The sequence below is a fragment of the Eptesicus fuscus genome, chromosome 6 (assembly GCF_027574615.1).
Source record: "Eptesicus fuscus isolate TK198812 chromosome 6, DD_ASM_mEF_20220401, whole genome shotgun sequence".
Lineage (NCBI taxonomy): Eukaryota > Metazoa > Chordata > Mammalia > Chiroptera > Vespertilionidae > Eptesicus > Eptesicus fuscus.
Window position 1 is genome coordinate 19,502,445 of NC_072478.1, and position 72,089 is coordinate 19,574,533.

Here is a 72,089-nt window from a genome sequence, read left to right on the forward strand (position 1 = left end):
CCAAATTAGGTCCACTTCAATGTTTGCCTGTAAGAAAGGAAAATGTTTTGTTGTTTAGCTTGTTTTGTTTTGTTTTGTTATCCAAATAAGGACTTTTTTTTATGTACAGTTGTATGTTATTTCAGATTATTCAAATATCAAAAGAAAGATTCTTGTACTAAATTGCCTTTGTAATATGAGAGTGCATTAGTACAAACTAATAAAATATATACAATATTAAAAGGAAAAAAAGGATAATGCTTGTGGCTACAAAATGTTACACCCACTACTGTCCTTCAGGGCTATCTAAACCAGAGACTCTCCACTGGGCTGCTGAGTGACATTCCCTAGACACATAATCCTACCCCCCCCCCCCTCCGCCCGCCCCATACCCTCCTCTTCTGAGGGTTCTCTTACTTTTCTTCCCTTCTGACTAGTGATCCTCATGCCTTAACCTCTTGAAAGTGTCCTGCTCTGAGAAACGCCCCCTGCCCCATATGCAAACCTGTCAATGTTGCCCAATATAGCCTGTGTGTGCTACTGCCATCTAGTGGTCACATCTTTTTTTCTTGGATCAATCCAGAATTTCTTCAAAACCCATATTCTGGGTTTGCCTGGCATGAGAACAGGTAAGAAATGAGTAGTAAAAAACCAAAAGCTTGTCTTGGCTTGAGCCAGTTTTCTCCTCCTACTGGGACACCTTAGAGGACCCTCACAAACAGGCTAATTCTTCAATGCCTCATTTAGAATTTGTCACCAAATCATTCTTGAAAAAGAAAACAAAGTAGTAGGACTAACATTTCTTGATCTCAAAACGTTGCCCAAACTAAAGGGAATCAAGATAGTCTGGTACTGCCCAGCTGGTGTGGTTCAGTGGTTGGGCATCTTTCCATGCACCAAGAGGTCACCATTTCAGGGCATATGCCCGGGTTTTGGGCTCAATCCCCAGTAGGGGTCGTGCAGGAGGCAGCTGATCAATGTTGATGTTTCTCTCATCGATGTTTCTCTCTCTCCCTCTCCCTTCCTCTTTCTCTAAAAATCAATTTTAAAAATATAGTCTGATACAAGGATAGCTATACATATCTGTAAAATAGATAGATATTTGAGAAATAAACCCTTACATCTATGGTCAACTGATATTTGAAAAAGGTACCAAGAACGGGGAAAGAATATTATTTCCTAATTTTTTTCATAAATTGATGCTGGTCTAACTAGACAACCCATGTGATGTACTGTATACATCACACCATATACTGTGTTACGCAAAAGGATCAAAGACCTAAACATCAGACCAAACTACAACAGACTTAGATAAAACATAGGGAGAAATTCCTGATCTTGAGTTTGACAAAATTTTGTTAGACATGACACAAAGGTCAATAACAGAAAAAAAATTTGGTAATTTAGACTTCATCAAATTAATGACTTTATTGCTTCAAAGAACACCATCCAGAAACTGAAAACACCCATTGAAACCCTTGTGCACTATTACTGCAAATATAAGATAACTAGGGGTCCGGTGCACGAAGATTCGTGTATGGGGGGTGGGTCCCTCAGCCCGACCTGCACCCTCTCCAATCTTGGAGCCCTCAGGGGAGCCCTCTCCAATCCAGGAGTTTCTGTCTGTCTTTGCAATCATATGAGTGAATTGTCTGAGACCCCAACTCAGTTTGGTTTGTTGCTCACAGAATAATAGAGGCTTTTTTTTTCTTTGCTTCATTGGTGGAGGTTTCCTGGAAGTTTTAGGATATCTTCCCTTTAATTTTTCCTAGACACTCTGATTTTACTATGTCTCTCACCTTTGCTTTCCCTCCATCCCCCACCGCAACAGTAACTTGCTCCAGGCTCACTTTGCTCTAGTGTCTAGGAGATCTGTCTGCCACAAGAACTACTATTCCCAGAATTCCTGGTGCTCCCTGCGCTCGTGGTTTTCCCTTCCTGCTCTGTCTCCATCCCATGGCCTCCCGCTCTGCCAAGTCCTCCAAGCCACCAGCTCTCCCTCTCTGCTCTCCGTCTGGCAGCTTGGGGAGCCAAGTTCCCCAAGCTGCTCCACTCTCCACCAGCTCTCCTGCTCTGTTCTCCACCCGGCGCCTGCGTACGCAAATTAACCCACCATCTTTGTTGGGTTAATTTGCATACTCGCTCCTGATGGGCTGGTGAGTGTAGCAGAGGTATGGTCAATTTACATGTTTCTCTTTTATTATATAGGCTGTTGTCAGTATAAAAAACAGCATGGTGGTTCAGCAAAAACTTAAAACTGAGTTACCGCCCTAACTGGTTTGGCTCAGTGGATAGAGCGTCGGCCTGTGGACTGAAGGGTCCCAAGTTCGAATCTGGTCAAGGGCATGTACCTTGTTTGCAGGCACATCCCCAGTGCGGGGTGTGCAAGAGGCAGTTGATCGATGTTTCTCTCTCATCGATGTTTCTAGCTCTCTATTCCTCTCCTTTCCACTCTGTAAAAAAATCAATAAAATATATTTTTTTTAAAAATTGAGTTACCATCTCATCTAGTAATTCTACTTCTGGGTAAAAATTCAAAAAATTGAAAACCAGAATTCAAACAGATATATGTCTGATCATGTTTATGTTAGCATCATTCACAATAACCAAAACCCTCGTGTTCATCAACATATGAATGGATCAAAATAATTAGCACATCCATACAACAGAATATCATTTAGCTTTAAAAAGAAAGCAAATCTGCCCAAGCCAGTTTGGCTCAGTGGATAGAGCATCGGCCTGTGGACTGAAGGGTCCTGGGTTCAGTTCCAGTCAAGGGCATGTACCAGTCGAGACCCAGGAGGCAACCAATTGATGTGCCTCTTTCACATCAATGTTTCTCTCTTTCCATCTCTCCCTCTCCCTTCCATTCTCTCTAAAAAGCAATGAAAAAAAATATCCTCAGGTGAGAATTGACAAAAAATAATAATAATTAAAATCTATACTAATAAAAGGGTAATATGCAAATTGGTCAGAATGCCCTCACAGTAACAACCAAACAGCAGGCTGCATGGGGCGACCAGGCCAGCAGGGGTGTTAGTGAGGGATGACCAAACGACTGAACAGCAGGCTGTGTGGGGCGACCAGGCTGGCAGGGGGGAGCCACTGAGGGGTGACCAGGCCAACAGAGGAGGGCAGTGAGGGGCAACCAGGCCAGCAGGGGGGGCAGTTGGAGGCACCAGGCCAGCAGTGGGGGGCAATGAGGGGCGACCAGACCAGCAGGGGGGCCAGTTGGAAGTGACCAGGCCAGCAGAGGGGGGACAGTGAGGGGCGACTAGGCCAGCAGAGGGGGGCAGTTAGGGGCCATCAGGCCAGCAGGCAGAGGTGGTTAGGGGTGATCAGGCTGGTGGGGGCGGGGCAATTAGGGGCAATCAGGCAGGCAGGCAGGTGAGCAGTTAGGAGCCAGCGGTCCCAGATTGTGAGAGGGATGTCCAACTGCCAGTTTAGGCCCAATACCCGGGATCGGGCCTAAACCGGCAGTCCGACATCCCCCGAGGGGTCCCAGATTGGAGAGGGTGCAAGCTGGGCTGAAGGGACCCCCGCCCCCCATGCACAAATTTTGTGTACTGGGCCTCTAGTAAATATATAAATTGCAACTGCTGACACATGCTACAACCTGGAATAACTTTAAGGCCATCAGGCTAAGTGAAATCAGACTGTCAAAGAAATGTCAACACTGACCAGGCCAGAGTGGCTCAGTTGGTTGAGTGTCATCCTGTGCACAGAAAAGTTGCAGGTTCGATTCCTGGTCAGGGCACATACTTGGGTTATGTGTTCAGTCCTGGTCAGTGCATGTATGGAAGGCAACCGATCAATGTTGCTCTCTTACATCAATGTTTCTCTCTCTCTCTCTCTCTCCCTCTCTCTCTCTCTCTCTAATAAAAATAAAGAGTTTGACAATGCAAGGAGACTTGACTTTGGGTGGTGAACAACAATACAATATATAGACTATATATTATAGAATTGCAGCCCTGGCTGGGTACCTCAGTTGGTTAATGCAGGTTCGAGGTTCAATCCCTGGTCAGGGCACATACAAGAACCAACCAATGAAACATAAATAAATGGAACAATAAATCAATGTTTCTCTCTCTCTCTAAATCAATAAATTAAAAAATATATATGAAATTGTACACTTGAAAACTATATAATTTTATTAACCAATGTCACCCCAATAAATTTTTTCTGAAGTTTGGCAATGCAAAGAGTTTTGCAATCCCATTATCAGCAAGAAGTAGATATATAAAGGAAGCAGTCAGGTAAAAGAATATGGCCAGAAGAGGGCATTCTGCACAAATTGCTAAACCTATTCATCCTGGGCAACATCCAGCAGCTTCTCAAACTCATCCAAGTGCAAACCATGGAGGAGGTGCATTTACTCAGAAGGGCCAGCCTGTGGTAGTATGAGGTGGAGGAGGCAAACAAGTATAAGCATTACACATTACCTACAGGTGTTGAGAGTAATTGAAGTACGAAGACTAATATCAAGCAGAGTCCTTCAGTAACTATAAAATTTACCCCCTGGGAATTATAGAATTACAACTATTTTAAATGTATAAATTGAACCTGGCCTCTACAGCTGTTTTCTGCTCACTTTTCTTCTAAACTCTACTGCTTCCCAGCACAACTTAGAGTGCAAACTTGGCTTCTTAGGAAGGAAAAATGACAGTTTACAATGTGGCCCTATTTATTACCAATTTGTCTTTTGTGCCTTGCATTTAGTCTTCACTGGACCCATCTAACTGATTATCCTTTTTGTACTTGTTTCTTCAGGTGTGGTTTTCAATCTCAAAGTACCTAGTTGCTGTTGCTTTTTTTTTTTTCCCCCTTATTAAAGTGTCTTCCTTATTTTAGGGGAAAATGTGAAGAAGAAAAAAAGAGGGAGTTTTGCAATCCAATCTCTTAAACATATTAGAGTTTCCAGGTTAATTAACTCATCCATCACCTCACATCATTACTCTCACCAGGTTGTGCCACCACATTATTAGTTAGTCTTTAAACTCCTACTGACTTGCTTGTATTCTCTCCATTATATCCCCTGACAAAAGCAGGCTGAACTTGTAACAAAACCAAGCAGTGGCAATTCCAGGGCTAGCTTAGATAAGAAACCCAAGGACCACCACCAAGAAGCCAGTTTGCTCTGGAAAAATCCCAGATGACACCTGAAACCCCCTTTCCAAGAGACCTTCTGATGAATTTTCTTCATTAGCATACTAAAGATCACGCCCAGGGGCGGGATTTAACATTGAAATGAGATGTGTGATGTGTGGCTAGCCATGTTCCAAGCTTGTTTGGAACTGTGCATGCTCCCTTGGAAATCCAAGAATTCTCCACCCTCCCTAGGGAATCCCCACCCCTGAACCCCTTTTCTTCCCCCCACCCTTTAATATTTTCCTAATTCGCTAGAATCTGGGAGAAGGAATCATTAGAGCATTCGGGTGTCCTTCTCTGTTCCTTGGCCAAGGAATAAAGTTTCTGACTCGCTTTACCGAATACTGTCTCATCCTATTGATGTGAACAACTCCAGGCAGAAGGACCACGATTTCGGGTCTCTGACTTGCAGGAGACCGTGAAGTGTTCTATGTGTGTGTGGTGAGGATGACTAATCCACTGTTTTAGCAAGTACAGGACACATTGTAATATTTAGATGTAGACAATTTTATTAGTTATACTCAAGAAAGTTGGGGGACAAAAGTTTCCAGGGTCATCCCATATTTACATAATATTTTTTCTTATATTATCAAAACCAGAAATCAATTGTCTTAGGGATATTACAGTCATTTACATTTCAAAATTCTTTATGGACTAATAAAAACTTATCTGAGCCCTGGTTGGTTTGGCTCAATGGATAGAGCATTGGCCTGCAGACTGAAGGGTCCCAGGTTCGATTCTGGTCAAGGGCACATGCCTGAGTTGCGGGCTTGAGCCCGGGAGGGGGGTGGGGCATGCGGGAGGCAGCCGATCAATGATTCTCTCTCATCGTTGATGTATCTATCTCTCCCTCTCCCTTCCTTTCTGAAATCAATAAAAATATATTTTTAAAAAACTGATCTGAATTAAATGTTCTTCTAGTGTAAAATGTACAGCTGAGAATTTAATGAACACAGTTCACACCCTGTGATTAAACTGAGAAGAGTCCTAGCACCCAGGCTAGGACTGCCAGGTCCCAGCTTCCCTCCAGAGGCCAGTGCTCTAGGATTCTTTTTCTTTTCAAAATAATTTTTTGTATTGATTGAGAAAGAGAGCAAGAGAGAGAGAAGAGAGGTCAGCCTGTTGCTGTTGCTCCACCCCTCCTGCATTCATTGCTTGATTCCTGTGACTCCTCTAAGTGGCATGGTTGGGGATCAAACCCGCAACCTTGGTACATCCAGAGGATGCTCTTACCAACTGAGCTACTGAGCTACCTGGCCAGACCCGGGATTCTTTTTCATAAGGACCAAATGAGATGGGGTGGGGAAGGGATGGGGTTCAAGGCTCAAGGGTTGCAAAGCTCAAAGACTGAAATGGGGGGCAGACTCCTTATTATACATGGTGCGGCCGCATTTAAGTGAGTTTCTAAGAAAGGGTCGGAGTTCCATGAGTGGCTTTAATAGGGACTTTTTTAAAACGCCGTGGGACGCGGGACAAATGGTTAAAAATCGGGACTGTCCCGCCAAAAGCGGGACGATCTGGTCACCTTACTTTACACCCTAAGCCAAGCCCTTGACCCCTACTGGACATAAGACCTTGTTGAGTGTGGCCTGGCCGGGACTGCCCTCCTGCTCTGTCCTTACTTGCACCACTTGGAAACTCAATCAGGAATTCCCTGTGCAGGCCTGTGCCCTTGCAACCACAAACAGCGTGGAGAAAGCAATAGAGGCTGTCCCAGGCCATGAAAAACTCCTGTTTAAGTGCCACGAAACAGGCGAGGTCAGGCCCACGCTGTCCAGTGGAGGCTTGTTTCGCGGAGCCACGCGTCCTCCCGTCGGCTGTCACTCAGGACCCAGGGGGCGCGGCCTTGTGAACTGTCCAGTCAGGGGCGCCGCCGGGGCAGGTGGGCGGGGCAACGCCAGGAGAAGTCCTGGGCGTCCCAGCTCTGCTCGCTCCAGCGGCGCTGGGGCTCGGGTGTCGCCTGTCCTTCAGGGTCCCGCGTGGCCCTGGTGCACGGTCTGTCGCGCAGTAATCCGGCTGTAATCCGCTGTGAGAGGCCCGTAGGCAGGACTCGGGGAGACGCAGGAAACCTCGACATGGTAAGTGCCGCTGGGGTGCAGAGATGGGGACCACGGCTGGTTGGAACCGGTTGGACCGGGAGGGTCAGCAGGGGGCAGTCGTGACTCTGTGTCCCGGGTTCGCGCGTGGGAGGGGCTGTGGTCTGTGTGAGCCCCAGGCCCTCCGTTCTCTCCTGAGTTTTCCAAATGTTTCCGTGCCCCAGCCTGTCTCTTCCTGGGACTGGCAACAAGTTCCTAAATTTCCAGATCCCTCCTCGAATTCCCAAGCCAACTTCCCCTCTTCGATTCACAGCATCGTTACCAACGATTTGTCCTCCGTGGTGCATTTCAAACAGACTCAATAGTTTCTTCTTTTTCCACAGAGTCGTGGATGGCTCTTTTTTTTTTTTTTTTTTAGAGAGAGAGAGAGATTTGTATTTTGTTTTGGATATTTTACAGCAGAGAAAAGGCAAGAATAACCAACCACCTGTGTAGGGCAGGTGTGGCCCAGTGGTTGATTGTCGACCTATGAACCAGGAGGTCATGGTTCGATTCCCGGTCAGGGCACAAGCCGGAGTTTTGGGCTTGATCCCAAGTAGGGGGGCATGCAGGAGGCAGCCGATCAATGATTCTCTCTCATCATTGATGTTTCTATCTCTCTCTCCCTCTCCCTTCCTCTCTGCAATCAATAAAAATATTCATTGATTTCACCTGGACCTCTGTTGCTTGAAATCCTTGCACCTCTCCCGCAGGATGGATCCTGGGTACAGAACCCTAGTGCTTTGGGGGAAGGTTCCTATTTAGAAACTTTCCTGGGTGTTGTGTCCTGTGTGTGTGGCTTCTCCCTAGGCTTGTCACCTTGAAAGGATTTACTTACTTATTTAAGTGTCTGTTTTTCAATAGGGGTAACATGTACTTAATCAATGGATTCCAAACAGGCACACAAAAAAAAATACTGAATTTTTTTAAAATATATTTTATTGATTTTTTTACAGAGAGGAAGAGAGAGGGATAGAGAGTTAGAAACATCGATGAGAGAGAAACATCGATCAGCTGCCTCTTGCACACCCCCTACTGGGGATGTGCCCGCAACCAAAGGTACATGCCCTTGACCGGAATGGAACCTGGGACCCTTGAGTCTGCAGGCCGACGCTCTATCCACTGAGCCAAACCAGTTTCGGCAAAAATACTGAATTGTTGAAAAAATAAAACGTTCCATGATTACATTTTATTTTTAGATATTCTTAGTTCACACTTTCTTCCCCGGAGCCTGTGTAGTAAAAGAGTGAGGTCCGTTTTTTAGTTTGGAGTATTTTCAAATCAAACTGCAGGGTTTAGACTTGCAGAGCAGACATGTTCAAGTGTGATTGATTATTTATCAACCGGAGTCTTTTTCTAGAAGTATAATTAAATGACATCTTTCTCTGAATAGAATAGATATTTGCAGTTTTCCAGTTGAACTTGTAGAAGACCCTTACAGTTCTCTTCCTTTTTCTATAAATGTTGGGTTTTCGTGATTTTGCTTTGTTTAAACGCTGAGATTGTATCGTTTACAATAGCAATGGTGTTCCAAAGCAACTCCAGTTTGGAGCAGGGGCCTGTCTGTGGTCAGTGACCCAAGCTAAGACCCCTTGAGTCTGCAAAGGGAAGTACTTGACGGCCCCCAAGTTGTTCCTGGGGAGCCTCTCCCACAGGTGTCCTACTTGCTCACACCCCCCAGGGAAGGAGCCTTTATACTGAGAGAAACTACAGCCCCGGAAAGCTGGGGATGCAGCAGCACCGGAGGGGAGGGAGGGAAGTTGTGGTTGTAGGCCTAGACCTTTGCAGATCTTAGGTTTGAGTTTTCCATCCACTGTAGGTGCCCTCAGTACTTTGTGCACATTGAGATCTATGAAATGAGGGGTTCTCTCTCCTGGACAAAGTGTTTATGAACTGGGGAGAGCATTTGGGTCAGACGTTAAGCTCAATCAGACTTAGAGTTGCCTCACTTGTGAGAATGGAGGCTGGGGGAGGGAGCGCTTCCGTGCTTACAGGAAAGGGGAAGGTGTGTGGAGCTCCCAGAGTTCATTCCTAGGGCTGCTCAGGTGCCCCTCCCTGCCTCCCCCAGGGACTGACCCACTCCAGGGGTTCTCTCTCTCAAGCAGGAGTACTACACCTTAAGTTTGCCATTATGTTCAACTTTCTGAATGTGGGGTGTGTTTTCTCCCTAACCGTAGGGAAGCAGACTGCTTATTAGATTTGATTCCGGTGTTTGTGTTTCATTCCTTCGTATTCCTTTAGCCATTGAGTATGGCAGCTCTTTGATGCTAGTTTCCATTAACATGTGGGCTTTCAAAATATAACTTGATTGAGAGGTACCATGTGAATAAGGTAACTGTGGAAATAAATAGAATTTTGGTTTCATTTAGGCAAAAGAACCTGAAGATGTCAGATGAGCATTTTTAGGTCATTTTTTTGTGTGTGTGCTCAGATCACTATGGAACTTTGACATTGAAAAGGGCAAACCATTCCTAAGGAAAATGAACTCCTACTTTAATGAGTGTGAGGGAAATCTTTTTATTCTTATTCCTAAGAGAAAAATACTTCTTAGGTACATATTTGGAATTTCTAATATATTTCAGGGCTGAATGGTAAACCCCTCATGTATTATATGTTACTCATGCCTGAAAATATTCACAGTGGGAAATATAGCAGAGAGAAAACTATCATAATAACTTCTTTGTCCTTTTAGTTAGAAAGGGATTTGTACATTAGTTTTATGGTCTGTACATTCATATCATTTAGTGTTTAAAAGGATTAAATCTTGGAGTGGTTTCCTGAGTAGAAAAGTTAAAATTTAATTAACTTTAAAAGCAAAAGTTAATTTAAAATAATTATCAATCATGGGAAAATGCAGTGTATATAAATTTATCTCCTTATTTGAAATAAATAATGCATTTGGGATGTTTTTAACCTTTTGCACTCGGATGTCAAGATTAAAATTACTCTTTGAATGTATCAATAATTTGAAATATAAAAAAATCCAAATAAATAAGTTTGTAATGAAAGGGCAGAGCAGGACAGCACAAAATGTACTGTACCCTCCACCCTGTGTAACTATGTATATGACTCCTTTTTCTTAGAAAACCGCGAGAATGTAACAATTGCATGAACCTGCCAATAGGAATGTAGAGAGGTGGACTCAGTCCACTTTAGGCAAGCTGCCCAGTGTGCCTTTGTGTAACTGGACCCCTCAGTGTGCCTTTGTGTAACTGGACCCCTCACCCTACCCCTGACCAATCATAAACACTCTCCCTGCCCACTGCTTGAGACCTCCTTTAAAGCCTTTGTTCTGGCGAGAGAGGGTCTCTTTTTCCCCGGTGATCGCTGGAGATGAGAGCTCGTGCTAGCACGAATAAAGGTTCTCTTGCAGTTACAGCGGGTCTTGGCTCCTTCCTGGGGGGTTTTGGGGGATTCTGAACACTGGGCATTACATTATGAAAAGAAACTCCAGTTTTTTATTCTACTGCCGTGCTTTGTAAAATCTGGGTTATTTAAAAAATTAAATCCCGAGTGGAATAAAGGAATCGAGAAAAAAGCAAGCGAGTGCAAAGGGTTAAAATGCCTAAGAAAGGAAACTAACTGAAAAAGGTCACTGCCCGCATATCCTGCTCTGTTCCTGTGCTCGCCCTCCAGCAACCAGTTTCGATCACGTCCTGCTCATCCTGTTAGAGTGTCTTTATATGAAAACAAGCCAGGATGAATGCATATTTTCCATACTTGTGTTTGTTCCGGGCATAAATGGTCAGGCCCCACGTGATATTTGACTCCTGAAAACGTAAGCCTCACTCCTCCCGCTTCCCCTTGCCCTTCTTATCTGTCAGGCTGATATGAACCTGGATGCTCCTGCTCTGGGAGCTGCTGCTTGCTGGGAAGCCCCTCCTGTGAGCTGTGTCGTGTGGTTGACTCCATTGGGTCTGGGTTTTATATTCAGCAGACTTTGAGTTGCGAGCAGGATATCAACTCTAAACTCTAGAGTGAAGGTGTGACTGAGGCTGGGTTTGCCCACACATTAAGGGGAGACTTGGGGGGCAGGGGGGTATGAGGATGTGTACACCCTGTGAATGAGGTGAGCCCATCAGATGGTCATTCCTTAAAGAGAAGAAACAAGGATGGCAGCCACTAGGTGGCAAGAGAAAGAAAGAAACCATGGTGCTAGAGGAGGTCACCCTTCTCCCAGATTCCTTGGTTCCCTGGGCTGTTCCTTGGGATTCACTGAATGCACAGCACTGGGGAGTGCATACACATCCAGGAGGACAATACACATTCCTACATGATGGAACTCCTTGGAGAGCTGCTCCTCCTATTCATTCATTCTTTCCTCCAACCCCTAAATCCTTCAAATGCAAAGATTTTTATTGGCTCATAATTTTGTCTGATCCAGGTTGTCATATACTCAGAACATATAATGTGTGGCCTTGTCAGCTTGGCTTCTTTCACTTAGCAATGTACTTTTAAGTTTCCACCTATGTTTTCATGGCCTAATTAATTCCCCATTTCTTTATTATCACTGAAAAATATTTCATTGCATGGATTTATCAGTGATTGTCTGTTTGCTTCCTTTTTTAAATATATTTTTATTGATTTCAGAGAGGAAGGGAGAGGGAGAGAGAGATAGAAACAACAGTGTGAGAGAGAATCATTGATTGGCTGCCTCCTGCACACCTCCTACTAGGGATTGAGCCTGCAACCCCGGGCATGTGCCCTTGACTGGAATTGAACCTTGGACCCTCTGGTCCTCAGGCTGATGCTTTATCCACTGAGCCAAACCAGCCAGGGCTGTCTGTTTGCTTCTTGAAGGACATCTTGCTGAACTCTAACTCCTGCCAATTATGAATAAAGCACCTACAAATATTCATGTACAGGTTTTGGTTTGAGCATCAGGTTTCAATTCATTTAGGTTTATACCAAGGAGTGTGATTGCTGGATCTTACTATAAATAGTAAGAGTACTAGTACATTTAGTATTGAAAGTTCCTGTCTCCAATTCCATTCCCACCAGCGATGAATGAGGATTACCTGCAGCTTCACATCTCCACCAATATTTGATGTTCTGAGTGTTTTGAATTCCAGCCATATAATAAGTGCATAATGATACCTCATTGTTCTTTTATTTGCTTCTAGAATTTCTTATATATTATCTTGTAGGAGCTTATTACTTTTGCATTTTACATTTTGATCTACAATGTGTGTTGTTGTTGTTGTTTTTTTGTTTTACTTTTTGTTCTTTTTTTTTTTAATCCTCACCCTAGGACATATTCATTGATTTTTAGAGAGAGGGTGAAAGAGAGAGAGAGAGAGGGAAAAAGCGAGAAACATCTATGTGAGAGAGAAACGTCAATCAGTTGCCTCCCATACCAGGAACCAAACCTGCAACCTAGGTGTGTGCTCTGATCAAGATTCAAACACAACCTTTAGTTGTACAGGATGACAGTCTAACCAACTGAGCCACACAAACCAGCGGTGTGTTTTGAGTCAATTTTTGTGTAAAGTGTAATATCTGTTCTCTATTTGTTTTTGTGATTTTGTGTGTGTTTGTATGTGCATCTTCATTATTTCCAGCACGATTTAAAATACTTTATATTTCCATTGAATTGTCTTTCTTCCTTTGTTAAAGATCAGTTCAGTATATTTGTGTGGGTCTATAGGAAAACAGTTCACTTGTGTATCCTTAATCCTTACTATACTCGCATTAATTTCAGGAGTTATCGCTGTTGTTGTGGGCTCTTTCACATAGTCACTCATGTCATGAGGAACAAATGTGATGAGTTTACATGTTTTGAACATGTTCTTTCTCAAGAAGTGGAAGTTTCCCTCTATTGCTAGTTTGTTATCTTAACTGGGATGCTCAATTTTATCAAATCCTTTATTTTTTATTTCCCCCTCCTTTATTTTCTAATATTAGTAATTTCTGTCTTTCCTTTTTCCTTAGCTATATTATCTAGATGTTTACCAATTTTATTCACCTTGTCAATAAAGCAACTTTCAAATGTTTTTCTTCCATTGATTTTCCACAGTCACATTGATTTATTTTCTAATTTTTATTATTTCTCTTATTCTGCTTACTTTGGGTTTAATTTACTCTTTTTATTAATTCCTGAGGTAGATGCTTACATTATTGATTATAGATCGTTCTTTTTTCTAGTATATTTGTTCAATGGCCTAAATTTCCCTGTAGGCACCACTTTTGCTATATCTCACAGTTTGATTATGATGTACTTCTATTTTATTTGGTTCAAAATATTTTTTTGTTTCTCCAGAGATTTCTTCCTTGATCCTATAGGTTATTTAGAAATGTGTGGTTGAATCTCCACATATTTGGAGTATTCCCAATTATCTTTCTGTTACTGATTTCTAGATTAATTCCTGTGTGGCCTAAGAGCATGTTTTGTATGATTTCTGTTCTTCCATATTAAGGTGTGCTTTATGTCCCAGGATCTCTTGTGTCTTGTTTAATGTTCCATGCGAACTTGAGAAGAATGTATATCTGCTGTTGTGGCATGAAGTATCCCACAGATTACAGCTAAATTCAGCTGTTTCATAGTGCTGCTCAGTTCCACTCTGTTCTTCTTGATTTTCTGCTACTGGAATTTATAATTCACGATAAGGGGATATTGAAGTTTTTAGCCACAGTAGTGGATTCATGTATTTCTCCTACATTCTATCAACTCTTGCCTTATGCAGTTTGACCCAGGTTCATACACCTAACAGATGGCTTAGTCATTATGTAATGTCCTTATTTATCTCTGAGTTTTCCTTGATTTGAAGTCTTTATTGTGTATAATTCATTGTCTGTCCTTTGATTTCTGTTGGTATGGCCTACTTTGCTTCATTCCTTCACCTTTTTTAATCTATCTGTGTCTTTATACTTAAAGTGTGTTTCTTATAGACAACAAATCTGATATTACTCTTTCAATGGTATTGAGAGCATTGATAATTTAAGTGGTTATTGATGCAATTGGATTAATATTTGCCAAACCTTAACTGTTTTCTATCTGTTGCCTTGTTTATTGTGTCTGTATTCAATCATTTTCTGCCTTCTTTGGCTTTAATTAAGGATTTTGCTAATTGTTTTTCCTCCTCTTTCAGAAAAGCAGTCACATTTTATTAAAAAAAAAATTTTTTTTATTGGTTTCCCTTGAGTTTTGAGTATACATTTACAACCAACCCACATCCTCTGTCAAGTCACACTGTACCACTTCACTGTTTATGCAAGTAAGTACCTCCTACCACACTATTCCCAATTCCCCCATCACTATCCCTTGTCACATTATTGTCATTTATTTCCATTACCCGTGAGCTTATAATATTTGACACATTATTGCTAATATTTTAAGAAGTACAAAAGATTTTTACTTCCATTTATTTCTTTTTATTTTATTTTTAATCCTCCACCTTTTATCATTTATATCTTTGTGATTAATTTTTTAATGTTTCATTTAAAGTAGGGGTACTAGTGGCTAATCCCCTCAATTTTTGTCTCAAGAAATTCTTATTTCTTCTTTATTTTTGAAAGATTATTGTCCTTGATATAAAATTCTGCAGAGTGTTTTGTCAACTTCAAAATGTTCAATATTTTACTACACTCTGTTCTTACTTGCATGGTTTCTAAAAAGAAGTTGAATTTAATTCAGATCTTTGTTTCTCCATACCTAAGATCTGTTTTCACTTCTGGCTTCTTTCAACATATTCCCTTTGTCTTTGATTTTTGTCTAACTTGAATATGATATACTTGGGTGGATATTTTTAGTGTTTTAGAGCTTTCTTGATCCACAGTGTATCATCTATTAATTTTAGGAAATTTCAGTGATTATTACTCCACTTGCCTGCTGTTTCTTTCTGTCTTTCTTTTTTTCAGGTATTACCATTGTGTGTATTTCAGTGCTCATGTTAAGGACGGTTGTTTTAGGCTTCATGGATATTGTGTTCTGTTTGTCTTGTTCTTCATTGTCTTTGCATAGACTCTGGTGAAATGGAATTTTTTTGAGTACAGACCTCATTGAAAACAGAATGTTTGAGGCATAGTTCAAAATACCATCTTTTCTCTTTCCTAATTATGGAGATACCATTTCCCCAGTGAGCTCAAGGATCTGGTGGATCTAAGAAGAGTAATTTATTTCAAGTTATTTTCTTTTTCTTTTTGTTTTGTTGTTGTTGTTATTAATCTTCACCCAAGGATATTTTTTCCATTGTATTTTTTTTTTAGAGAGAGTGGAAGGAAGGAAAGGGAGGGAGGGAGAGGGAGAGAGAAACATCAATGTGAGAGAAACACATCAATTGGCTGCCTCCCACACCCACTCTGACCAGGGCCCAGGATCGAATCTGCAACCCAGGTATGTGTCCTTGACCAGGAATCAAACCCAAGACCCTTTGGTGCTCGGGCTGGCATTCTTACCACTGAGCCACACAGGCCAGGACATTTTTTTTAAACGAGATCGAGTATGACAGCTCCTAAGTTCCTTAAGTGCCAGAAGATGGTGGGCAGCCTCCAGACTGACTTGTCAGAAAATTTTCTTCTCCTAAAATTGGAGAATGGAAATATACTTTTAGTAATCCTCACCTGAGGATATTTTTCCATTGACTTTTAGATAGTGGAAGGAAGAGGGAGAGACAGATTGAGAAACATAGATGATACATCGATTGGTTGCCTCCTGCACCTAACCTGACTAGGGCAGGGATTGAGCCTGCAACTGAGATACGTGCCCTTGACCAGAGTCGAACCCGCAACCCTTCAGTCCAGACTGACACTCTATCCACTGAGCCAAACTGGCTAGGGCCATTTTATGTTCTTTTAGAGGAAAGCACTGTTCCTTTATGTATTCTATAATCATAGGCAAATTCATCATCAAATGCTGTGGACTTAAATGAATTCCCATATAACCTACAGCTTTTAACCTCTTCCTCAAGGGCAGCAAGTCCCAGGGTACACTGTTAGAAGTTGACCAGATAAAGCTCCTATGGCCCATTCCCTCACTATGTGTTCTAAAATTTGGCTGGAAGCAGTCCTGAGCACATGACCATAGGGGTTTTGTGGTCTAACTTTTCACGCCTTCGTCCTTGTGTCTGAGCTCTAAATTCCAAATAACTCTCCAGCCCCATTAAACTGAACAGAGAGAGAAGGAAGCACTGAGTCTGTGATAAATACTACACAAGCCGAAACCGGTTTGGCTCAGTGGATAGAGCGTCAGCCTGCGGACTGAAAGGTCCCAGGTTCGATTCCGGTCAAGGGCATGTACCTTGGTTGCGGGCACATCCCCAGTAGGGGGTGTGCAGGAGGCAGCTGGTCGATGTTGCTCTCTCACTGATGTTTCTAACTCTCTATCTCTCTCCCTTCCTCTCTGTAAAAAATCAATAAAATACATTTTAAAAAAATACTACACAAGTTACAATGCTTCTCCACAAGCATATTTACACTGAGCCAGCTGCCCCAGGGGTAAAGGCCCGGAGGACTTTAGGACACATGGTCACCTGGCTTTGTTGGAAGTGATTTTCACAGGCCTCCTGGACTCTCATGTGTAGTGATGGGATAAGAAGGAAAAGCTGCCCTAACCTGTTTGGCTCAGTAGATAGAGCGTCGGCCTGCAGACTCAGGGGTCCCGGGTTCGATTCCGGTCAAGGGCATGTGCCTTGGTTGCGGGCACATAATACCCAGTGGGGGGTGTGCAGGAGGCAGCTGATCAATGGTTCTCTCTCATCAATGTTTCTAACTCTCTATCCCTCTCCCTTCCTCTCTGTAAAAAATCAATAAAATATATATTTTTTTTAAAAAGGAAAAGCTTCCAGTTCTTCACTATGTTTTATTTACTAAGACCTCATGCAGATTTAAGCCTCTACATCATGGAATGCTGAAAATGGTGGGTAATAAAGAAGATGAAAGAATTTTTCTCACAAGGAATTCATGATCTTAGAATGAAAATATTTGCTGGAGGTGGCCGGGGAGAGGTTAATGGGGGGAAGAGGAGCCATATGTAATAATATATGTAATACCTTAAACAATAAAGAATTTTTTAAAATGATAATATTTGTTTCATTTGAATAGCATTTCTGTCATTCCCAAAAATTCTGTGAATCCTGTCATTAGGAAAAAAAAATGTAATGTGATCACAGTAACAATGTGTAAGTCATTTCCATGTGTTCATGATGGTGTTAAATTTATAAGAAAATAAGTATGAACAGAGAGTACATTTCTGATGATCAAGTCATAAGAATAATATTTAGAGACAAGCAAATCATATGTAGCCTTCCTATAAATTGAGTCTGGGTGTCCAGTGCTGTCAGTCTCACACAGCAACTCTACACATATTGGGATGTTTTAGGACTCAGTAGCCTTTGAGGATGTGGCTGTGAACTTTACTCTGAGGTGTGGGCCTTACTGGAGCCTTCATAGAAGAAGCTCTACAGAGATGTGATGAGGGAAACCTTCAGGAACGTGGCCTCCATAGGTAAGGACGACATTCGTTCATTTGTCAATTACAGAATAAGTGTTTCTTGCTCATCGGCATTGTTCTAAGATGTGTAATGTGGAAAGGAAAGACGTTGGTAAATTAATTTAGCCTGGTCACAGTTTATTATAATTCTAGAAGATAATTATTTTTCTATAATATGAATTCTTTGGACTCATTTTCTGGGTCTGGATTTTAGGAAAAATATGGGAAGAACATGACTGAAAATCACTACAAACTGAAAATCACTACAAAAACCAGGGGAGAAAACTAAGGTGAGTTGGACAATAGAAAGCAGAATTCTAGTACGTTATGAAATTTTTAAAAGAAGCAAACAAAACTAATAAACTCTGCTTTAAATGTCTTCTTAGAAAATTTGTACCAAAAATACTTTATCAAATGTACCATATATGTTCAGTGTTTGCAAAATAATTCACTTGGAAACAGTATTAATAAACTGTATATATGCATATATATCACAGTTTGATAATAGCAAGGGTGAAGTCTTTTTAGAAAACATTCAGTATTTTTAATTTCAGAAAATTCAGACAACACAGAATACCTATACTTTTCCTATCAATCATAATAAATATAATATAAAATCATTAATGAAAAATCATTGCCCTGGCTGCTGTTGCTTAGTGGTTAGAGCATGGGCCCATGCACCAAAGGGCCATGGGTTTGATTCCTGGTCAAGGCCACATACCTGGGTTTCAGGTTCACTCCCTGCACCTGGTGAGGATTAATCAAAAATAATAATAATCATTAATACTGTGCTTTTCATTGTTTACAGAAGTCAAATGGTAGAGAAAGTCTGTGGAAGTAAAGAGAGTACTCAATGTGGAGAAAACTTCAGCCTTATTTCAAATCTCAGCCTGAACAACAAAACCACTGGAGTGAAACCATGTGAATGCAGTGTGTGTGGAAAAGTCTTCATGCAGCATTCATCCCTTAACAGGCACATCAGATGTCACACTGGACACAAAGCATATGGAGAATTTCAAAAATATGGAGAGAAGCCTTATAAGTGCAAAGAATGTGGTAAAGCCTTCAGTTATCTCCAGTATTTTGAAAAACATGAAAGAAATCACAGTGTAGAAAAAAACCTATAAACATAAAGAACGTGGGAAAGCCTTTAGTTCTCCATGTTCACTTGGATTACATGGAATAATGGTCACTGGAGACAAACCCTATGTGTGTAAACACTGTGGTAAAGCCTACACATATTACAGTTTCTTACTGAGACACAAAAGGATTCCTAAAGGAGAAAAGCCCTATGTATGTAAAATATGTGGTCAAACCTTCTATTGCTTTAGTCATGTTCAAGCACATGAAAGAACTCATACTGGAGAGAAACTCTATGAGTGTAAACAATGTGGTAAAGCCCACAGAGATCCAAGTTCCTTAAAAATACATGAGAGAATTCATACCAGAGAGAAACCCTATGAATGTAAAATCTGTAGCAAAGCATTCACTTATCCCAGTTCTCTTCAAAAACATAAAAGGACACGTACTGGAGAGAAGCCCTATGAATGTAAAATATGTGGTAAAGCCTTTAGTTCTTCCAGCCAAGTTCAAGTGCATGGAAGAACTCACACTGGAGAGAAACCCTATAAATGTAAAATCTGTAGAAAAGCATTCACTTATCCCACTTCTCTTCAAAAACATAAAAGAACACATACTGGAGAGAAACCCTATGAATGCAAACAATATAATAAATTCTTCAAATTTTATATTTCCTTACACATACACACAAAAAACTCACACAGGGGAGAAACCTTGTGAATGTAAGCAATGTGGTAAAGCTTTCAGAGATCACAGTTATCTTCAGAAACATGAAAGAACACATACTGGAGAGAAACCCTATGAATATAAACAATATGGCAAAGCTTTCCATTTTCATGAGGATTTCCAGATGCATAAAGGAACTCACACTGCAAAGACACTATGAACATAAAACGTGTGGTGACATTCAGGTGTTCCATTGGTCTTGGAATACATGAAAAAACTCACACTGGCGAAAACCCTATGAATGTTAGCAATGAAGTTAAAGCCTACAGTCCCTTAAAAACATGTGAAAGAACTGGAGAAAAACCTTGTAAGTATGAGGAGCATGGGAAAACCTGAAGACATAACAGTACCTTTCAGAGAGGTACAAAAGGACTCAGTCTAGAGAGAAAAAAAAACGTGAATATAAGTAATTTAGAAAAGCATTCAGATATTAAGTTTTTAGACCCATGATAGGAATCAACCTGGAGAGAAATCATATGTATTTTTAAAATGTAGTAAAGCATTCAGTTGTCTTAGTTATCTTTAAAAACATGAAAGAGATCTCACTGGAGAGAAACTCTTTGAATGTAAACAATGTGCTAAAGCCTACAGAGATCACAGTTCCTTCAAAACATGCAAAAGAACTCACACTGGAGAGAAGCCCCACGAATGTAAGAAATATAGAAAAGCCTTCATTGATCACAACCTTTAGAAAACCATATAAAAGTGAAGAATGTGGGGAAGGCTTCTGTTATTCCAGTTCCTATCAAAAGTATAAAATGGCTCACTGAATAAAACTTGAATGTACACACAATGGGAAACATTTTAATTGATCCACATTCTTACATGTGAAAATTCCCATGGAAGATAAATAGAAATGTAAGTAACATAAGAAAGCTTGATAGAAATTAACCTCAGCCATAAAAAAGAATGAAATATTGCCATTTGTGGCAACATTGATGGACCTAGAGGGTGCTATGTTAAGTGAAATACGTCAGAGAAAGACAAATACCATATGATTTCATTTATATGTGGAATCTAAAACACAAAATAAATGAACAAACTCATAGATACAGAGAACAAATTCATGGTTGCCAGATGGGAGGAGGTTTTGGGGGATTGGTGGAAAAGGTGAAGGGATTAAGAAGAACAAATATCCAGTTATAAATATAGTTACAGGATATAAAACACAGCATAAGGAATGTAGTCAATAATATTGTGATATCTATGTATGGTATCAGATGGGTACTAGACCTATCGGGATGATCATTTTGCAAGTTATATAAATGTCTAATCATTTATGTTGTACACATGAATCTAATATAATATTGTATGTCAACTATAACAAAATTTTTTGAAATTTTTTTAATTGATCTTCACCTGAGGATATTTTTACCATTGATTTTTAGAGAGAGTAGAAGGGAAGGGGAGAGACAGAGAGAGAGAAACATCAATGTGAGAGAGACACATGGGATTTGTTGCCTACCTCATGCACCCTGACCAGGGCCAGGGATTGAGCCTACAACCGAGGTACATGCCTTTGATCAGAATTGAACCCAGTTCCCTTCAGTCCTCAGGCCGAAGCTCTATCCTCTGAGCCAAACTGGCCAGGGCTTTAAAAAATTTTTAAAGATGAATAAAGTTCTGACATCAGTTTCCCAATGTCAGTGTACTGCTCACTGCTGCATTGTATACCTAACATGTAAATTTTAGCCTTGACCAGTGTTCCTCCATGATTAGAGAATTTGTCCACACACCGAAGAGTTAAGGGTTCTATTCCCTGTCAAGAGCACGTACCTGAGTTGCAGGTTCAATCCCTGGCCTCAGTCAGGACACATGCGGGAGGCAACCAATCGATATGAGACACAGTGATGTTTCTCTCTCCCCCTCCCTCTCCCTGCTGCTCTCCTTTTCACTCTCTGAAAAGCAATGGAAAAAATATCCTCAGGTGAGAATTAACACAAAAAAAAAATTTTTAAGATATAAATCTTATACTATGTGTATATTACCACAATTAAAAGTAAAAATTTTAGCTGAAACCGGTTTGGCTCAGTGGATAGAGCATCGGTCTTCGGACTGAAAGGTCCCAGGTTCAATTCCGGTCAAGGGCATGTACATTGGTTGCTGGCACATCCCCAGTAGGGGGTGTGCAGGAGGCAGCTGGTCGATGTTTCTCTCTCATCTATGTTTCTAGCTCTCTGTCCCTCTCCCTTCCTCTCTGTAAAAAAATCAATAAAATATTTTTTTTTTAAAGTAAAAATTTTAAAGCAAGAGGGTGAAAACAATTCACTGAATGGGAGAAAAATTGCAAATAATATATCTGATAGGGATTTGTATCAAAAATATGTAACAAACTCTTACAACTCAATAATTAAAAATAACCAAATTATAAAACATTAAAAGATGCAAATAGACATTTTTCCAAGAAGATATATAAATAGCCAAGAGCATATGAAAAGATGCTGGACATTATTAGTCCTCAAGGACATTTCAATCAAAACCCCAATGGGATACCATGACACAACTACTAGGATGGCTAGAATAAAAAAGTGAAATAAGTTTTGTCAAGGACATGAAAAAGTTGAAACCCTCATCCCCTGCTGATGGGAATATAAAATTGTGCAGCTACATTAGAAAACAGTGTGGCAGCTTTATTCCAGGGATGCAAGAGTTGAAGATCCTTATGGACCACAACTTTGTCTTTTTCATCACTGTAATCCTAGCACCTGAATCTGTACCTGGCACATTAAAGATGCTCCAATATCTAAAAAGAAAAAAAAAAGAGAAAACTGTGGCAGTTTCTCAAAAATTAAACCTAGAATTACCATAGCACCCATCATTTCATTCCTAAGTATATGCCTCAGAGAAATGAAAATATACACCCAAACAAATCTTGTACTTGACAGTTTATTGCAATGTCATTCATAATAGCCAAAAGGTAGACATAAAATATCCATTAGGGATAAATAGATAAACAAAATATGTTTTATCCACATAAGTCCACATTATTTGGCCATAAAAACAAAGTATCCATACTATTACAACATGGATATTCCTTGAAAAATTATGCTAAGTGATTGAAATCAGTTGCAAAGATATTCATATGTAAGTCTAGAAAAGGAAATCTATGGACAGTAAACTTAGAGGTTGCCTGGAACTGTGGCTCGGAGTTAGAAGATGGGAAGATAAAGAAATGATAGCTAAAGCACGGGTTTGGTTTTGAGGTAACAAAATACTTTTTTCAAAAATCGTGGTGCTTATTGCACTTACCTGTGAATATACTAAAACCCAAAAAAGGGATGCATTGTATAATATGTGTATTCTATCTCAATAAACCTTTCAAATAAGTGTATTCAGAGTTTTGAATCAATGTATTAAATATATTGAGTTTCCAGGTACCTCCCACATTTCCAGAACCTTTATTGTTTTTTCTTATATTGGTGATAATAGGAGTTCATTTGCCTTAGGGATGCCATAGCTGTTTACGTTTCAAAATCTCTGGGCAGGGGCACACACTCAAAAACCATTTAAATTGCCTGGCCTGCAATGCTCAGCAGTTGAGGTGTAACACTGAACCAGGAGGTCACGGTTCGATTCCTGGTCAGGGCAATCAATGATTCTCTCTCCTCATTGATGTTTCTGTCTCTCTCTCCCTCTCTCTTCCCCTCTGAAATCAATTTTTAAAAATATGTTTTTAAAAAAACCACTTAAATTTCCCTGTATTGTAAAACATACACCTGAGAGTTTTATTAACACATCTTACAAGTTATGGTTAGTCAGGGCCTGGGCTTCGAGGTTCCCACTTCCCAGCAGAATCAAGACCTTGGGCGGCCATGGGACTCATTTGCTAAAATACCACATGTGTGGAGGTGAACAAGGGACTGGCAGAAGCCACAGCGCTGACAGCAAGGATCAAAATGGAGCCAGAATCTTTATTGCTTATGGTGAGGTCATTTTTTAATGGGTTTGTAAACAAGGATCACCGTTCGATGGATGGCCTCCCAGCCTAGGTCAACCCCTGACCCAGGGAGGCCTTCTGACCCTCTGGTCTCAGGGGCTTGGTCTCGCCTGGACGCCCCTCTTGCTGGGACAGGGCATCGCGCCGTCTGGAAACTGCAATTCCCTGCGCACACCTGTGTCCCGCGTTCAGGTAGACAGCACAGCCCCGCTAAGGCCAGGAACAGGTTTTATTTAAAAGCAAACGTCGCTCAAAAATAAAAAATAAAATTAAAAAAGCAACCGTCGCCGAAACCGGTTTGGCTCAGTGGATAGAGCGTCGGCCTGTGGACTGAAGGGTCCCGGTTGGATTCCGGTCAAGGGCATGTACATTGGTTGCGGGCACATCCCCAGTAGGGGGTGTGCAGGAGGCAGCTGATGGATGTTTCTCTCTCATCGGTGTTTCTAACTCTCTATCCCTCTCCCTTCCTCTCTGTAAAAAATCAATACAGTATATTTAAAAAAAAAAAAAAAAAAGCAACCGCCTCTCGAGGGGACAAGTCCCGCCCACCCGCAAAAGCTACTCCTGGTTAGCCCCACTGACCTTCCCGGTTGTCACTCAGGAAACGGGGGGGAGGGGGGGCGGGTCCTTGCAAGCTGTCCAATCAGGGCGCAGCAGCAGGCACGCTCCTGAAACCGCGTGGACGCTCCCGGCGGCGCTCGGGGCCACGTCCCACCTGCGGGTAACGGTCCAGGTGTCTCCGCCGCAGCATCAGCCCAGCCCACCTGCACCTGCACCCGCAGCGGAGCCTCAGGGATGGCGCCCGGGGACCCCCGACGCCGGGAGGTGGTGAGCGTGGGGCCCGGGGGTGCCGGGACAGGGACCGGGGCTGCTTGGAACCGGCTGTTACCAGACCTGGCCTCCGGCGGTCAAGTCCAAAGTCTGCAGACCCGAGTTCCCCGGGTTCCGCTGGGACCTCGGTCCTCTCGGGCTCGCAGCGCGGGGCTGGACGGGCAGCCGGGACCCCGGTGTCCTGTCCGGTCACAGGCGCGGCGAGTTCGGCCCGCAGCTCTGCGCCCGCGGCCCCGCGTCTCCCCAGATGGAGCGGGGACCACGGGGAGGGGGAGGGTCACCGGGGAAAACCGTGACTCGGTCTGCGGGGTTTGTGCAGAGGAGGCGCTGTGGTCTGTAGGGTCCTCAGCCCCTCCTTTCTCCTCAGGGGGACCCGTTTTTCCTCGGTTTTCCAGAAGCCTGGAAAGCAGGGTCTCCAATCCAGGACCCCGTCTCTCCCCGCCCCCCTGACCCAGGGCGGAGCGATACTTTTCTGAATTTCCGGATCCTTCCTCGAGTTCCTGAAGGCTAACTTGGTCTGTCCGGTTCACAGCATCATTAAGCAACTATTTATCATTTTTCCACAGGGCCATGGATTGCTCTTTTTAAAGATGTATTTTTTTTTTTCTCTGTGGATATTTTACATGAGAGGAAGGCCGAGAATAGCCATCTGGAATCGTTGAATGAAATCCCCGTTCCCCACCCCCAGGATCTGCCCTGGGCACAGACACGCCGGGGGAAGTCTTTTGGGTGGAGGTTCCTCTTCGGAAACTTTCCTGGGTGTCTTGTCCCGTGAGCACAGCCCCTCCCTGTGTTTGTCACCTGAAAAGACTTACCGACTTAGATATGATTTTGCTTTTCAATAAGGATTAAATATATCCCATCAGTAGAGCTTGAAAGACAAAGTAGTTCCAATCGGGCAAGAAAGAGGTGGATTTCGGGAAAATTTTTTCAGTATTGCTTTACATTTGTATAGAATTCTTCTTTGACTCTTTCTTCCCTTGTAGTAAGTTTCTGAAGTCTGCTTTTTATTTTGGAGTGTTTTCAAATAAAATTCCAGGTTCAGACTTGCAGAGCAGAAGTGTTCAAGTGTGAGAAATTACAAACCAGTTACTTTTCATCTAAATAGAAATAATTGACACCTTTTTCTGAAAAGAATACATTTTAGGGGTTTTCTAATTGAACTAGTAAAAGACACTTATTCCTCCTTCCTTTCCCCATAAATGCTGGGATTAGGTGATTTTGGTGGATTGTTCAAAAACGGTATTTATGTCATTCAAAATATCAAAGTGTGTTGCAAAGTAACTGCAGTGGTGTGTAGAGACCTGAGGGCAGTGTATCTGAGGCCCCCTTGAGCCTGCAAAGGGAAGTACCTGAAGGCCCAGTTGGTTCTTCCTGGGGAGCCTCTCCTGCAGGCGGCCTACCTGCTCACACCCACCAGGGAAGGAGCCTTTACACTGAGAAGCTACAGCCCTGAAAGCTGGGGGTGCAGGTGCACCTGGGCGAGGGGGTGAAGCCCCCTCTGAGGTTTTAGTTGTGGCTCCCCTGGGCCTGTTTCTAGACGTAGGTTGGAGTTTTGCATCCACAGTGTAGGTGCACTCGGAGTGTAATTCATGTGCGTTGAGAACGTCTGGAGTTCTGTGTCCTGGATTAGGGTTCATGAACTTGGAGTTAATTTGGGTCAGAACCTTAAACTGAATCTAGCTGAGCATTTCCTCACTGTGGGATGAGGGTGTTGGAGCTCCCAGACTTCACTCCTGGGGCTGCTCAGGTGTCCCTCCCGCCTCCCCAGGGACTGGCCCACTCCAGGGGTTCTTTCTGACTCAGCCAGGAGAGTCTAGGATGTGGAACCTTCTGAAAGTGGCTCTCCTTCTGTCCTGTGGGGAGCAGGTGGCTCATCTAGAGCTGATTCCAATGCTTGTGTTTCTTTACTTTGGATCCTTTATCCACTGAATACTGCAACCCGTTGGCTCTAGTTTCCCGGAGCACCTTGTAAGAACTAAATAGAATTTTTGTTCCTTTTAGGCAAGAGAATTCCCAGATGAGATGAATGTACTTAAGCGCTCAGGTTAATTTTTCGTTTTTACATCAGTGTTTGTATGTGCACATCCCTGGAGAGCATTGACATTTAAAAGGCTAAAGCAATTGAATTTCTGTTGTAAGTGATGTGAGGTAAACTAATCAAAGTTTATATAAGTCTTTGAAAATCCTACTACATTTTAAAAAGCTACACCCAAATGCCTATTGCATAGTAATGTGGTACTTATTCCTGAAACTACCTCTGTGTAGAGACCTGAGGCAGTGTATCTAAGGCCCCCTTGAGCCTGTGAGACAAAGGGGAAGGATATACTGGGATGCAACTTGTCCTTTTAGTTAGCAAGGTATTTGAAATTTTCATTTTGTATGGTTACACTTTTGTAACCCTTAGTGTTTTTGTATGTGTGTTTTTGTAACCCTTAGTGTTTAAAGTGTTTAAATCTTAGAAGGGGTTCCTATGTACTAGTTAAAGAAAGACTATTAAAATAGTAGCATAACTTTCTCTGTTTATTTTAAATAAATCTGTAAGATAGAAAAAGTCTAACCTAAGAAGGCTCACTGAGCAACCAATTCAAAGTTGGACAGCTGGTACTGCTCATTTGACAGTCAGCTGAAAGGCTCACTGTCCACAAATCCTGGTCTCACCAGTGCTGTTACTCTAGCCACCTCCAAATACACAGTTTTGATCATTTCTTGAGCTCCTGTTAGTATTCCTTTCTATAAAAACAAGTCACCACAAATGCATATTGTTCTTACCCATGTTTGTCCTTATAATGAGCAATCAGTCTGAATTGTCTGGTATTTGCTGACAGCTTAAGCCTCCTTCCCCTTCCCTCTTTCCTTGTGTCCACACCTGGACAGGCTGATGAGAAAGTCCAGGGCTCCCTCCTCTGGCACTGGCTTCAGATTGCAACCACACAAGCCCCAGTCTGTGTGTAGAATTCTTGCTTTGGCCCCGCCCATGACAAGGAATCTTTGCTTGAACAACTTCAATCTGGCTCCTGAACTTTTTCCTAGGCCTGTCTTTGCACTTGTTTGTAAAATCCAGTTTTAGCAGGAACCTTGCAAATTTGGGTGAACCAGAATCCCCCACCCTCCTATCTGACCACCCTCCATATCTGATCACTTTCCTCCTCTTCCACCGTCAGGTGATGCCTGATCCCCCTGGCCTATCTGCAGTAGGAATCCTGTTTGGTCGGTTTAGCCAGAACACCCTCACCCCAATTTCTTTTTTAGTAATTTTCTATCCACTGAACCCCACCCTATTCTCTGGCAGTGGATTCCCACTTGTATTCAAAATTGAGCCCAATCTCATTTCTCACCTCCTGTGAAATCCCGCTACAATGGTCTGTATACCTTTTGCAATGGTTCCGAATTAACCCTGCTTTACCATCTTTGACAGATGTCATTGAATATTTTTTCTTTAATACCCCAGCTACAATAAAATCTCAGGCCAGGCTCCTTTCCTTGCTCTCTCAAGCCACTTCAGAGCTGCTTAAGAGGCCCACCCTATCCTACCCTGAGACCTCAATTATGAGAGTCACAGGCCTTTTCCAGTGCTGGTGACCCAAACTATTGGCACTGTGAGCAGCATGTCCCAATATGACCACCCTTGTGGTTTTGTCTTTTCTTGCTCTGACTCACCTGCTCTACTGCCTGAAGGTGACCTACACTGTGTGCTGCTGAGTGCTGGGGAGCTGGTTCTATGAGCTACCATGTGACAGTGTTGAACCCACCAAGCCTCAGTTCTAGATGCAATGGACCAGAGCTGGCTGTTTTAAGGATTGCTAGGCATGTTAAGGATTTTTGCATCTATGTTCATTGGGGATATTGGCCTGTAATTTTCTTTTCTTGTGTCTTTCCTAGCTTTGGTTATCAGGGTAATATTGGCCTTGTAAAATGAGTTTGGAATTTGGGGTGATGTTGGTGGAAAACTCCTATTCCACTATCTTGTTGGCATTACTCTCTTATTGACTTGTGTTATTTAGAAGTGTGTTGTTTAATCTTAAAGTATTTGGAGGTTTTCCAACTATTGTTCTTGTTACTGATTTCTAGAAAAATGCTGCTGTGGTCTGCAGCATATCTTTTTTTCATAATTTTGTTATTTCTGCATTTATGTTTTTAATATGCTTTTATTGATTTTCAGAGAGAGCGGAAGGGAGAGGGATAGAGAGATAGAAACATTGATGAGAAAGGAACATCATCGATTGGCTCCCTCCTGCATGCCCCCCACCCCCTGTCAGGGATCAAGCCTACAACCCAGGCATGTGCCCTGATTGGGAATCGAACCAGCAATCTCTTGGTTCCTGGGTGGATGCTCAACCACTGAGCCACACTGACCGGGCTCTGCAGCATATCTTATATGATTTCTCTTTTTTCAAATTTGTTGAGGTATGTTTTGTGTCCCAGAATATGGTGTGTCTCAGTGAGTGTTCCATGTAAATCTAAAAAGAGTGTATATACTGCTGCTATTTTTGGATAAAGTGTTGCATGGATTTCAGTTAAGTCCACTTGTGTGATGGTGCTATTTCATTTCACAATGTCCTTCCTGATTTTCTGCCTGCCAGAATTCTTCATTATTGACGAGGGCAGGTATTGAAGTCTCCAACTATAATAGTGAATGTATTTATTCCTCCTTGCAGTTCTCTCAGTGTTTGCCTTGTGTATTTTGCCCCTGTCTGTTTTGCATGTACACATGAAGAATTGCTATGTCCTCTTGGAGAACTAACCCTTTTATCATTATGTAATGCCTTTTTTATCGCTGTGAATCTTACCTGCTCTGAAGTCGGTTTCCTCTGAAATTCATACACCTATGCCAGCTTTCTCTTGTTGGTGTGGTATATCCTTTTCCATCCTTTTAATCTGTCTCTGTCTTTATAACTAAAGGGTGACTCTTGTAGACGATATATAATTGTTATTTTATTATCTGCTGTCACAGTTTGTCTTTCCCTTGTTGTATTTAGACCATTAATGTCTAAAATGATTACTGGTATCATTGAATTAACATCTATCATATTTTTTACTGTTTTCTATTTTTGCCTTTGTACTTTGTTTCTTTTTTTTAATTTTTTTTTTAAATATATTTTTTATTGATTCTTCACAGAGAGGAAGGGAGAGGGATAGAGAGCTAGAAACATCGATGAGAGAGAAACATCGACCAGCTGCCTCCTGCACACCCCCTACTGGGGATGTGTCCACAACCAGGGTACATGCCCTTGACCGGAATCGAACCCTGGGACCCTTCAGTCCGCAGGCCGACACTCTATCCACTGAGCCAAACCGGTTAGGGCCTTTGTTTCTTTTTTGACTTCAATCTTTATTCTGTCTTCTCTGCCTTTTTGTTGCATTTGAAGTAAATTTTTTAAATAAATTTATTGGGGTAACATTTGTTAATAACATTATATAAATTTCAGGTGTACAACTTTATAATACAACATCTGTATACACCTTTGTGTGTTAACCATTTAAAATCACCATCCTCACCTGGCCGGTGTGGCTCAGTGATTGAGCGTCAACCTATGAACCGGGAGGTCATGGTTCAATTCCTGTCAGGGCACATGCCCAGGTTGCAGGCTTGATCCCCAGTGTGGGGCGTGCAGGAGGCAGCTGATCAATAATTCTCTCTCAGCATTGATGTTTCTATCTCTCTATCCCTCTCCCTTCCTCTCTGAAATCAATAAAAATATATTGTTTAAAAACATATATTTTTTTAAAAATAAAATAAAGTCACCATCCTTCTGTCACCATGTATTTGACACCCTTGACTTTCTTCCTCTCCCCTTTGCTAACCATACATCTATTGTCTGTATCTATGAGTTTGTTTGTTTGTTTTGTGTTGCTTTTTATTTTATATCCCACATATGAGTGAAATCATATACTTAGTGTCCTTTTCCATCCGACTTATTTTATTTAGCATAATACTCTCAAGATTCACCCATGTTGTCGCAATGGCAGTATTTCATCATTTTTATGGCAGAGTAATATTCCATTGTTTATATGTATCACATTTTCTCTATCTTCATCCATTGAAGAGCACTTAGCTTGTTTCCATGTCTTTGCTATTGTGACTAGTGCTGCAATATACATAGAGGTATTATGTCTTTATGAGTAAGTGTTTTCAGATTTTTCAGGTAGATACCCAGAAGAGGAATTTCTAGGTCATATGGTAAATCTATTCTTAATTTTTTGAGGAACCTCCATATTGTTTTCCATAGTGGCTGTACTAATCTACATTCCCAGCAGTAGTGGGCCCTTCCCTGCCTTTTATTGAGCATTTTATCTGATTCCATTTTTCTCCTCTCTTAGTATACCATTTTACATTTTTTCAGTTGGGCTTGAGTTTGCAGTATACACATACAACTAACCTAAGTTCTCTATAAAGTAACACTGTACCTCTTTACTGGAGGTGCAAGAGTATTTCCAATCCCTCCCTCCCTGTCTCTTGTAACATTGCTGTTACTCATTTCACTTATCTATAAGCTATAATCACTGAATATATTTTTACTATTAGGACTTTGAACATAGTGTTATTTGTCAGATTAAATAGCAAAAGTAAATTACTTTACTTTCATTTATTCTTTCTCTACCTTTCTTTATCATTACCTTCTTCCTGACAAATTTAACATTTCTTACAAAGCAGGTGTACTTTATTAGGTGACAAATTCCCTAATTCTTGTTTGTCAGAAAGTCATCATTTATCCCTCTTTTTTTAATCCTATCCTAGAGGCCTGGTGCACAAAATTTGTGCACGGGTAGGGTCCCTAGACCTGGCCAGCAATCAGGGCTGATCTGTGGGGCGACTGGCGGGGCAATTGGGAGGGCCCCCACTGGTCACCTGCCTTGGCTGGCCTGGGGCCTGCAGTCTGGAAGCAGCTCCTGCATTGAGCGTCTGCCCCCTGGTGGTCATTGCGTGTCATAGCAACCAGTCGTTCCACTGGTCATTTGGTCGATTTGCATATTAGGCTTTTTTTGTATTGGATATAATAAAAGCCTGATGTGTAATTTGTCCCCTTGGGCAGTCGTTCGACTGGGAATTCGAGCAGGAGACTGGGAGTTGGACTGCTTGCTATGATGTGTGCTGACCACCAGGGGGTGGTGCAGAACATGGCGGGCGTCGGGGACACGGCACTGGCAGCGGGTGGCAGTGGAGGCACTGCCAGCCCCAATGGGTCCCAACGAGAGCGGGACCGCGACGGGATGGTGGAGCAGTGAGCAGGCGGCACCAGGCCAAAGTGGGGGTCCAATCACCCCGCCAGTCACCCCACAGATGGCAACATGCGGGGGCAGGGGGTGGGGCTGCCACCCAGCTCCCAGGCGCTGAGGGAGCCAGGCAGGGGGCCCGGCCCCGATTGATCATCCCACAGGGAGGATGGTGAGCGGCACCAGGCCAAGGCGGGGTGCCAGGCACGGCTGTGGGGCTGCGAGCCTGGGGGCGTGAGCTGGGGCATGATCCCCACAAGCCACCCCAAGGGACCCCACCCGTGCACAAATTCATGCACCAGGCCTCTAGTATATACTTTTTTTCTTAATTTCAGAGAGGAAGGGAGGGGGAAAGAGAGAGAAATATCAGTGATGAGAGAGACTCATTGATTGGCTGCCTCCTGCACGCCCCCTACTGGGGATTGAGCCCACAACCCGGGCATGTGCCCTTGACCAGAATTGAACCTGGGACCCCTCAATCCGAAGGCCAACGCTCTATCCACTGAGCCAAACAAGCTAGGACTATCCCTTATATTTAAAAGACTAGAGGCCCGGTGCACGAAATTCATGCACGGGGGGGGGGGGAGGGTTGTCCCTCAGCCCAGCCTGCACCCTCTCCAATCTGGGACCCCTCGAGGGAAGGGTCCCCTGCCGCAGCCACAGGGGATCGTGGGCGGGCAGCTTCACCCAGGCTGCAGCCACAGGTGCTGATGCCTGGGATCGCAGGGCAGGCAACTTGTCCCTCTCCTGGGCCACAGCCACAGGCGCTGGTGCCTGGTACCATGGGGCAGGCAGCTTGTCCCTATCCTGGGCCACAGGCGCTGGTGCCCAGGACCGCAGGGTGTGCGGCTTGTCCCTCTCCTGGGCTGCAGGTGCAGCCACTGGCACCTGGGACGGCGGGGCAGGTGGCTTGTCCCTCTCCCAGGCCACAGGTGCAGGCGCAACTGCTGGCATCCGGGACCACGGGGCACGCGGCTTGTCCCTCTCCCAGGCCGCAGCCTGGCTGGTCCCCATTCCTCTCTCACGAGCTCATTTGTGCCTGGCTGGTCCCTATTACGGCGTGAGGGTGTAACGACCATTTGTATATTAGCTCTTTATTATATAGGATGACTAGGGTTTAGTCTGTGTTTACTGTTTGCTGTAACAGAGGCAAATATCCTCAGGTGTCCTTGCTTTTGTCTCCATGTCATCTTTAGGGTTCTACAGAGGCTTCTTAAATAAGTTCTGAAACTATAGTTCTTCCAGTGTGTTCCACTGCTGATAAACAGGTGTGCTGCTGCTATAGTGCTGTGTTGTGGTAGAGAGGAAGTGTTCTATAGTCCTAGGATTTGGTCTCAGTATTATTATTCTTTTTTGTCTCGGTATTTTAATGAGCCTGTGTCCTGTGCAGTGTCCTTCCGTGATATAATGAGAAAGATGTTATATCTTTGTCCAGGGTTCCTAGCAAAGACCTCCCAAAGCCCTTGGACTATCAGAATGATAAGGGTGATAGGATCATAATATGTTCTAACTAGTGGCCCAGTGCACGAAACTCGTGCACAGGGGCAGGGGGGTGTCCCACAGCCCAGCCTGTACCCTCTCCAATCTGGGACCCCGACCCCTGTGGGATCGGGCCTAAACTGGCAGTTGGACATCCCTCTCGGAATTTGGGACCGCTAGCTCCTAACTGCTCACCTGCTTGCCTGCGTGATTGCCCCTAACCACTTTGCCTGCTGGCCTGCTCGCCCCCAACTGCGCCCCCTGCCAGCCTGCTCACCCCCAACTGTCCCTTCCCGCCCCCCGTGCCGGTCTGATCACCGCCAAGTGCCCTCTCCTCCTGGCCTGATCACCCCTAACCACTTCTGCCTCAGCCCCGCCACCATGGCTTTGTCCGGAAGGATGTCCAGAAGGTCTCCCGGTCTAATTAGCATATTACCCTTTTATTAGTATAGATGAGGTGACTGTTCACAGGCCTCTCAATTGCTTCAGAATGGGGGTTGCTCACCAGGAAGATCAAGCTTTGATTGGAGGCTTCGAACTTTCAACCTAGCCCTAACCTCTGGGGAGGGGAGAAGGCTATTGATTGAGTTATTCACCATTGGTCCGTGATTTGATCAGTCATGCCTACATAAAGAAGCCTAATTTGAATCCTAAACCTTGGGGTTCAGAGAGATCTGATTGGAAAACACATCAATGTGCTGGGCGTGTGTCATGCATGGACAGTGCATGGAGGCTCCTACTGTACCCACCCCCACTTGCCTGGAGCACCCTTTCCACTGCTGGCCTGATTGACTGTGTTTTACAATAATGTGATAATAATAAGTAAAACACTTTTGGGTTTTTTTTGTTTTTGTTTTTGTTTTTTAAATATATTTTATTGACTTTTTACAGAGAGGAAGAGAGAGGGATAGAGAGCCAGAAACATCGATGAGAGAGAAACATCAATCAGCTGCCTCTTGCACACCCCCCACTGGGGATGTGCCCGCAACCAAGGTACATGCCTTGACCGGAATCGAACCTGGGACCCTTGAGTCCGCAGGCCGACGCTCTATCCACTGAGCCAAACTGGTTTCGGCAAGTAAAACACTTTTGTTAGTTCTGATAGTAGTTTTAGCAAATTAGCAAACATGAGGGAGTGTCCTGGGAACCTTCGAATTTGTAGTTGGCGATGGCCTGAGCCTCATTTGCAGCTGGCATCTGACATGTGGCAGTTTGTGGGACTGAGCCCTTAAACTGTAGAGTCTGAAGTTAACTCTGGTTACTGGTAGAACTGACTTGTAGGCTACCCAGTTGATGTTGGGGAGATGGAGAAATGGTTTGGAAAACACACCACATACTTGCTGTCAGGAGGGAAAAATCGCCTGTGGACCTCTCAAGTATTTCTGAGTCTGTGCCTCCAGCCTCAAGTTAGGTCAGGCAGAAGGGCTAGAGGGGACTTCAGCTGGCAACTTCCGTCCCCATGTCAGTTCGGCTCTGGTAAAATCCCAGTCAGTTCGGCTCTGGTGAAACAGAATCTTTGAGGACAGGCCTTGATGAGAAAAGAAGAATAATGTGGGCACATTTCAGAGTGGCTATTTTCCTCTCTCTCTGATTTTGGAGACAGCAGTTTGCCCTGTGATCTCAATTCTTTGATAGCTCTAGAAAGAGTTGTTGATTTTAAGTTTGTTTGTTTTTTTCTGGTGAAGATGGGACTGTCATTTGAGCTCCTACAGTGCAGACGAGCGGTCTCTGACTCCATGTTTTAATGTTTGACTGCTGGTCTGTTGGAAAAACCAGTATTACTCCTGACTAGAGAAAACCCGCTTCTTTCCTCCACTTTTACTCAGAACACTTCAATTCTGACACTTCTGGTCACCAAATATGTAAAGTTTTTCCCCCACAACAAGCAATTATCTGTGATACCAGCTGGTATCCTGCAATTTAATCATAACACTGTCTCTCTGGAGATATTGTCATATCCTACAGGTTAAAGTCTCAGGCCCAGGAGACTGCCCCACCCACCCCACCCCCACTTCAGATGCCAGTCACAAGTAGTAGGTCTGCAGGTTATTCACAACTTCTATCTGACTTGGTTACAAATCAAAGGTCCCTATAAACCCCCTCATTGGGTTTGATTAATTTGCTAGAGTGCTCTAGCCAATCACAAGTAGTAGGTCTGCAGGTTACTCACAACTTCTTTCTGACTTGGTTACAAATCAGAGGTTCCTATAAACCCCCTCGTTGGATTTGACTAATTTTCTAGAACTCCGGGAAACACTTAAGTTTACCAGTTTATGAAAGGATACAGATGAATAGATAGGTGAAGAGATACTCTCAGTGAGCGCTGTAAGCTCCCTGTGAATTTGGGTGTGTCACCTTCCCAGTACGTGAATGTTCTCACCAACCCAGAAGCTCTCCGAACCCCATATTATTGGGAATGTGCAATCTTCCTCACATAGGTATGGTCAATTATTAACACCATTTTCAACCCTTCTCCCCGCTCTGGAGGACAGAGTGGGGTAGCTGTACATTCCAAGCTCCAAATCATGGCTTGGTCTTATAGTGATAGTCGCCATCCAGGAGCCATCAGCAGCCCAACCAGAGTCTCCTCATTAGAACAAAAGATGATCTTCCTGCCAGGAATCAGGGTCAGAGATGAATATACAGGCAGACCTCACTTTGTTGCACTTATGTTGCATTTTTTACAAATTGAATGCAAGACCCTCAAGCAGTAAAAAGATTCTAACTCGCTCTATTGCAATACTCACTTATTGTGGTAGTCTGGAACTAAACCTGCAATATCTTTGAGGTATATATTTTCTGTTACCTAACATCTGACAACTTGAAAGCCTTAGCCCTCCTTCTTCCCCCTTGTGTCCCATGTCTGTACAAGGTGATTTTTTTAAAAAGCCTGGCTCCTCACTTCTTTGGTGCTGACAAGATATTCAGTCCATGAAAGCCGTCTCTGTGTGTCTGTGTGTGTGAACTCTCACCCTAGCCCATACCTAACCTCAATCAAAAAAAAAAAGAAAAACCAGTCCAGCCCAGCTGGCATGGTTCAGTGGTTGGGAATGGACCTGTGAGCCTGGAGGTCACGGTTCAATTCCCAGTCAGGGCACTGCCCAGGTTGCAGACTCAATCCCCAGTAGAGGGCATGCAGGAGGCAGCCAATCAATGATTCTCTCTCATCATTGATGTTTCACTCTCATTCTCTACCTCTATCTCTGAAATCCATAGATATATATTTTTTTATTTTTTTTAACCCAGTCCAGGCTTCTTTCCTTGCTCTCTCAAGCCATTTCCCAGTTGCTTGAGAGGCCTGCCCAGCTCTCCCTAGAGACCTCAGTTACAGAAGTTATAAACCCTTTCATACGTTCCTGGTAGGTGTGTATTGTTCTCAACTATTCATCCAAACTTTGGGTGGGGTTGGAGGTCCACCTTTCAATGCAGGTTATAGGAAATGTAACATAGTGTATATACATATTGCAACACACTTTGCTTTTTTTTTCTATTGATAAATCCTCCAGATCTTTTCATAGCAATACCCTGTGTTTTTATTTTTTTTATTTTTTTTTTTAAATATATTTTATTGATTTTTTACAGAGAGGAAGAGAGAGGGACAGAGAGCTAGAAACATCGATGAGAGAGAAACATCGATCAGCTGCCTCCTGCACACCCTCTACTGGGGATGTGCCCGCAACCAAGGTACATGCCCTTCACCGGAATTGAACCTGGGACCTTTCAGTCCGCAGGCCGACGCTCTATCCACTGAGCCAAACCGGTTTCGGCTACCCTGTGTTTTTAAAAAGTACAAATAGTGAATTTATGTAACGCATTCTTTCTAAATAGACACTTGGCTTGTTGCCAATTTTTGCTGCCAAAACCATGAATGAAAACTCAGATTGCAACTTTACAGGGCAAACAAACATATACAAATTATGTTCTTTTCCAATCTTAATTACTTCTTAATTTTATCATTAACTATATTCAGAAAAGATTGTACAAGCTGAGTTATGGTAAGACTTAGTAATAACAGAACAAACACCCTTGAAATCATCAACAAGATTCATAAATGGCCTGTGGGCAGTGGTGAGGGTCTCTTGATGTTTCCATCCCTGACTCATTGCTGTCCTGCCCCCTAGATGACCACTGTCCTGATTTATTCTTCGTTCCTTTGTCATCTATTGTTTTTCACTAAGCAGTGTTCTTTCCGTTTTGCCTCCTTTGACCTTCCAAAGAGTGAGTATTAATGGAGTTCCTTGAAAAGGTTTTCCCTTGGATACTTAGCCTCTGTGGACAAAAAGGGGACACATGCTAACCTGACAAGCTCGGGAAATGCCTGCATGGCAGCCTTGCAAACTCAGACACCTAAAATAACCACAAAGGATGGTCTGAAATTAAAACTTTTTAACTAGCCTTAGCTGGTTTGGCTCAGTGAATAGAGCATTGGCCTGCAGACTGAAGGGTCCCGGGTTCTATTCTGGTCAAGGGCACATACCCGGATTGCGAGTTTGATCCCCAGTGGGGGGTGTGCAGGAGGCAACTGATCAATGATTCTCTCTCATCATTGATGTTTCTATCTCTCTGTCCCTCTCCCTTCCTCTCTGAAATCAATACAAATATTTTTTTAAACTTTTTTAACTAAAAGCAGTTTATGGCAGATAGTCATGTCCTAGGCTAGAATCTTCCCAAACAAAAGTCAATCTTTACCTTAACTGAACTTGTCTATTGTCTTTTGCATCTAAGATAACATACCTTTGGACTGTCAGGGTAACTTTTTTTTTCTGGACTCCTCGGGGTACCAGAGCAGAGACTACAAATCCTCTCATTGTTATTTTTGTCATATTAATTGTTTACTATTAACTATCCTATACCCACCTATGTAAAAGATGTACATGTCTGTCATTTTATCTTTTGTTCAATCCCAGAGGCCCCCCCCCCACTATGTCTTTGCTTTCTACCACCTCCCTAATCTATCACAAATGAATTTCTTTTCTTTTTTAATATATATTTTTATTGATTTCAGAAAGGAAAGGTGAGATAGAAACTTCAGTGATGAGAATCATTGATCGGCTGCCTCCTGCACGCCCCCTACTGGGGATCCAGGGCAAACCCGGACATGTACCCTGACTGGGAATCCGGTGGTGACCTCCTGGTTCATAGGTTGATGCTGGCATCTGGGGCTTGGGGCCTGGTCTAGGACTGTGGGCTTCAAACTTCCCACCGGAGCCAAGTGCCCCCGAGACCACAGGATTCTTTAAAGTACCAGATAAGTGGGGGTTGGGAGGCGGAAGGGCGGACATCTCCTTGCTGGGAATGGTCAATCATCAAAATGGAACCAGTCATCATTACATATGAAGAGGTCATTTGTAAGTGTCCCTGTGTTTGAAGAAGGGTCGTGAGTGGCCTGACAGCCTTATGGTTACAGGTCAGATTCGGACCCAGTGCTAAGACAAGGTCGCCTCAAAGACGCAACCTCCAGCTTGCTGTCGCTCGGGCCTGAGGGGGCGGGACCTTGCAAACTGTCCAATCAGGGGAGTCGCCGGTAATGTACGTGAGGGCGGCGCTCTGATGACGGCGTGGACTGTGGTTTCGTCGCTTCTCGCCATCCGCCGGCTTTTAAAGGCGTCCGGTGGCTTCTCCACACCCTCCGCCCCTGAGACCTGCAGTTGCTGCGAGAGTCAGTGTGGACAACAGGGACCCCCTGGAGTGGAAAAATGGTGAGTGTGTGGGCCGGCCGGCTGTGGGAGTCAGGGGAGGAGGGCTGGTGGGACCACCGTGGCCGGCCGGCCCCCAGAGGACACTCCGGAGTTCGGGGGTGAGGCCGCCGGTGGCGCGGCACGCAGCCGGGGGCTCGGCGGCACTCAGACCCGCCGGTGTTTTCTCCGGCCACCGGCTGTCTCCCCGGGAATGGTCCGCGGTGCCCGGGAGGACCGTCAGGGGACGATCGTGGCTCAGTCTCGGGGGTTCCTATGTGGGAAAAGCTGGTCTCTGTGGTCCCCAGGCCGCTCTTTCTCCCCAGGAGGACCCGTTCTCTCTCGAGTTTTACAGATGTTTGGGCAGCAGGGCCTCAAATCTACGACTCTGTCCCCCCAACCTAGGTCTTTCTGGGACTGGCAGTAAACCCCTACATTTCCAAATCTTTCCCCGCATTCCCAAACGCCATCTTCCCCTCCCTAGTCCACAGCATCATTAACTGTTTGACCGCCATGGTGCATTTCACACTACATAGTATTTTATAGTGTCATTTCTCCACACAGCCATGGATGTTTCTCTTCTCACAGATTTTTTTTTATTTATTTATTTTTGCCTATGGATGTTTTATGGAAGAGGAAAGCGTGGAATGACCACCTGGAATTGTATTGTGTACAAAGCCTGTGTCTCTCCCCCAGGATCTTTCGTGGGCGCAGACATCCTATGGGTGTCCCTGTTTGGAAACTTCCCTGGGTGGTCTGCCCTTTTCATCACAGTTCCAGGTCTCTGAGTTTGTGGTTTTATTCACTTTAATTTTCCTTTTTTTTTTTTTCAATAAATATAAATGTATTTAATCAATAGATCTTGAAAGGCTATAAAATATTTCCAAGGAAAAGGTGAATTTCAGGAAAAAAACTCCACTATTACATCCACTTGTTAAAATTTTTTTTCCTTTCTCTTTTTCCGTGAGCAGATGTAGAAACATTATGAGATCTGTTATTTTGGTTGATTTCAAATGCAGTATCAGGGCTTAGACTCGCAACATCTAACAGTGTGTTTAATATGATCGTTTCCCAAACAGTTACTTACCATGGAAATAATAAACTAACATTTATTATCTAAAAGAATAGATATCTGCAGAATTTCTTGTTGAACCAGAAAAATGCCTTACAATATTCTCCCATCCTTTACACACAAACACTGGATTTGAGTCATTTTGCTGGATTGGTCAAACACTCGGTTTGTGTATTTAAAATATCGGTGTCCAGCTGAAACCGGTTTGGCTCAGTGGATAGAGCATCAGCCTGCGGACTGAAAGGTCCCAGGTTCGATTCCAGTCAAGGGCATGTACCTTGGTTGTGGGCACATCCCCAGTGGGGAGTGTGCAGGAGGCAGCTGATCGATGTTTCTAGCTCTCTATCCCTCTCCTTCCTCTCTGTAAAAAATCAATAAAATGTATTTTTTTTAGTTAAAATAAAATAAAATATCGGTATCCAAAATAAATAAATAAATAAAATATCGGTGTCCAGAGCAACTGGGTGGGAAGCAGAAGCCTGAGGTCGGTGTCTCCAAGCTTAGGCCGGCTTGAGCCTGAAAGGGACGTACTTGAAGGCCCAGTTTGTTCTTCCTGGGGAGCCTTCCTTCATAGGTGTCCTACCTGCTCACACCCACCAGGGAAGGAGCCTTTATGCTGAGAAGCTACAGCCCTGAAAGCTGGCGATAGGGAAGGACGGGGAGAGGGCGGGAGGATATTCTTTCTAAGGTTGTAACTGATTTCCTTGGTCCTGTTTCTAGATACAGGCTTGAGGATTGCATCCACTGTGTAGGTGCACTCAGTAATTTGTGTACATTGAGAAAGTCTGTGAAGGTCAGTTCTGTCTTGGTTTATGAATCTGGGAGTTTTTTTGAGGGGGTGGGACCTTAAATTGAATCTGGCTAAGAGTTTCCTCGCTTGTGAAAATTAAAGCCTGAGAGAGGAAGCCTTTCCATTACCTCAGGAGAGGGGTGTGTAGAGCTCCCAGAGTCCCCCAACCTTCCATCATCAGGGACTGACCCACTTTAAGGGTTGTATTCCACCTGGCCAGTTGACGCTCGTCAACCTTGAACCAGGAGGTCACTGTTCCATCGATTCCCAGTCAGGGCACACAGACCCGGGTTGCAGACTCAATCCCCAGTAGGGGGCATGCAGGAGGCGGCAGATGGATGATTCTCTCTCATCATTGGTGTTTCTATCTCCACCTCTGAAATCAAGAAAAATATTTTTTTTCTTAAAAAGAGTTGTATCCTAATGGGGTGTATGGACTGCAAGCTTCAGAATGTGGGTTTTTCTTCTGAACTATGGGGAAGGAGGCAGTTTATCTTACCGGATTTGAAGATTTACATTTCTTTCTTTGGATACTCATAATATTGCATATTGAAGCTCTGTACTCTAGTTTTCCTTAGCAGTCTGTAATATTATTTTCTGGGTGAGTGTGTAAGATTTTTAGTTCTTGGGCTTTCAAAATGTAAGTTAATTGAGAGAGACATGGGAGTAAGGTAAGAAAATCTGGAACCAAACAAAATATGTTTCTTTTAGGCAAGAGATCCTCAAGATATGAGATGAGTGTATTTGAGTTCTTAGGTAGATTTTACATTTTAGGTCAGTTTTGTATGTGCATGTCCCTAGAGAGCTTTAAATTTTAAATGCTATAATATTGCTTAGGCAAAAGGGGAATGAAATCCTACTTTAATAAATAGAAGAAAAACAACTCAAAACTTACATAAATCTTTGAAAATCCTGATACATCTAATGGATTAGGCCCAAATAAAATTATGATATGCTTTGCCCTGGCCAGGCAGCTCAGTTGGTTAGAGCCTTGTCCCACTAGCCAAGGTGACAGAGTCCATCCTAGTCAGGGCACATACAAGAATCAACCAACCAATGCATGCACAAATAAGTGGAACAACAAATGGATGTTTCTCTCTCTTCTCTCCTCTCTCTAAAATAAATAAATAAAAATTGTTTAAAAGTATGTTTGCCCAGCCTATGTGGCTCAGTGGTTGAGAGTCAACCTATGAACCAGGAGGTCACGGTTCGATTCCCAGTGTGGGGCGTGCAGGAGGCAGCCAATCAATGATTCTCTCTCATCATTTATGTTTCTATCTCTCTGCCTTCCTCTCTGAAATAAATAAAAGTATTTTTTAAGTATAATATGGCCCTAGCCAGTGTGGTTCAGTGGATAGAGCATCAGCCCGTGGACTGAAGGGTCCCAGGTTCGATTCCAGTCAAGGGCACGTATCTCAGTTGCAGGTTCCCCGGCCCTGGTCAGGGTGCATGCAGGAGCCAACCAGTCAATGTGTCTCTCTCACGTCAATGTTTCTGTCTCTCCCTCTCCCACCCTTCCTTAAAATCAATAGAAAAATATCCTCAGATGAGGATTAACAACAACAACAAAAAGTATAATATCCTTTTATACCTGAAATAATACCCCAGTGTGATATGTAAGAAGAAGCTATAATGCCTCTGGTTAGTTTGGTTAGAAAAAGATTTGAGATTTCTTGTATTTTTGTGGTTTAAACTTTTATAAACATTAGTGTTTAAAGGATTATATCTTAGAATGGTTTTCTATGTTGAAAAGAAAAACAATAAATTTTAAATTTAAATTTAAAAAGCAAAAGTAGTTTAATTTAAAATAATGACTATTAAATAGGAAAAGTTATATATATATATGTATATATATGTGGTGTATATATATTATACACACACACACACACTAGAGACCCGGTGCATGAAAATTCATGCACTGGAGGGTGGTCCCTCAGCCCGGCCTGCCCCCTCTCACAGTCCGGAAGCCCTCAGGGGCAGGAGGCAACCCAGCGATCAAGGGAAGGCGACGCCCCATCACACCTCTGCTGCTGCCACTACCGGCAGCACAAGCCTCGGACCAGCCCTGGCCCAGCCGCCATTCAAGGCTTGCCTGCACCTCGGGCCGGCCCTGGGCGGCTGAGGGGACTGGGGGACTCCAGAGGCAGGCGCATGGAGCGGCCGGACCTGCCTGGGAGCAGGCCTGGCCGTGCCGCGCACCTGCCGCCCCGGTGGGGCTGAGGGGACTGGGCATCACCATCTTGTAGCTGTGTGCACCACCATCTTAGAGGGCAGGACAGTCAATTAGCATATTCCCTCCTTATTGGCTGTGGGTGCTGCCATCTTTGCAACAGCATGAGGGTTGATTAGCATATTCCCTTTTTATTAGATAGGATTACTCAGAAAAACAATGCATGCAATGGCTAGCCAAAAGTCTATGTAAGATGAGGTTTAAAGTCAACTCACTGCTCAAACATCCTGGTCCCCTCCAAGCTCTTGTTTCAGCCATCCGCACTAGCCAATGTTAAATTTCTTAAGCATCCTGTTAGTGTTTCTTTATAACGAGCAGTTGAACCCCACACTTTTTAATATTTGACTGCTCATGACTGGTTCCTCCTCCCTCTGCCCTGCAGTCTTCCACCTGGACAAACTGATGAAAAGGTCTGAGTGGTCTTTCCTCTAGAGATGGCAGGAAATTCAGATCACACAAGCCCCTGCCCTTGGACAAGGATTCTTGCCCCAGCTCCACCCCCAACCGACTATAACAGTTGCTGCCACAAGCCACCCGGTGCATCTGTCTTCTCTTGCTCTGACCTGCTCTACTGCCTGATGGCAGCCCTCGCTGTGTGCAGCTGGAGAGCTAGTGCTGTGAGCGGTGCTAACCCCTGGAGCATTGCTGAACCTCCCAAGCTTTAAATTGATGTTCAGCCTACCAGAATTGACAGTTTCAAGAATTCCGAGCCCTGGACAGTGTGCCCCAGTTGGCTGGGCGTCGTCCCAGGCACAGAAGGTGCTGGGTCTATTCCCAGTCAGGGCACATGCGCAGATTTCGGGCTCAATCCCAGGTAGGGGGCATCCAGGAGGCAGCGGATGGATGATGTTTCTCTCTCATCAATGTTTCTATCTCTCTAGCCCTCCCTTACTCTCTCTGTAAAAATCAATACTTTAAAAAAAAGTTCTGAGGCATTTGGAAACAGGAGTATGGGATCAGGGCCCTCCTTAACTTAATCCTGGGTCTTTGTTGGGATTTATCTATTAGAGGGATTCTGTGACAGAGGCTGGGTTGGCCCCAATGTGTAGGGCACAGGTGGGACAGGGGGTCTGTCCCCTGGGCAAGAGGTGCCATCAGCTGGTTGTTCCTAGAAGAGCAGTTTTTAAAGAGAGAAAAGAGGGGGAAAGGCAGCCAGTAGGTGGCAGACTGATCCACACTCCTAATTCCAGAGGGATCCCACTACATTTAACAAGCAAATACCCCGATAAGGGAATTACTGAATATAATATAGAATACAAATAGGGATATTTCACCTTAACCATGAAAACTATGGTCTTACCTAATTTCTCCATGGTCATAGCACCCATTTTCTTAAAGTATACCACAACCAGCAGGGAAGGTTTAAACCAATGAGTTATAAGTTAAATTGTAATTTAGTCTTTGGCACTTTCAAATTATATTAACAAAGTGGGACTCCACTGTCCTTAACACCAGTTAAAGTCATACGGCCTAATGTAAACTAAACAGGGCCTTGAAGGATTGAAAACCACTGTACACCGTTTTAGTGAAGAAGTGATTATCCCCTCTGCTTTACCTATGAGCAGCTAAATTTCTCCTTTTTTTTTAAATAGACAGTTTGAATTTAACTTAATAGAATAAATTCCTAAATGAGCTTAACATGCTTGAAGATCCTTCATTGACTGATGGAAGAGCAGTCTTTAATTGCATTGATTATAATAACTGGATAGTTTATAACTTTCTATTAAAATCATAAATAGTTATATGATTTCACTATGGTTGGCAAAGGTGAATTTTTACTTGGCTTGTTCTTCAAGAAAGAATGACTCCTCACAGTGGATTACTGCAACCTTGAGGCTGTGGTCGAACCAAATAAGCCCTTATTTTCCATCCCCAACATCATAGAAATTACTGCCTCTATCCACTCAGCAACTGGTAAATATCCTGTCATCACAGATTTGACTGTTTGTTCTGCTCAGTACCTATGTCAGCAGCCTCTCAGCTGCAGTTGCCCTTCACCTCTGAAGGGACATGATACACCTTTACCTGGTTACCCTCAGGGAACCTCAGCACCTTTGTCAGCACCCACAGTCTCCGCAGCAGGATCTGAACTGTTTTCACTTGCTCCAAGAGCACAGGTATGACACTACACCAATGACATCCTCCTCTGAGAGCATTCAGGACATAAAAATAGTGGCAAAAAGAGCTCATAAAAAGGCGAGAGGCCATTGCCACATAAATGAGGTGAGTGCCTTGTTTAAATTCCCAGAAAGTACCTGGTAACCTGGATACAGTGAAGAAATTGCTATTACCTCTCTTAGCACCCACAACATTGTCTAGATTCTTTTGGTGCTCTGGAGGCAACATAGTCTTTGTTTACACATTTTACTTGAATCTCTTTATGTTATTACTTGCAAGCCGGCCCACCTGGAATAGGTACCCCTAAAAAAAAAAAAGGCTCTGGATTTGGTCAAATTGCCATACAACAGGCACTCCCTTAGCGCCGTCAGACACTGTTTCCCAACAGAGGCTTCAGTGACTTCCTGTCATGCCTCCTAGAATTACCCATGATGGCTCCAAACTGTATGCCTTTAGAACTACAGTTGTCACTGCTTTTACAGAGCTATCCTAAAAATAACCCTGAAAATATCACCTCTTGGGAAGCTACCCATTATGCCCTGGGACCTGTAAACATCACCTCAAGAACTCAGTTCCACTGTAGAGACTCCTTCAGACAAGATATTGTTAAACCTATGCCGTTTGGCCCAGCTGGCATGCCTCGGTGGTTGAGCATCAACCTATGAACCAGGAGGTCACTGTTTGATTCCCAGTCAGGGCATAGTCCCCAGGTTGCAGGCTCCATCCCAGTGTGGGGTATGCAGAAGGCAGCTGATCAGTGATTCTCTCTTATCATTAGTATTTATATCTCTCCCTCTCCTTCTCTGAAATCAATAAGAAAATATTTTTAAAAAATAATAAACCTGTGCTCTTTGGCATATCCTACCAGCAGGATGGGGTGGCCTCTCCTCTCCTCAGTTCCTTGCCAGATGCCATGGAGCTGAAGGAGGTCACCCCTTTCTAAGACCTCCAGACTTACTGGGGAGCTTCTCAGGATTCCCTGAGTTAAAAGCAATGGGAGTTTACAGACTTCTGGGATGACATCACCTCATTCCTACATGATGGAGCTCAGGCAGACTTACTACTGTTATCCCTTAATTGGAACATCCTTTTAAAGGATGGGACTCAAGGGTCAACATGACTGACCAAACATCAGGCAATCATCTTAGCACTGACCAGCAACTGGCTTTGCAGGCCATGTTTACAGACTCTTGGATGATTGCCTACAAGTTGCCCTTTTGTGGTAAACAAATTCTATGATTCTTCTTGCTTGCCACAGTATAAATCAAGGTAACACCTGTCTCCACATTTACTAAGGCCATAACATGAGATCTTCCCAAGACACTCCTCCTCCAGGTGGGAGTTCTAGACACTAGGACTGGTAACAAAGGAACTCATTTCGCTTCTCAGAATATAGGGTAGTAGGCTCTTGAAAAAGGCTTCAGTGGAAGTTTCTCTTCTCTTCCAAGTCTCAGGGTGCAGTCCTCATAGAACACTGTAATGGCTTATTGAAATAACTTCAAATCAGTTGAATAAAAGATGGCTTCTTTCAGCCATCAGTCATCATTATTAATGTATGTCTTGTCTTTTTTTTTTCTTCTTCTTAGTGGACTTGGCTTTTCTTTACAGCAATTCTAGGTTTGCAAAAAACTTGATCAGAAAGCAAAGAGGTCCCACATAACCCCTCTGCCTCCACATAGTTTGCCTTATTTTTTAAATCTTACTAGAGGCCCGGTGCACGACATTCGTGCACTGCGGAGGGGGTCCCTCAGCCCGGCCTGTGCCCTCTCATGGTCCAGGACCCCTCGGGGGATGTCCACCTGCCGGCGGGGAGCAGGCCTAAGCCAGCAAGCAGACATCCCCCAAAGGGTCCTTAGCGCTGCCATGGAGGCGAGAAAGGCTCCCGCCACCACTGCTATGCTCACCAGCCTTGAGCCTGGCTTCTGGCTAAGTGGCGTTCCCCCTGTGGGAGCGCACTGACCACCAGGGGGCAGCTCCTGCATTGAATGTCTGCCGCTCCCCTCCCACCCCCCCCCCCCCCCCCCCCCCGTGGTCAGTGTGCGTCATAGCAACCAGTCATTCCCCCATTCGATATGCATATTAGGGTTTTATTATATAGGATATTACTGTGGTACATTTGATATCAGTGCATTAAAGTCCACGGTTTATATTAGTGTTGAGTGTTGTACAGTCTCTGGGCTTTGGCTAATGTAAAATGATGTGTGTCCATCTTTTCTGCATCATGTAGAAAACTTTCATTGCCCTAAAAATCCCGTGCTCCACCTATTCATTCATTTCTCCCTCCCACCCCCAAATCCCTGGCAACCAAAGATCTTTCACTGTCTCATAGTTTTGTACTTTCCAGAAGTATGCTTGGAATCATATGTGTGTTGCCATGTCATATTGGCTGCTTTCACTTAGTAATATGGTTTTAAGGTTTTTCCATGTCTTTTTGGCTTGATACCTCATTTCCTTTTTTTTAAAATATATTTTATTGATTTTTTACAGAGAGGAAGGGAGAGGGATAGATAATTAGAAACATTGATGAGAGAGAAACATCAATCAGCTGCCTCCTGCACACTCCCCACTGGGTATGTGCCCACAACCAAGGTACATGCCCTTGACCGGAATCGAACCTGTGACCCTTGAGTCCGCAGGCCGACACTCTATCCATTGAGCCAAACCGGTTAGGGCGATACCTCATTTCCTTTTATCACTGAATATTTCATTGTATGGATGTTCCAGTGATTAATTTTTAAGTATATTTTTATTGATTTCAGAGAGAGGAAGGGAGAAGGGAGAGAGAGAAACATCAATGATGAGAGAGAATCATCAATCGTCTGCCTCCCACATGCCCCCCACCAGGGATCGAGTCTGCACCCGGGCATGTGCCCTGGCCGGTAATCGAACCATGACCTCCTGATTCATGGGTGGACACTCAACCACTGAGCCACACCGGCTGGGCCAGTGATTATTTTTCCATTCACCTATTGGAAGATATCTTTGTTACCTGTAAGTCTTAGTGAATAAAGCTCTTATAAACATTCAGGATTTTTTATAAACATAAGTTTTCAACTTATTTGGGGAAATAAGGAGTATGATTGCTTGCTTGTATGATAAGAATAGGTTTAGTTTGCCCTAGCTGGTTTGGCTTAGTGGATAAAGTGTCAGCCTTCGGACTGAAAGGTCCCGGGTTTAATTCCAGTCAAGGGCACATGCCTATGTTGCGGGCTCAACCCCAGTAGGGGGCGTGCAGGAGGCAGCGGATAAATGATTCTCTCTCATCATCGATGTTTCTCTCTCTCCCTCTCTCTCTTCCTCTCTGAAATCAACAAAAATATATATATATTTTTAAAAGAATAGGTTTAGTTTAAGAAATTGCCTATCTTCAAAAGTAGGCATACTGTCTTCCATTCCCCCAGCAATGTATGAAGGTTCCCATTGCTCCACATCTTTGCCATTATTCAGTGTTGGCTCTCAATGTTTTGAATTTTAGTCATTGTAATAAGTGCCTAGTAATATCTCATTCTTCTTTTATTTGCAATTCCTAAAGATATATGATGTTGAGCATTTTTTCCTATGCTTATTTACCATTTGTGTGTCTTTTTTGGTTAAGTGGATGTTCAGATCTTTTGTCCATTTGTGTTGCTTGTCTTATTGTTGGATACCAATCCTTTATCAGATAAGTGTTTTTGGAAAGATTTTTCTCCCAGTATGTGGTTTGTGTTTTCAAACTCTTAACACTGTTTCGCAGAGCAGGTTTTATTTTAATGAAGTCAAACTTATTTTTTCTCTCATCAATCTTGCTTTTGGTGTTGTATCTAAAAAGTCATCACAAACCTTGGGTCACCTAGATTTTCTCCTATGTTATCTTCTAGGAGTTTCATAGTTTTGCACTTTACATAAGATCTATTATCTGTTTTGAGTTAGTTTTTGTGAAAAGTGTAAGATATGTGTCTAAATTGATTGATTGGATTGATTTTTGCATGTGGATATCTAGTTTTCCTGACACTCTGTGTTGAAAAGGCTATGTTTTCTCCATTGACTTGTCTTCGATCCTTTGTTGAAGATCAGTTGATCAGCCCTGGCCAATAGCTCAGTTAGTTGGGGCATTATTCCATACACCAAAAGGTTCTGGATTCAGTTCCAGGTCAGGGCACATACCGAGGTTGCCAGTTCAATCCCTGGTTGGGGCGCGTACCAGAGGCAACTGATTGATGTTTCTTTCTCTCTCTCTCTCTCCCTCTCTCCCTTCCTCTCCCCCTTTATCTCTCTCACTAAAAAAAATAAGAACATATCCTCAGTTAAGAATATTTTTAAAAGATCAGTTGATTATATTTGTTTAGATCTACAGGAAAAAATTGACTTCTGTGTATTAACCATTTAATTTTTCAGTCTTACTCTGTTCTCTTATTAGTTCAAGGGGTTTTCTTTGTTGTCTTCTTTGAGATTTTCTCCATAAATAATCATGTCATATGTGACAAAGACAACTTTAATTCCTTACTTCTCATTCTGTATACCTTTTATTTCTTTTTCTTATTTTACTGTATTAGCTTAGACTTTACAGTGTCGACTAGTACTGATGTGAGGGGACATCATTGCCTTCTTGATCTTACCAGGAAAGCATCCAGTTTCTCACCATTAAGTAGGTTAAATGCAAGTTTCTTATAGAGGGTGTTTCCTAGTTTGTTACCATAAATTGATTTGAATGTTGTCAAATGCTTTTTTTTTTTTTTTTACATTTCCACAGCCCCTTCCTCATTTTTTTTAAATATCTTTTTATTGATTTCAGAGAGGAAGGAAGAGAGAGAGAAACATCAATGATGAGAGCGAATCATTGATTGGCCACCTCCTGCATGCCCCCTACTGGGGATTGAGACTGCAACCCAGGCATGTGCCCTTGACCGGAGTCGAACCTGGGACCCTTCAGTCCGCAGGCCGACACTCTGTCCACTCAGCCAAACCAGCTAGGGCTCATTCTTGATATTAATAATTTGTCTTTTCTCCTTTTTTCTTGGCTTGTATAGGTGTTGCTCAATTTTATTAATATTTTCAAAGAACCAGCTTTTGGTTGTGTAGATTTTTCATGATTTCCCTATAATTTCATTGATTCCTTTGGTTTTTATTTCTACTCTTGTGCTTACTTTAGGTTTAATTTGCTCTTCTTTTTCTCGATTTGTAAGGTAGAGGCTTAAGTAATTGATTACAGATCTCTTTTTTCAATTGTATACCTTCAATACTATAAATTTCCCTCCAGGTACTGTTTTTTGGAAATTGTATTTTCATTTTCATTTAGTTCAAAGGTTTTCATTGCTTTTGAGACTTCTTCTTTGATCCATGAGTTATTTAGAAGTGTGTTGTTTAATCTCCCAAGTATTTGAGGGTTTTCCAATCTTTCTGTTAATGGTTTCTAGATTAATGCCTTTGTGGTCTGAGAGCATATTTTGTATTACTTCTTTTCTTTCAAATATGTTAAGGTGTATTTTATGTTAGAATGTGTTCTATCTTTATTAATTTTCCATGTGAACTTGAGAAGAATGTGTATTCTGCTGTTGCTTGATGATAAAGTATTCCACAGTTTTTAGTAAATCCAGTTGTTTGATGGCACTGATCAATTCAGCTGTGGCTTTTCTGATTTTCTTCTTGCTGGTCCTGGTAATTGCTTTTTTTAAATTTACCTCTTCTTAATTTTTTAAAATTTTGTTTTTATTGATTTCAGAGAGGAAGGGAGAAGGAGAGATAGAAACATCGATGATGGGAGAGAGTCATTGATTGGCTGCTTCCTACACACCCCCGACTGGGGAAAGAGCCCAAAATCCCAGCTTGTGCTCTGGCCAGGTATCAAAAATGTGACCTCCTGGCTCATGGGTTGATGCTGGTGAATTTTACCACTGTATTGTTATGCACAGGAGCACTAAGGAGTGCTGTGTCTCCTTAAAGACTTGACCACTTCATCATACTGTAAAGCCTCTCTTTTCCCTGTGCTTTGTCTGAAAATATAGACATGCCAACTTTCTCTTAATGTTAACATATATCTTTTTCCATCCCTCAATTTCAATCTACCTGTCTTTATTGTTAATGTGACTTTAGTATTATAGACAACATATAATTGGAAGTTGTTATTTCTTATTCACTATGACAGTATCTTTCAATTGTTTTTTTATATATAACATTGACTTTTAAAATGATTGTTGATATAGTTGGATTAATATCTACCATAATGTTTGGTGTTTTCTATTTGTTGCCCTTGTTCTTTGTTTCTCTTTCGCCTTTCACTTTTTTTTTTTTTTCCCTTCTCTGGCTTTGAGCATTTTACCTGATTTTATTTTTTCTTCTTTCTTGGCATATTTATACTTCTTTTTTAACTTTCTTGTTAGTTGCCCTTAAATTTGCTGTATATAGTTACAGTTAACCCAAGTCCTCTTTCAAGCAATGCTAAACCATTTCACTGGTTGTATACATTTCTCATAACAGAGTATTCCCAATTCCTCTCTCTCTGCACCTTATAACATTGTTACTGTTCATTTCACTTATCCATAAGATATAATTACTGAATACTTTGTTGCTAGTATTATCTGAACAGTGCTATCTTACAAATTGAGAATGTTTAAGGTAATGTTATTTTACCTTCATTTATTCCTTCTCAGTGCTCTCCCTTTCTTCATCATTTTCCTTCCCTATTTTTTTAATTTCAGAGATGATGGAGAGGGAGAGAGAGATGGAAACATCAATGATGAGAGACATTCATTGATCGGCTGCCTCCTATATGCCCCACACTGGGGCTTGAGCCACAACCCGAGCATGTGCCCTAACTGGCAATTGAACCATGACCTCCTGGTTCATAGGTCAACTACTGAGCCATGCAGGCTGGGCTCATTTTCCTTCCTTTTGAATAATTTCCTTTAATACTTTTTGCAAGGCAAAGCAGATGTACTGGTGAAAAATTCTCTCAATATTTGTCTCAGAAATTTCTCTCACTTTTGAAGGATAATTTCACTCAACACAGTTTTTCCATCAACACTTTAAATATTTCATTCCAGTCTCTTCTTGCTTGCATTATTTGAGACCCAAAAAAAAGTATGACTTAATTCTTGCTGTTGTTTATTCATACCTAAAATGTGTTTTCCCCCCTGGCTTCTTTCAAGATTAAGTCTTTTAGTGTGCTATGTGATTTTGGTGTTGTTGGAACCCAGACATGATGTACTGTGAAGAAGGAATCCTGGTAAATAGGCCTTTAGTGTGAGGTTTTTAAGTTTATCTAGCAAGGGTTTAACCTGTGTTTACTATTTGTATACCTGTAAGTATCAGGCTACATCTGGTGTCCTTCCTTTTCTCTCTCCTGTCATCTTTGGGATTCTCTAGAAGCTTCTTAAATAAGGCCTGAAATGTGGTTCTTTCTGTGAATTCCACTAGAGCTGAACCTAAACACTGGTCTCTGTATACCCACCAAGAAGTGGGGATTTCCTATTCTGTTCTTTAACTGAATGGGTAAATTATACCATCATAATTACTGTGGAAAGCATTTTCTCTATCCCATGCATGTAGATGTTAATGATCTTTTTCAGAGACCAGTGTTTAGGGAAATTATGTGCCTGAAAGATTGAAGATGCTATTTTTTATTGTTCAGATTATTACAGTTGTTCCTCATTCCCCCCCCCCCCATAGCTCCCCTCCACCCGGTTCCCACCGCACCCCATGCCCTTACCAACCCCCACTGTCCTCATCCATAGGTATATGATTTTTGTCCAGTCTCTTCCCGCACCCCCCACACCCTTTTCTCCCCCAAGGATTGTCAGTCCACTCCCTTTCTATGCCCCTGATTCTGTTATATTCACCAGATTATTCTGTTCATCAGATTTTTTATTCACTTGATTTTTAGATTCACTTGTTGATAGATATGTGTTGTTCATAATTTTTATCTTCACCTTTTTCTTCTTCTTCCTCTTCTTAAAGAATACTCTTCAGCATTTCATATAATTCTGGTTTGGCGGTGATGAACTCCTTTAGCTTTTTCTTATCTGTGAAGCTCTTTATCTGACCTTAAATTCTGAATGATAGCTTTGCTGGGTAAAGTAATCTTGGTTGTAGGTTCTTGCTATTCATCACTTTGAATATTTCTTGCCACTCCCATCTGGCCTGCATAGTTTCTGTTGAGAAATCAGCTGACAATCGTATGGGTGCTCACTTGTAGGTAACTAACTGTTTTTCTCTTGCTGGTTGTAAGATTCTCTCTTTGTCTTTTGCTCTTGGCATTTTAATTATGATGTGTCTTGGTGTGGTCCTCTTTCGATTCCTTTTGTTTGGGGTTCTGTGCGCTTCCTGGACTTGTAAGTCTATTTCTTTCACCAGGTGGGGGAAGTCTTCTGTCATTATTTCTTCAAATAGGTTTTCAATATCTTGCTCTCTCTCTTCTTCTGGCACCCCCATAATTTGGATGTTCGTACGCTTGAAGTTGTCCCAGGGGCTCCTTTCACTATCTTCATATTTTTGGATTCTTTTTTCTTTTTGCTTTTCTGATTGGGTGTTTTTTGCTTCTTTGTATTTCAAATCTTTGACTTGATTCTTGCGATCCTCTACTCTGCTGTTGGATCTCTGTATATTATTCTTTATTTCAGTCTGTGTATGCTTAATTTCTAGTTGGTCCTTTTTCATATCCTCGAGGCTCTCACTAAATTTATCGGCCTTTTCTAGAAAATTCATGAAAAACCTTATAACCGTGGTTTTGAACTCTATATCCAGTAGTTTGCTTTCCTCCATTTCTTTCATTTGTAACCTGTTTCTTTGTCTCCACATTTTGGCTGCTTCCCTGTGTTGCTAGAGTGGCTTTGTGTGCTAGGTGTCCTATAGAGCCCAGTGGCTCAGCCTCCCCAGATACCTGAGGTGGACACTCTTGGTGCACCCCTTTGTGGGCTGTGTGCACAGTCTTGCTGTAGTTAAGCCTTGATTGTTGTTGGTATCACTGGGAGGAATTGACCTCCAGGCCAATTGGCTGTGAGGATCAGCTGTGTCTACACTGGGAGAACTTCTGTGCTGGAGTATGGGAGCCCCTTTCACATCCCGCGTGATTCAGGGTTCCAGTTCAGGGTTCGGGTTCTGGAGAAGGGCTGCACGCAAATGAAAAGAGACTAAAAGAAATTTAATTTGGCGATATGGGGGGCCAGGCGGTAGTCCAACTCTAGTGGGAGAACTACTGCTAGGCTCTGGCCTTGCTATCCCTTTTATTGAGACTATGGGATACACCCATTACCCTTAAGCAGGTTTGGGATACACCCATAGCCCTTAGGCAGGTAATAAGCAGATTATCCTATCAGTAAGGATTTACATGATTACAAGATGGGGAAGTTGCCTCAGTTACCATTGATAGGGAGTGGTTGGCTCTGACCTTTCAGAGCTTCAAGGTTGACCAGCCTTTTACATCTTTTCTATTAGTGAGACAATGGTTGGTTTCCAGCACTGGAGACACCCTTATGAGGCAAGACTTGCTTCAGTGGGGCTTTGGTGCTCACTGAGTCTGCCCCCTGAGTGTGTCCCTTATGCATCTGAGGAGTTGTAATCTGGATGGTCCCACTCTGACCACTGGGTACACTGACTCTTGGATCTGCAAGGAGGTGCTAATTTAGCCATTATTTCTTCAAACACCTTTTCTATTCCTTTCTCCCTTTCTGCCTCTTCTGGCATACCACTATTCTAAATTGTTACGTTTCACATTGTCCCACAGCTCCCTTAAGCTGTCCTCCTGTTTTTTAATTGTTTTTTTCTTTTTGGTTCTCTAATTGAATGATATTTTCAACTCTGTCTTCTAATTCACTGGTTCGATCCTCAGCTCCCCCTAATCTGCTGTGTATTCCTTCCAATGTTTTCTTTGTGTTATGTCATTCTTTGTCTCAGACTGTTCTTTTTTCATAGTTACTATATCTTTTTTCATACTGTTGAGCATTTTTAACATCATTACTCTGAACTCAGTTTCAGATAAATTTCTTATCTCTGCTTCATTTATCTCTTCTCCTGGAGAATTTGCTAGTTCTTTCATTTGGGGGTTGTTTTGTTGTTTCCTCATTTTGGTTGTCTGTTTGGGTTTGTGACTATGCTTTAGGTAGATCCTCTATACCTCTCAATCCCTAGTGCAGGACAATGTTAAAGGCTCTTTCTGACTAATTCGATCAGGCAAAGATTCAAAGCCTCCAGAGACCACCTCTGTGTACAGACTAATAAGATTCTGACTTGAATTGCCCCCAAGCAATCGTCCTCAGGTGTGGTGAGTTTTTTCAACAGGGTGGGGCAGTTGCTTCTGCCTGGAGGCTAATTGTTACTTTCAGTCTCTTAAGTGGCCTCAGGGCAAGATGTTTGTCAATAGGGTGTGTCCACTGTCTTCCCCTCAGGCAAGGCAGATGTCTATATGGGAAAGATGTCCTCTGCTTTGTGAGGGAATGACTCAGCCCAGGAAACTTGGGCTGTCTGCCTTCTGAGCTCTATCTCCTGAGTCCCCAGTCCTGGTTTCTACTCTCACAGCTCCAGTCCATTTCTCCCTCCTTCTGCCAGAGCACAAGGTGGATGGCTCCACTGGGAATTTTTGTGCATTAGCCCTTTAAGAGGGTGCCCAAACTTTCAGCTGCCACTCCCTGGCAGACACTTTTCACAGCTAGATGTTATGTGGGTACCCTCCTCAGTTTGGTGCTCTCTGCTGGGGAGCCCAGCTTTGGGATTAGATCCCAGAGTTCTCAGTGGCACCCCCACACACACAACTGAGATAATCTCTCCAGGACTTCAGTTGCCATCTGTGGGTGCCCAGCCAGTCGTTTTGTGCCTCTGCCCTTCCTACCAGTCTCTATGTGGTCTCCACCTTTGGTCCTTGGGTATCAGGGTTCTCTCCTGTGAGTTTTCCATTGATTATTCAGGAAGCCTTTCCATATTTCAGTTGTAATTCCAGCTTGTTCTTGGGAGCATGTCCATATAGCATCTTCCTACTCTGCCGCCATTTTTCTAGAATATTTTGGTATCACAACATATGTGAACTTCTTATCAATACATATGTGGGATGCTTTAGGATTCAGTGGCCTTTGAAGATGTGGCTGTAAACTTTACCCTGGAAGAGTGGGCTCTGCTGGATCCTTCACAGAAGAAACTCTACAGAGATGTGATGCGGGAAACCTTGAAGAACCTAGCCTCAATAGGTAAGGGTGTCAACATTCCTTCATTCAGCAACTTAGAGAACAGATGTTTCTTGTCTATTAGCATTGTTCTCTGATTTGGAATGGGGAAGAGAACACTTTTGTAAACAAACCAGGCATAGTCAGAGCTCATCAAAGACCTGCAATGTAATAATTCTTCTGTAACTTTTTTAATTTTATGGGTCTGCATTTCAGGAAGAAAATTGGAAGACCATAACACTGACGATCAGTACAAAAATCAGGAAAGAAATCTAAGGTAAGTTATATTCACAATAGAAATCAGTGTCCCACAAGGGGATCTTCGTATGTCATGAAAATTTAAAAACAAGCAGACATACTCCTCAAAAAATTAAAAAATGGAATTGCCTTATGACCCAGTGACTCCACTTCTGAGTATATATCTTAGGAAACCCAAAACATTAATTCAAAATACTATATGCACTCCCATGCTCACTGCAGCACTCTTTACAATAGCCAAGATATGGAAGCAACCCAAGTGCTCATCAGTGGACAAGTGGATAAAAATATTGTACATATATACAGTGCCATACTACCGTATTTTCCAGCGTATAAGACAACTTTTTAACCCAGGAAAATCTTCTATTCGCCCAGTCGTCTTATACGCCGGAAAATACGGTACTCAGACATAAAAAAAAGAATGAAATCTTATCACTAGCAAAAGATGGCCCTAGAGGGTATTATGCTAATGGAAATAAGTCACACAGAGAAAGACAAATACAATATGATTTCACTTATATGTGGAATCTAAAGAACAAAATAAATGAAATAGAAACACACTCATAGATACAGAGAACAGACTGGTGGTTGTCAGATCAGAGTGGGGTTGGGGGCTGGGTGAAAAGGTGAAGGGATTAAGAAGTACAAATTGGCCCTAACCAGTTTGGCTCAGTGGATAGAGCGTCGGCCTGCGGACTCAAGGGTCCCAGGTTCGATTCCGGTCAAGGGCAAGTACCTTGGTTGCAAGCACATCCTCAGTAGGGGGTGTGCAGGAGGCAGCTGATTGATGTTTCTCTCTCATCGATGTTTCTAACTCTCTCTCCTCTCCCTTCTTCTCTGTAAAAAATCAATAAAATATGTATTTTTAAAAAAAAAAAGAAGTACAAATTGGTAGTTACAAAATAGTCATAAGGATGTAAGGTATAACATAGGAAATGTGGCCAATAATTTTGTAATAGCTATGTATGAGATATCAAGGGGACAACCACTATGCTGTACACATGACACCAATACAAAATAATAATATATGTAAATGTAACTGAAATAATAAATGATAAAAACAGACACAGCTTTAAATTTATTTAATTTTAGAAAAATTTTACCAAAAATGTTTTCTAAATGGTGACATAAGATGTTCAGTGTTTCCAAAATAGTTTACTTGGAAACAGTATTCAAAAACCCCATATATGAATAGTACTATTTTAATAATAGCTATGGTCAAACCTTCCTTAAGAGCATTGATTGTATTCAGTTTCAAACAATTCAGACAGGGCAGAAAACCTACTCTTTCCCTATGAATTGTAAAAACATAATTCTAATGTTTGTGAATAAATGTAACTTAATAAATAAATCACTAATCATGTACTCCTGTTTTTTTTATAGACATTATATGGTAGAGAGACTCTGTGAAAGTAAAGAAGGTAGTCAATGTGGAGAAAACTTCAACCATATTTCAAATCTTAATCTGAACAAGAAAACTTCTGAAGTAAAACCATGGGAGTGCAGTGTGTGTGGAAAAGTTTTCATGAGTCGTTCATCCCTTAATAGGCACATGAGATCTCATACTGCACCCAAACCATGCAAGTATCAGGAATACGGAAAGAAGCCTTACAAATGTAAGATATGTGGGAAAGCCTTCAGTTATCTTCAACCTTTTCAAAAACATGAAAGAAATCACAGTGTAGAGAAATCATATAAATGTAAGGAATGTGGGAAATCCTTTAGGTATCGTCAATCTGTTCGCAAACATGAACGAACTCACACGGGAGAGAAACCCTACCAATGTAAACAATGTGGGAAAGCCTTTAGATATCATCAGACCTTCCAAACACATGAAAGAACTCACACAGGAGAGAAACCCTATGAATGTAAGCAATGTGGTAAAGCCCTCAGTTGTTCCAGTTCCTTTCGAAGTCATGAAAGAACTCACACTGGAGAAAAACCCTATGAATGTAAAAAGTGTAGTAAAGCCTTCAGTTGTCCCAGTTCTCTTCGAAAACATGAAAGAACTCATACTGGAGAGAAACCCTATGACTGTAAGGAATGTGGGAAAGCCTTTATTTCTCTCGGAAGCTTTCAAAGACACATGATAACACATACTGGAGATGGACGTTATAAATGTAAGGACTGTGGGAAAGCATTCAATTGTCCCAGTTCATATCGAATACATGAACGATCTCACACTGGAGAAAAACCCTACAAATGTAAACAATGTGATAGAGCCTTCAGTTGTTCCAGTTCCTTTCGAACACATGAAAGAACTCACACTGGAGAGAAACCCTATCAATGTAAGGAGTGTGGAAAAGCTTTTCACTGGCTTACGACTTTTCAAGTCCATGTGAGAACTCACACTGGAGAGAAACCCTATATATGTAAGCTATGTGGTAAAGCCCTTAGTTGTTCCACTTCCTTTCGAAGACATGAAAGAACTCACAGTGCCGAGAAACCCTATGAATGTAAACAGTGTAGGAAAACCTTCAGTTCTGCTCTAGGTTTGCAAATACATGAAAGAACTCACACTGGAGAGAAACCCTATAAATGTGAGGAATGTGGGAAAGCATTTGTGTCTCTCACAAGCTTTCGAAGACACATGATGACGCACACTGGAGATGGCCCTTATAAATGTAAGGATTGTGGGAAAGCATTCAACTGTCCCAGTTCATTTCGAATACATGAAAGAACTCACACTGGAGAGAAACCTTATGAATGTAAAATATGTGGTAAAGCCTTCAGTTGTTCAAGTTATGTTCAAGTACATGAAAGAACTCACACTGGAGAGAAACCCTATGAATGTAAAGAATGTGGGAAAGCTTTCATTTATCGCACAACCTTCCGAGGTCACATGAGAGTGCACACTGGAGAAAAACCGTATAAATGCGAAGAATGTGGGAAAGCCTTTAGTCGACCCAGTTCATTTAGAAGCCATGAAAGAATTCACACTGGAGAGAAACTTCTTCAGTGTAAGCATTGTGGGAAAGCTTTCAATTGGCCCACATCCTTACATAAACATGTCATGAGAATGCACACTGGATAAATTATAACTGATAAATGCAGGAAGGTTTTCACTCTTTACAAATACACTCAAAATTATGTGAAAACTCCACTGGAGAGAAATAGCTATAAATGTAAGTTATGTGGGAAGGCCTGATGCAAATTAATTCACATATAATACTCCAGTGACATGAAAGAAATGTTTCAAAGCTAAAAATATATTTTCTTTATCAGAGACTCATCCTGAAATTCAGTCTCTGGGTGTGTTACTTTTGAAAATGAGCAATTAGTACAGACAATTCTGTAAGTACTCTTTAAGCAACAGTATAAGCTTTTAGTAGGTAGGTTTTCTTAAATCAGCTTATAAGATTTTTGTTTTTCCATTTTAAAGTTTGTTGGATCCATGGGTGAGTTGAAATATAATTGTACTACATACTAGTAGGATTAATTTTTATACAAAAACCTAACTCTGTAAGTTAAGGGGAATAGTGACATGTTGGTATTTGTTAGGGTTTTCCTATTGGCTTATGTGGCAAGTACTGGATATTTCTTAACCATGATAAATATTCCTCTTTTCTTAGGAGAAAAACTTAACTTTTCTTTCATCAAAAGAGCCTTACTAATTTTCCTTACTAAAGGATAATGGGCATAAATTTGTAAATAAGCAAAGTTTATTATAGAGTATAATATCATTTGAATTACTATTTACATCTTTCCCTGCACTCTGTCATTCCCTCTGACTGTGATTTGGAAAGCAGACTTGACATTAAGAAGAGCTTCCTGGCTGTAGCCAATTTGGCTCAGTGAATGAGCATTGGCCTGTGGACCAAAGGGTCCCAGGTTCGATTCCAGTCAAGGGCATGTACCTTGGTTGCAGGCTCCTCCCAGGCCCAGGCCCTGGTCGCCTTGTGCAGGAGGCAACCAATCAATGTGTTTCTCTCACATCAATGTTTTTCTCTGTCTTTCCCTCTCTCTTCCACTCTCCCTAAAAATCAGTGGAAAAAATATCCTTGGGTGAGGATTAACAAAAAAAAAAAAAAAAAAAGAAGAGCTACCTGTATTAACATCACCATCAATCTTACAGAATAATCTTAAGATGTTTACAAGTATAATTATTTTATATTTAAATTCACAGCTACAATATATTTGCACCTAAGCTACATTTTCTCCTCCAATAAATCCTCCTATGATACTCTGATGTCACTATTTAAGGTTTTGTTTACCCATAATACAATTAGAATGATTATTTGCTATCATTCAAGTCAACCAGTGGCATCTCCATCCCTCTATTCATATTGAGTACCTACTATGTGCCTGAGCTGGACACTATAAATACAACAGTGAACATAACTAAAGTGGTTACTGCTCGCAGTGTTTCAAGTCTGTGAGATTAAAATTACATTTCTAGCTACTTTCCTATGTATTTTTAACACTTAAACTCTGATTCATTTTTCATAATAACTACCTTAGGTAGACCAATAAGCTTTTCTATTTTCCACACACACAAAAAAAGATACCTGTGACAGGACAATAAAATGTAGAATTGGAGATGGCTCTCCTGAAATCTGTTATGTCAACATGAGTAAGGTTGTGCCCTACATTTTCTAGAACATTTCCTGTTCTTTTTATGCTTTCATGTTAAAATTCACTAATAACCTCATTTGCATGAGATTCGGAAGGCCTGTTTTTGAACCATAGAGCACAGAGAGGAAGATGCATAGACGTTTCATATATACCTGCTTCCAACCCATTGTCATTATTTGTCCTGCCAGTCAAGCGTGTCCTCAATGCCACCAGCAACTACATGACTTCCAGTTTCTCAGAACTGTAGGTTTCCACAGATGCCTCCACAAGATCCATAGCAAAGATCTGTCCTTTTGGCTTTTTCTACAAGCTCTCAAGTGTCCACCAAACAACAAACTCAGACTGTTTGATAATGTTCTCTGAAACGCTGACTTCTCTAGACTGTACTGTATAAGGTCTAAATTGCAAAGTAAACAACTCATTCTGTTAATATTGCTAGTGACTATGTGTTCCTGATTACACCAAGACAGCTACAGAGGTGCTGTCAAAAAGAACTACATGGAGCCCTAACTGGTTTGGCTCAGTGGATAGAGTGTCGGCCTGCGGACTGAAAGGTCCCGGGTTTGATTCCAGTCAAGGGCATGTACCTTGGTTTCGGGCACATCCCCTATGGGAGGTGTGCAGGAGGCAGCTGATCGATGTTTCTCTATCCCTCTCCCTTTCTCTGTAAAAAATCAATAAAATATATTTTTAAAAAAAAGAACTGCATGGAGTCTGTTCCCCTGCTGCAGTGTGCAGTGACTGCTCTGACTTGGTCCTTCCATGTGAGAACTAGCACCTTTCTCACATCAGGCAGATTGTGGATATTTCCAGTTACTCACAGCTGAACATAAGTCCTTAGGACATTTTCAATTATGTTTGTATATGATTTAAAACAGTGTTGTTTTTTCTCAAATGCTTCTATAGATGTTTCTTAGAAATGTTTTCAATTGTTTCAAACAGCTTATGTACTAACATATATGTTACACTTCCTGACAAGATATATTAATAAAACATCCCATTGCAATTGTGGATTTTTAGATCAATTTTGTGATTTTTGTCAAGTTAATCATACATTTTAAATCAGTGTTATCATGTATTTTTTCCTCAGGCGAGTTTTTTTTATTTTCCTATAGTTAAAAATGTTTGTGATTAACCTCTCATTAATTCTTCAATAAAACCTTACATCGTGGTTTTGTTGGTGCCTTCTTGTCAAAAACTGTAGGATCACATCTATACTAAAGAAAGCGGTGCAATGAATTGTGATAAGGATGACCACAAACCATAAACAATAATGGGCGGCATCAGTGAGAAATCTTACGCAGTTTGGGTTTGTGGTAAGTGATGGGATAGGTATTCCAGAAAGGGAAATGTTCCTCTGTATTGGATACTGTGAGGAAGAAAACTAAATTCTGTCTTTGATCATCATATTAGTTCTTACCTAAACATGGGACTATTCCCTATGGTATATGGGACACTGTTTCATATAAAGTACCTCAGTTAAAATGTATAAAGTTGCTTGCTCTTTAGCAAACTTTATAATATCAACTGACCCTTTGGATTCAGATAAATTGTCAGAACACAAACCTAGCAAGAGAGAAAGATAAGGTCCCTATTCCATTTGAGCCTTTTTTGCTCAGAAACTATGGTCTTGATGCAGTTTTTTAATGTTCCTCTCCTGTCAGGCACTAGACTCAAAATACCCACCATTTTTTGTACAGCCACTATGGAAAACGGTATAGATTCCTCCAAAAACTAAAATGAAACTATCATATGATCCAGCAATCCCACTTCTGCATATATGAAGAAAATGAAAACACTCAAAAAATATATATATGGACCCTATGTTCATTGCAGCATTATCCTATATAATAAAAGGGTAATATGCAAATAGACCAAATGGCAGAACAATCAAAGCATAATATTCTAATTATATGCTAAGGCTGCTCAACCACTCGCTATGATGTGCACTGACCACCAGGGGCAGATGCTCCAACTGGTAGGTTAGCTTGCTGCTGGGGTCCAGCAGATTGGGACTGAGCAAGATGGGCCAAACATTGCCGAAACCGGTTTGGCTCAGTGGATAGAGCGTCAGCCTTCGGACTGAAAGGTCCCAGGTTCGATTCCGGTCAAGGGCATGTACCTTGGTTGCGGGCACATCCCCAGTGGGGGTTGTGCAGGAGGCAGCTGATTGATGTTCCTCTGTCATCAATGGTTCTAACTCTCTATCCCACTCCCTTCCTCTCTGTAAAAAATCAATAAAATATATTTTTTAAAAAAAAGATGGGCCAAACATGACCTGTAGCCCCCCGACAGCCCCTCCCCAGCCTGGTCATGCACCGGTGGGGTCCCCTCAGCCTGGCCTGTGCCCTCTCTCAATCTGGGACCCCTCAGGGGATGTCAAAGAGCCGGTTTCAGTCCAATCCCGCAGGCCACTCCCCTTGGGAGGGCGCCAGACACAGGGCTCATGGCTGGCAAGAGCTTCTGCAGCAGCACGAGCCTCTCCTGATGGGGACTGATTGGGCGCGAGCCCATGGCAGGCGCAGTGGGGCCAGGATGAACGAGAGCAGCAGGTAGGAGCTGCAGGCAGTGTTGGACTGCGGGTTTCAGCCCAATCCCTGCAGGCCACCCAGAGGGACCCCACCTGTGCATGAATTCGTGCACTGGGCCTCTAGTTTATAATAGTCAAGACATGGAAACAAACTAAGTGTCCATTTGATAAATGGATAAAGAAGTGGTGCATATATACAATGGAATATTACCAATGAAAATGAATGAAATCTTGCCATTTGCAACAACAATGGACCTAGAGGGTATTATGCTAAGTGATATAAATCCAAGAAAGATAAATATCATATGGATTCACTTACATGTTGAATCTAAAAAAAAAAAATGATTAAACTGATGTTTGATAGGAGAGAAGTGGGAGAATGGGTGAAAAGATAAGGGAAATATAATTAATATGATAAATTTGCATGGTGATAAATGATTATTAGGCTTAGTGTGGTGATCACATTGTAAGCTATATAAATATTGTACACCTGAAACTAATAGAGCATTGCATGCCAACACTTTGGGTATATAAGAAGGAAATAAAGGCTTTGAAGAAAAGTAAACAGTATCTTGTGAGGTCATAGATGGCTGGATATGTGTGTGTCTCTTCTCTATGAAGGGTCAGGGCCTCAGTGGATGAGGATGTCCTTGTTGATCATTTTTACTTCCACCATCTAATTCATTTTAAACACTGAGGAGGAATTACTCCGGTGCAGATATCAACATGGGGAGCAATACAGGCAATACAGCTGTGATTAACAGTAATGGTTCCAATAAAGGTATAGATGTGGTTAAAAGTTTTATTGCATGCCCAGCCAGAATGGCTCAGGGGTTGAGCATCAACCTATGAACCAGGAGATCATAGTTCGATTCCCAGTCAGGGCACATGCCCAGGTTGCATTGTGGAGCATGCAGGAAGCAGCCGATCAATGATTCTCTCTCATCATTGATGTTTCTATCTCTCTCCCTTGCCCTTCCTCTCTGAAATCAATTTTTTTTAATTAATAAAAGTTTTATTGCACATAATAGTAATCACAAGTTTAGACATGGGTAATCTGAGACAAGACTTCATATTGCTTTGGGCCACAGGTATTTGCCTTTTTTGTTTCCATTATCATTTTGCTGCTACACAGACTGAGCGAGTGGTCATCCGCACAGTTGTAACCCATCATGGGTTTTCCTGTGAGTTGAGTGATACTCAAGTCCAATGTAATTTTCTGGTTAAAACGCCAAAAAGGTCTACAGAAGTTTAGAGGGCAGTCATCCAAGGAATGGTTGAGGTAAGCTGCAGACAGTGAGTGCATAATCTTGAGTAATACCTTATTTAATGGAAAAGAGGTATGTTTGACAACCTCAAAATGAGAGTTTTTTCATGTTTTCATAAGAGGAGACCTGGAAGCTTTTTGTTTCAATGGCCCACGAAGTTGCAAAGTCCATTTTGCTGTTCACAGAACTCATTTCCATATTCTTAGACTTCCAGCACTTATTATGGAAGGGGGATGGTGGATATTGCCAGCTTTGTGTTTTATTAAAGAACAAAGGAAATCCAAACTTCACCCACTTTTCCAGTGATGTTTGCTTTGCATGGTATAGATTATGTGATTTCATAATTATTTGTCTCAGTTGTTTTGCCTCCTTCCAATCATTCATCTCGTCTTACAAATGAAAGTTAAATGCAGGCCATACCAAACTCATATAGCTTAGAATAATGCCATCTCTGTTTTAAAGGCCTGCAACCACCTCTACTGGGTACTGTCAAAAATTTTAGGGATTCCAAGATGGTGGTGGAATAGGTGGAAGCTACACTGACCTACCTTCTCCCAGAACCCAACTGGAATTACAACTAAAATCTAGAAAAATCATCCTGAATAACCAATTGAAGACTAGCTGGAAAGAAGCCTTATAACCAAGTACTTAAAGAGAAGGCCACATTGAGACTGGTAGGAACAGCGGAAGTACGAGAGGGCTGGCCAGGCTCCCACAGACAGCACCTGAAGTTCCAGAGGGACCCCACCTGTGCACAAATTCCCTCAGCTGTGGAGGGGTCCCCTAGGGAGTCTGGGGTCTAAACTCTAAGCTGAGCACCCCAGCTCAGACCACCAGAACTGGGAAAGTTGGCCACATAACATCTGGCTGTAAATAGCAGAGGGGTTTCTGTCTGCCAGTGAGAGATGGCTAGAAACGCATGCACCCTCTCAAAGGGCCAACACACAAAGTTTCATTTGCAGCCACTCACCTGGGGTTCTGGTAGAGTGAGGGCAGAGTGGACCACAGCTGTGTGAGGAGAGTCTGGAATTGGTGGCTCTAGGAAGAGAGCTGAGGGACAGCCAAATCCCTGTGCTGAGTCATTGCCCCATACTATAGAAGCCATCTTTCTCAGAGCTTTCCCATCTGCAGTATTAGCCTGGGGGAAGCAATAGTCCCACCCATTGGGATCTCTCTTGCCCCACCCTATTGAGTTTATGCCCTGCTGAGGACTACAGCCAGAGACTCAATAAGTGACTGAGACTAACAGACAGCGAGGATCAATAGTCACTTTACTAGGAAATGTAAATGGCTAAGAAAACAAAACCCACGTATATACTGTCTTCAAGAGACTGACCTCAGAACGAACGATACAAACAGACTAAAAGTAAAGGGATGGAAAAGATATTTCATGCAAATGGAAAGGAAAAAAAGCTGGAGTAGCAATATGTATATCTGAAAAAAATAGACTTTAAAACCAAGGCTATAGTGTATTTATCTGTAATAATAAAAGTGTAATACGCTAATTAGACCAGATGTCCTTCCGGACGACCTTCCAGACAAAGCCGGAGCTGCCTGGGTCCCAGGTGCCTGCAGGGGATGGAGGGAAGCCCAGGTCCCAGGTGCCAGAGGGAAGACGGTGCCGCAGCTAGAGGAAGGAAGACCTACTCTTGCATAAATTTCGTGCATCGGGCCTCTAGTCAGTACATAACAATAAAGGGATCAATCCAACAAGAGGATATGACCCTTGTAAACATTTATGCACCCAACATAGGAGCACCTAAATATGTAAAGCAAATCTTGATGAACATAAAGGGAGAGACTGACAGTAATACAGTTCTAGTAGATTTTAACACCCCATTGACATCAATGTATATACACTGAGTGGCCAGATTATTATGATCTCTGACCGCATAATAATCTGGCCACTCAGTGTACTTATGTATAAGGGAAAGCTTGCAAATCTTGATATGTCAAGGGACCAGGAGATAGTGGCCCCCATCCTCTTGCTAGTAAGTCCTCTGCTTCTTTCTAACTACCCACAATGCAGTTCTTATACATGGAAAAACCTTATTTTAAAATCCCAATTCTGTGGTCAGTCTACACTGAGTGGCCAGATTATTATGCGTTCAGAGATCGTAATAATCTGGCCACTCAGTGTATCTTCCAAACAGAAAAATCAACAAGGAGATGGTGGCCTTAAATTACACACGGGATCAAATGGATTTAATTGATATCTTCAGAGCATTCCACCCCAAAGCAGAAGACTATGCATTCTTTTCAAATGCACATGGAATTTTTTCTAGGATAGACCACATGTTAGGACACAAAGCAAGTCTCAGTAAATTGAAAATTGAAATCATATCAAGCATCTTTCTCGGACGATAATGCTATGAAACTTGAAATCAATCACAAGAAGAAAACTGAAAAGCACAAAGACATGGACACTGAACAATATGTTACTAAACAATGAATGGGTTAACAAGGAGATCAAGGAAGAAATAAAAAAATACCTTGAAACCAATGAACACAACAACCTAAAATTTGTTGGACAGAGGGGAAGCAGTCCTAAGAGGAAACTTCATAGCCTTCCAGGCCTACCTCAAGAAACAAGAAAAAGCTCAAATAAACAATGTAGTTTTATACTTAAAGGAACTTGAAAAAGAACAAAGCCCACAGTGCGTAGAAGGAAGGAAATAATAAAGATCAGAACAGAAATAAATGAAATATAGTCTAAAAAGCAACACAAAAGATCAATGAAACCAAGAGCTGGTTCTTTGAAAAGATAAAACAAGATTGGCAAACCTTTAATCAAACTCATCAAGAAAAAAAGAGAGAGGCCCCAAATAAAATCAGATATGAAAGAGGAGTAACAACTGACACCAAAGAAATACAAAGGATTGTAAGAAAATATTGTGAACAACCAAACACCAACAAATTGGACAATCTGGAAGAGACGGATAAATTCCACCCTAGACAGTTTGGCTCAGTGGATAGAGTATTGACCTGCAGAACAAAGGGTCCCAGGTTCGATTCTAGTCAAGGGCACATACTTTGGTTGCAGGCTCCTCCCCAGCCCAGGGCCCTGGTCAGGATGAGTGCAGGAGGCAACCAATCAATGTGTTTCTCTCATATCAATGTTTCTGTCTTTCCCTCTCTCTTCCACTCTCTCTAAAAATCAATGGGAAAATATCTTCAGTGGTTGAACATAGGCCTATGAACCAGGAGTTCACCATTCAATTCCTGGTCAGGGCACATGCCCAGTTGCAGGCTCCATCCCATGTGGGGCATGTAGGAGGCAGCCAATCAATGATTCTCTCTCATCATTGATGTTTCTATCTCTCTCTCTCCTTCATCTCTGAAATCAATAAAAATGTATCTTACCTAATAATAGACAAACATATAAATTGACCATACCTCCACTATGCCCACCAGCCAATCAGGGGGAATATGCAAATTAGGACAAAGATGGTGGCAGCCCAGATGCTCCAGGCGAGGAGTGGCCAGGCAGGGCAGGATGCCTGCTATGAGAGGGAGGGCGAGGGGCAAGGGGATCTACAGGAGCGGCACTCCGGCCCCACAACGAAGACAAGACTGCAGACTCCAGAGTCTGCAGCGAAGACGAAGATGGCAGACTCCAGCTGGAGTCTGCAGCAAAGATGAATACGGCAGACTCTGGCCAGAGTCTGCAGCGAAGCAGTGAAGACGAAGATGGCAGACTACAGCCTGAGTCTGCAGCGAAGATGAAGAAGGCAGACTCTGGTCGGAGTCTGCAGCAAAGTCAGCAGACTCCAACAGGAGCAAAGGCCTGGGTCCTGGGTGTCGGAGGAAAACTGGTGCTGGAAGCCAAGGGAAGGAAGGCCTATTGCACGAATCTCTTTGTGCAATGGGCCTCTAGTTTTTTAATAAAAGACATACACCATAATCAAGTGGGATTTATTATAGGGGTGCAAGGTTGGCAGAATGTCCACAAAACATAAATGTGACATATACACATACACAAATTAAAGGATAAAAGCCACATGCTTTTTTTTAAATATATTTTTATTGATTTCAGAGAGGAAGAGAAATAGAAACACCAATGATGAGAGAGAATCATTGATCAGCTGCCTCCTGCACACTCCCTACTGGGGATCAAGCCCACAACCCAGGTATGTGCCCTTGACCGGAATCGAACCTGGAACCCTTCAGTCTGCAGGCCAACACTCTATCCACTGAGCCAAACCGGCTAGGGCCACATGACCTTAATTGCTATAATTTCATCATAAATTCTTTTTTTTTTTAAATATATCTTTATTGACTTCAGAGAGGAAGAGAGAGGGAAAGAGAGACAGAAACATCAATGATGAGAGAGAATCATTGATTGGCTGCCTCCTGCACGTCCCTTAATGGGGATCAAGCCTGAAACCCAGGCACATGCCCTTGACTGGAATCAAACCTGGGACCCTTCAGTCCACAGGCTGACGCTCTATCCACTGAGCCAAACCAGCTAGGGCTCATCATAAATTCTGATATATACAGGACATGTTTCCTCTCCTAGCTTCTTTAGATATATCCTGATTATTGTTGGCCCCTCACATTTCCATAAAAATTTAAGAATCAGCCTTGTTCAAAGTCTGATTATGTAAGAGATCAACCAAAGGACTTGTATGCATGCATATGAGCATAACCAATGGACACAGACAGTGTGTGGGGGGGTGCATGTGCTGGTGGGGGCGGCCGGCAAGAGGTCAATGGGGGAAAAAGGAGACTTATGTAATACTTTAAACAATAATTTAAATTTTTTAAAAAAACAACACATGATCATATCAAGAGATGCAGAACAAGCATTTGATAAAGTCCAGCAGCTATCCTATATAATAAGAGAGGAATATGCTAATTATCCATTACACCCTGAGGTGTAACGACCAACCGGAGAACCACCTGATCACGGATCTGCAGGAGGGTAGGGCAGCGAACTACAAGTGGGCTGCAGAGAGCTACAGGAGTGGCAGGGCAGCAAGCTATGAGGGAAGAGAGGAGAGGGGAGAGGGGGGCAGGGGGAGCTACAGGAGGGTGGGGCAGCGGGTGGAGAGCTACAGGAGTGGCAGGGCAGCAAGCTATGAGAGGGGGCCGGGGGGGAGCTACAGGAGGGTGGAGCAGCGGGCGGAGAGCTACAGGAAGGTGGCAGTGACCTCCTGGCTCACGGATTTGTGTGCGGGGCTACTAGTTTATGATAAAAACTCTCAGCAAAGTGGGAATTGAGGGAACACACTGCCCAAATGTTCCTAGCTGGCCTAGGCCCATGCCTATCCTCTCCAACCCCCCAATCCTGCCCCAAAGAGGCCTCAGAAATACTTTCTGAAGGCAAATCCAACTTGGGGAGAGGGTGCAATGCTGGTCTCTCATGGGCTGCAGGTGGAACCCGCCCCCACCTGACACCGCCTTTTCCCGGGCTCCAGCCCCACCTCCTTATTGGTTCAGCCCTCCCCTTCCCAGCTGAGCTCAGACCTTCCCCAATTAAACTCTGCCCTCTTGACCAGGGTTAAGCCACACCCCTCCGTGGCCTCAATGAGCCTTCAAGGGGCCTGCACACCAAAGTCACTTCATTTTTACTCTAAACCTCCTATTTCATCACAAGGTCTCCTTCCAAAATTGACCCCAGAGCACACCAGAACGAGGGCAAGCCAGACTCTGCCTCTGCCTCCTGGGAGGTCTGCAACTCCACTATCCACCTGTCCCAGTCCCCACTTTGGGACCTACTTCTGAATCCACTTCCTCCTCCAGGACCTGCCAGATTCCTCGCCTCAGGGCCAGGCCTAGGAGGCCCCAGGTGTGTCTGGTTCACTGAGCGTGTGGTGTGGTGGACGATGAGGCGGGGGGCGGGGCAGGGGGGGGGGGAAGGGTGAACAGTATAAGACTGGTGTAAGGATCCAGGCAGTGACCTCTCTGCAAGGCCTCGGGTCAAGGGTCAGCTCAAGTCTGGAGACCTTTCTGGGTCATAAATTCTATCACCCTCAAAAAAAAAATGTCAGTCACACCTTGACCCAGGCTTGGTAGTGGCATTTTAATGGCTTTCACTGGTGTAACAGCAGCAAGAAGAGAAGAGAAAGGTGGCCTGACCCCTGCAGGAGGGGGCTCAGCTGGAAAGGGGGCAGCCTGCCCCCAGCAGGTCTAGCTCTCCTCTTCCCATTGGACGGAGGCCAGGAATGTGCGGATTTCCATGGGCTGCAGTGTGATGCTGGCAGGGTCCAGCCGGGGGTGAGAGGGCTTGCGTGTGGGGCCTGGGGAGGTGCAGGGGAAGAGTGAGGGGCGCAGACTTACTCTGCCTCACTTCCCCACCCCTGTGCTCCCTCTCCTGAGCCTGGACACAGCCATATACCCTCAAATCTGCCGCCAGGGCCTCACTACCAGACTCTTCAATTGCTTCCCAGGGCCTGGATACCACCCCCAGGTCCCCAAATCCCTCCCAATGCCTGGCCACTGCCCTCACACCCTCAAGTCCCACCTCAGGGATTGTCAAGCAAACCCCAAGGTTGATGAAAAGCCCCACCCCACTCCCAAACTAGACACTGACAGAGACTCAGATCTTGTTCTTGGGACTGCACTCCAACCTCAAACACCGAAGATCCACCACTAGTTTGCTGTACTTATTTAAGACCCTTATACCCCCAGCTGGATCTGAACACCACCACAGACCCTGGAGCTGCACTGGGTCTTGGCCAACACTCCCACACCTCCCACACGGCCCCCAGCTCCCAACCAGGGGCAAGCCCTCACCCGTGTTCGGTGTCCACTGGAGCCTGGAGGCCCTGGCCCGGAGCTGGTTGGCAGCCAGCGTGGTCTCCTTAAGGTCGGTGATGGTGAAGGCAGAGAACAGGTCCTGCAGGCAGCGGGTGGGCGGGGCTGAGCGGGGGAAGGTCCACGCCAGGTTTCCCCTCTCCCTTCTCTGGCGTCTCTCCCGTTTCCTTCCCACCTCTGCCCTCCTCACCCTCAAGTCCAAGGTAACTGGAGAGCTCAAGTTGCCGACCATGTCCTCCCCTAGGGCGAACTGGTGCTCCAAGCGCAGCAGCAGCATTTCCGGGCCCCAGCGGGCTAGTGTGAGCAGGTGCACATTGGGCGGCAGCTCGCGCCGCAATCCCGAGAACTGAGGGAGGGGAGAAAGGGGGCGGGGCGGGGCTGAGCGGGGGCGGGGCTGAGCGGGAGGGGCGGGGCTGAGCGGGGGCGGGGCTGAGCGGGAGGGCGGGGCTGAGCGGGGGTGGGGGCGGGGCTGAGCCGGAGGGGCGGGGCTGAGCCAAGCCAGAAGGCGAGGACCCGACGTGAGGGGCGGGATTTAGCGAGGGGAGGGGTTTAGCCGTGGTCATGGGGCGGGATTTAACGTGGGACGGACGGGGCCCAGCCAGAAACGGAAAGGCTGAGCTAATGAGCGGATGGGGCAGCGCTGGGCTGGGGGGCAGTCCGACTGATCGGGCCTGAGACCCAGAGAGGGCGGGGCTGAAGCACGGAGAGGCGGGGCTGGCCGAGGGGCGGGCGGAGCCTGGGGGAGGTAAGAAGGGCGAGCAGAGGTGCGGGAAGGGGCAGGAGCGGCGGGTG

General features: G+C 43.1%; 2 protein-coding genes across 3 annotated transcripts in view; one reads left to right on the plus strand and one right to left on the minus strand.

The window, feature by feature from the left end:
* The first annotated feature begins 24,085 nt into the window (after positions 1-24,085).
* LOC103301070 (zinc finger protein 791-like) lies at positions 24,086-59,199 on the plus strand. Its single transcript, XM_054718328.1, has 5 exons — positions 24,086-24,199; positions 55,805-55,931; positions 56,124-56,184; positions 57,549-57,829; positions 57,914-59,199. The coding sequence occupies exons 1-5, from the start codon at positions 24,167-24,169 to the stop codon at positions 59,197-59,199; spliced, it is 1,788 nt and encodes a 595-aa protein (XP_054574303.1). The 5' UTR covers positions 24,086-24,166.
* Positions 59,200-70,543: 11,344 nt separating this feature from the next.
* The window catches only part of MAN2B1 (mannosidase alpha class 2B member 1), a 15,086-nt gene continuing 13,540 nt past the window's right edge, over positions 70,544-72,089 (minus strand). For both annotated transcript variants that reach the window (XM_028134613.2, XM_028134611.2), the window contains exons 22-24: positions 71,488-71,643; positions 71,277-71,379; positions 70,544-70,780 (exon numbers count right to left, since the gene is read on the minus strand). In XM_028134613.2, coding sequence (XP_027990414.2) covers positions 70,671-70,780; positions 71,277-71,379; positions 71,488-71,643 — 369 coding nt within the window. In that variant the 3' untranslated portion in view covers positions 70,544-70,670. The remainder of the gene's footprint in view (positions 70,781-71,276; positions 71,380-71,487; positions 71,644-72,089) is intronic.

Excerpts from the sequence above, each read along its gene's own strand:
- LOC103301070 (XM_054718328.1), top strand. The coding sequence starts at position 24,167 with ATGGCGCCCGGGGACCCCCGACGCCGGGAGGTG. Across the intron at positions 56,185-57,548 it reads AATCAGGAAAGAAATCTAAG|ACATTATATGGTAGAGAGAC; the intron begins GTAAGTTATATT and ends TTTTTTTTATAG. Across the intron at positions 57,830-57,913 it reads TCTTCAACCTTTTCAAAAAC|ATGAACGAACTCACACGGGA; the intron begins ATGAAAGAAATC and ends CTGTTCGCAAAC.